This window comes from Watersipora subatra, chromosome 4, assembly GCF_963576615.1.
Source record: "Watersipora subatra chromosome 4, tzWatSuba1.1, whole genome shotgun sequence".
Taxonomy (NCBI): Eukaryota; Metazoa; Bryozoa; class Gymnolaemata; order Cheilostomatida; family Watersiporidae; genus Watersipora; species Watersipora subatra.
In genome coordinates, this window is record NC_088711.1 from 44,578,978 (window position 1) to 44,651,066 (window position 72,089).

A 72,089-nucleotide genomic window follows, 5' to 3' on the forward strand; every position below is an offset into this window, starting at 1 on the left:
GTGCTGAAGCGACACACATATCTACACGCATAACTTGAGAGATATATATATAGATGTAAATATAATAATTATTATAATAGCTCAGTCACATTTAAAAAGTTGTAAAAATTAACAGATTTTTGTATAACTTCTCTGCTTTAACTACATGCTGTACAACACTTATCTCAAACATCGATAACAAAAACCTTTAAAATTCAGGAAACCTCATAGAGTAATAGAAAACATATTTCAACTTGGAAATGTGTGACGGCAATTAGTACAGGCAAAAGGCTTACTAACATGAACAAGCCTAAATCAATTGATTATTATGAGCCAAGCAAAATCTTAACACTAACTACGGTATGTAGCTAACTTAGATTAGCATAATAGAAGTGTACAGATTATGTAGATGTTAGTCATAGGTGTTTATTCGTGCGATGTATATAGCATCACTGAGCTTAGAGAAAAAGCACGAAAAACAACAAAAGGAAGCTTTCTCATATAAAACACATGAAGAAAAATGTTATCAAGTAAAAAAGCACGTACACTGAGAATAATAGCCCAAAAACTACTTCACATATTTTTCTTAAGATAAAGCATCAACATCTTTACATCTTTAAACTAAGAACTGAATAGAAATATATTTACAAATTCTAGCAAAACAAACATAAAGGTAAGAAACTTTTAGCAACAAAATATAATTTCTCTGTAAATTTGACAACATTTTACATAATAGTCAGCTACTAAATTACACAGAATGACAGAAGAGTGATTAGTTTGGTACGTACATGTAAGTAGTGTAGACATGTTGATTAATATGAATAGAGCAGGAGATACTCTTAAAGTATATATAGTATGTAGATAACTTTGGTTATCATGATAGAAGATTATTGACATGTTGTAAATAGCATAGTTTAGCAACGAGCATGAGACAAAAACAATAAAACAATGTTTCCTTACAAGCACACCAAAAACAATTTAGCTATCATACTGTGGTGGATTCTACCATGCCACTTTTACAGTTTCCCACAAACCGAGTAATCACGAAGGCCAAGTTGTTATCTGAGCATACAATATATATTTACATAATAAACATAGTTGTATTAATATAACAATGTCATGCATACATAAATATTACACAGTATAAGGATGAAGTGTCTCTCATATGCAGGGAGCTGCGCTGCTCTGCCTGCCTCACTATCGCTTCTGTTCTTTTATCTGCTTCCTTTGTGTTGGCGCTGCCCACTTGCGGTTTCACTTCCCGCCGTATGTTTGGTGGCTACGTGACCCACGTCACTTCTGCCTAATCACCAGCCTAGCCTTCGGGTGAGAGACGAGGCCTTGCCTGGCCTGTCACTCTGCCGTCACGCTGGCACCAGCTCTGCTCGCTATGTGTTTTCCTCACACTCTCCCCAGGACTTGCCATTAGGGCCATTCAACCAGCGCCGGAGAGAGAGCATTTGGGCCCAGAGCCAGTGCTGTCGAGCCTCTTCTTCCTACTGGGAGATCGTGTCCTCTAAAAACAGGGCATCCTGGCTTCGATGTCGGGCACCCCTAACAAGTCTTCGAGCCCGGATGGCCATCCGATGCTAACAGATCCACCCTCTTGTAACCAGTCGCAGTGGCCCTCTCCCAGTTGCCGGAGCTCCTCCTCTTCGAACCGCTCTCCCAACAAGTTCTGAAGTCAGTCCAATCTGGTGGCTAGAGTTGGCACCAGCGGAGAGTTCTCATTTTCCTTACACGAGAAGGAAGGCCGTCTGTCTGAGGGTCCAACTTTCTCTTCCCTAGGTGCAGGCCGCTTTTGTTCTGGCTTCTCTCGTTGTGGCTCTTCCTGGGGGTGGTTGTTTTTTGCTCGAATGATCGAGACCCTGGCCGGCCTCTCGAGTAGGTCGAGTGTAGGCCAAAACTCTCGCAAGGGCAGACCTGCTGGTCATCTGCGGAGGCGCAATAAAGGCTGTCAGCGGGGTCTGTCCACCAGGTAGATGGTGCTTCAGCATTCACTGCCTGCAGAGGTCCTTCTGTGCCATCAGCTGGTCGCGTGATACATGCTGACTTTGGCAGAGGCACACAAAAACAGCAAAGTGTTGCATGACATGCTGCCGAATCCTCTGCCAATCCTCTGTCTCAACCTGGCAGAGGTTACAGGTCCCGGGTGCCGAACTGGCGGCTCGTGTCTTCTTCGAAGTGGTCCCGTCCACGAAACATTCAATCTTTACGATTGGCTTCTTGCTGGGCTTGGGAGATGCCGGCAACTGACTAGACATGGTTTCTAAAATGTAAGAGACTCGAGCCGCCTCAGCCGTTTTGGCCAATCCAGCCTCTCGTGTATCTCGAGTACTTAATCGGTAGAGGCTGTCGATTCGGTTGTGGCCGAGTTACCGGTGTCATCCCAGCGGTTAGAGATAGATTTGAAACCAACTATCCCCGAGAGTCGAGACTGGCCAATGACTGACAGAGTGTCAACCAGGTGTGACTCAACTCGAGCAGAGCTCGAGAAGGCAGCCTGGCCAGAGCACTTCAACACTCGGTTGCTGGTGACACCTACCGGCTAGGCAGAGGCAGTTTGGCTCGAGAGTGCAAAATCCTCCTCCTCTTGGGCCAGCCTCGTTTCCTTGTCGCAATAGATAGTTGATAGCAAACTAACAAGCTCAACTGCTCTAGTCATGTCGATAAGAGAGTTCGTAGTAGTAGCAGTGCGGATATCCTGGAGACTGTTTGTGTAGCTGCAGGGTGTAAGCGTAAGTGACTCCTGTCTTACTCCCCTCTTGGCTCCTCTACACGCCTGTTTGCTGCCTGAAGACACGCTCGGTTTGGCTACTAATCGTTGCAACCACGCCCATTCCCCATACCTGTCCTGCGGTCCAGTTGCTCGTGCTGGCTGGGGGTTATGTCGTACGGGCTCCCTAAACTCCTCCCCATGGTAAGCTTGGAGAAGGGCTCTCAGTCCAGGCTCAGTCGGTTGGCAGATCTGCTAACTCCTCACTAATCGACTCTTCTGTTGTCGGCTCCTTTTTGGTTTTGAGTTACCATCAACTATTATCTCCTGATTGGATTGGAGTAGCCGCTCCACCTGCTTCCGAGCCAACTCTGTCTGGCTTTCCTTTTCACTGCCTATTGTCCTTCGCTGTGTGATTTTTTCTGCTTGCCTTCTTGCCAGCTCTAGCTTAAGCTGGCAGTTCTTCTCCTGCCTTTTTCGCGGGGGCCCCTTTCATGTTTGGGCTGCGTCGCGGCTCTAGTGTAGCTGGTGCTTGGCTTAGTTGTTCCTCGCAGACATAGTAAGGCTTGAGCTGCCCTCATTTTGGATAGAGTACTGGCCATGTCTCTCGATCAGATAGGTATGGTTTGCCCAAGATTTGACGATTTTAAAAAGGCACATAAATTTGGCCTGTAATTTGGGGTTTTCTCATCTTCGCCGGCGCTTGTTCTGAAGTCACATCCATTCTCCTGGCGCGTAAAATAGTGGCTTTCCTGTTCCTCCTGTCTCACCGGCTAATGCGCCTCCCTCAGTATCTCATGAGCCGCTTCTAAGCTCTTCTATGTTTCCTGCACGTACTGGTGAGAAGGCCACTCCTCCAGCAGAGAATAGCTGGTTTCCAACAGGTCAGGGAGGCATAACTCCCAGCCAAACATCAGCAGGTTTGCCGTTTTGCCTGTGATGACGTGTGATGTACCCCTGTAGGCTCGCATCATCTGGGGCAGCAGTCTGTCCCACTCCTCTTTTTTGTGTTAGCCGAAGCGCTCGTAGCGAGTCTCCCAGTTGCCGGTTGTTTCTCTCCACCATGCCATTAGCCTAAGAGCAGTACGGTGTGGTGCGCGTTTTTCTAATCGCCGTAGCAGGCACAGTTTTTCCATCAGTTGGCTCTTGAACTGTGCCCCTTGATCCCAATGTATTTGGTCCGGCAAGCCCATGTAGCAAAATACTCGCTCGTCCATCGCCAGTATATCTTGCCATCGAGTTAAATGATCTTTTAGCACCAGGATCCACTGGTTCCCTCTCAGTGCCTCCGGCATTGGTCCAAACAGGTCCACTGCCACCTTTTGCCAGAGGCAACTTTTGTATAAACTTTGCCGGCTACCTGCTCTCTTGTTGCCTCTGTGCTCAGTCGCCTACCAGACCTCACAGCACCTGACCATTCTTCTCACTATGGCCAACATACCTGGCCAATACCAGGCCAGTTGGAGCCAGCTGACCGTTCTTCCCATCTCAGGGTTGGCCACGACGTGAGGCTGCCAAACGGCTGTCTCTCGGACCGGTTGGGGGTAGACCGAGTACCACCTTGGCTGGCCGTGTGGAGAATTACGTGCCTCCAGTACCCCGTTTTGCAGCCGGAGGAATGGTCGAATGCGGTGTGGCTCCTGCAGCTCCAATTCGCCAAATTCCAATTGCTTGAGAGTTAATTCCGTGGCCTGCTGCATAGAGAGGTACAAAGAGGCCACTGGTTCACGTCCAGCAGCCCGCATGCGTGCCAACTCTCCTGTGGCGGTATCTCTGAGGCTTATCCGAGCCGTCCCACAGAGTCCCGGGCTGACCTCGGCCAACCTCGAGCTAGACCTTGATGCCTGTAGGAGCAGAAGCAGGCTCAAACAACCGGCCGTCTCGCGCGCGGTCCCAGCAACCCTCAGGTCAGGACTTGGTTCTTTCCTGGTTGGTTCTCCAGAGCCAACTCCTTGTCGGTCGGTCCTTCATCCCGTAACAAAATCAGCTCGCACTGTCGAAAATCTTTGCAGATCTGTCAGCTGAGCCCATCTGCGTTGACATGTTGGAGGCCGGCCCTGTGTTTCAGGGTAAACTAGAATTCAGCAAGGCTCTCCAACCATCTGGCCACCTGGATGGAAGGCTCTTTTTGTTGACACAGTCATTGAAAGGATGAGCGATCTGTACAAAAAAGGAACTGGCGCCCATAGAGGTAAGGCCTGAAGAACTTTACGCCCCTAACTACGGCGAGCAGTTCCTTTCGAGTCACACAGTAATTTTGCTCCGCCATATTCAGGGTCTTGCTAAAATATGCGATGACTCAATATGGAACAACACTGCACCGACTCCGCAATTACTAGCGTCCGTGTCCAGTATATACGGCTGCGTTGGGTTTGGGTAACCCAGTACGGGGACTGAGGACAGTGCCTCCTTCAGCTTGTCAAAGGCCTCTTGATCCTTTTGGCCTCAATACCAGGCCTCCCCCATGCTAGTGAGTCGGTTTAACAAACGAGCTGTGTCAGCGAAGTCGAGCATGTACTACTAGTAGTACCCCACGGTACCCAGAAAGCCTTGTAGCTCGCGGAGACCCTGGGACTCGGCTATTGCCGGACAGCCAGGGTCTTTTCTGGGTGAGTGTCAACTTTTTCATTGCTGCCTACGTGTCCCAAGTACCAAACTCGTGGCTTCAGGAGCTCACACTTAGAAAGCTTGAGCTTTAGTCTAGCTCCTTTCAAGTGCTGCAATGCCCCATCCAGCCGTTGCAAGTGGGTATCAAAGTCCGGGGCGACGACGATGATGTCATCCAAATATAGCAAGAGCGTCTTCCAGTGCAGCATGCGTAGGACCCACTCCATAAGCCGCTGGGATGTGGCGGGTGCCAAAGTCAGACCAAATGGCAGCATCTTCTGTTTCCAGAGCCCAGATTGGGTTGTGAAGGCAGACTTTTCTTGCACGTCTGCATCCAGGGGTACCTGCCAATACCAGCTCACCAGGTCGAGTGTGCTAAAATAACAGCTGCTGGAGAGGGCATCATTGTTAGATATTTTTAACAATGATAGCAAACACGGAATTTTTGCAGATCCGGCCAGAGAGAAGGAACTAGCCGGAGGTGCGAAGCCTCGAGTAGCTCGCCGGAGAGCAGGCCGCGGTGGTCCAAGATGCCACGCTAGACCAACTAACTCATTTGGTCCAACTCCTAACCCGACAAGTACAGAAGATTACATATGAACGCAGATTCCGTGAAAATGTTCCCATAAAGCGGCACCTGCGATGTTGGGGGTTTAGGAAGATAGAGAACGTTCAGAAGGGGTGCCCTGGGGGTAGACTCACTGTTCCAGGAAACGGAAAAGGGCCGCAGCAGTAGGGCTACCTACTGCCTGCACCAAGGTTCCAAAATCTCCACCACCCGGCAAATACCAGCGGGCAAGACCCCGCCACTCCAGTCGGGCATCGGCCCCTAGAAGCTGACAGAAAGAGGGACCGACTCCAGGACAGCAAAGTTGGGACAGACAGGGTTGCGCTGTGCCACCCTCATGGCCAGACCATCTCAGACTTGTCCCTCTTCAAAACTACTACAAGTCTTTGAAAGGATTTGACCCAACTCCTGTTCATAAAGAAGAAGAGACGGACCTCGGTGCCCCCAGACACTGGAAAGGTCGAAAACCGAGGAACCCAGGAAGACAGGAGAAGCAGCTAGCCAAACCTGTTGGTATCCCTGCAACCCGGTGGAAAGACAAGATTGGGTTTTCACCTGAGGGACCTCGGACGCCCTGGTAGGGCGGACCAAAAGAAGGGACCTCCTTTGCCTGGTGAGAAGTCTGCCTTAAAGGTGGCAGGGCTCACCCCCGCCAACAATCCGACAACCCTCTTTGCGTATATCCCAGGGCTCGGGCCTGGAAGAATCTGGACATGTTGCAAGCACCTGTAAAAGCGCCGAGCTGATCAGAGCCCGGGCACTGAGTCGGCCTCAGTCCACGAGCTACTTCCATCCAAGGAAAGTAGAGGGGAAGCCCACCGAGTTTCTGATTGACTCAGGGTGCACCCTGAACCTCCTGAGCAAACAGGTGTTCGGTAAGCTCTTTCCTGCCACGAAGAGCTTTTTGGAAGAGAGTGACAGCCAAGGTCTCATGACCGATGGGACTCAGTTGACATTCTACAGGGCTGTACGCCTGCCAGTACGACTCTGGGACGTAAAGACCGTGGAGGTTTTTGTGTTGAATCAGATAAGCAAGGAAGCTATCTTAGGGATGCCCTTCCTGGTGGCTCACTAGCGCACAATGAAATTCGCGCAGCCCGTCGTGACCGTGCGGGGTCGTCCCTTGACCTGCACAGACCAACAAGGTCGATTGCTCCTGAGTAAAGTTCAAATATTGCGCGACGTGGTAGTACCCACCACGTCAATCCAGGAGAGGGGGTATGCGTTCTGTGTGGCCATGGCGTTAAGTCGCCGGTAGTCAACACAGAACCACCATTTCCCATTATTTCCCACCTTTACACCCGGCATCGCCTCCACGCCTCCCGAGGCGAGGCTGGATCCGGGTGCAGGTGGTTCATCATTCACCTCTACTCCCATGTATCTGCCTATGACCAAATCTGCCCGCAAGTTACAGGGTTGGTTAGTGAGGTTGAGACATCTAGCTGTCACGCCTCCTTTCAGCTCAGGCCGCTTTAAACTGGCGGCCAAAGGAGGTCCACTGGAGCAACTGTCTATTAATCTGAGCTGGCAGTAGTTCTCCATGGTGACTCGGTAAAGCACTGTCATCTCCATCTTGGTGGGTACTACCACGTCGCGCAATATTTGAACTTTACTCAGGAGCAATCGACCTTGTTGGTCTGTGCAGGTCAAGGGACGACCCCGCACGGTCACGACGGGCTGCGCGAATTTCATTGTGCGCTAGTGAGCCACCAGGAAGGGCATCCCTAAGATAGCTTCCTTGCTTATCTGACTCACCACAAAAACCTCCACGGTCTTTACGTCCCAGAGTCGTACTGGCAGGCGTACAGCCCCGTAGAATGTCAACTGAGTCCCATCGGTCATGAGACCTTGGCTGTCACTCTCTTCCAAAAAGCTCTTCGTGGCAGGAAAGAGCTTACCGAACACCTGTTTGCTCAGGAGGTTCAGGGTGCACCCTGAGTCAATCAGAAACTCGGTGGGCTTCCCCTCTACTTTCCTTGGATGGAAGTAGCTCGTGGACTGAGGCCGACTCAGTGCCCGGGCTCTGATCAGCTCGGCGCTTTTACAGGTACTTGCAACATGTCCAGATTCTTCCAGGCCCGAGCCCTGGTATATACGCAAAGAGGGTTGTCGGATTGTTGGCGGGGGTGAGCCCTGCCACCTTTAAGGCAGACTTCTCACCAAGCAAAGGAGGTCCCTTCTTTTGGTCCGCCCTACCAGGGCGTCCGAGGTCCCTCAGGTGAAAACCCAATCTTGTCTTTCCACCGGGTTGCAGGGATACCAACAGGTTTGGCTAGCTGCTTCTCCTGTCTTCCTGGGTTCCTCGGTTTTCGACCTTTCCAGTGTCTGGGGGCACCGAGGTCCGTCTCTTCTTCTTTATGAACAGGAGTTGGGTCAAATCCTTTCAAAGACTTGTAGTAGTTTTGAAGAGGGACAAGTCTGAGATGGTCTGGCCATGAGGGTGGCACAGCGCAACCCTGTCTGTCCCAACTTTGCTGTCCTGGAGTCGGTCCCTTTTTCTGTCAGCTTCTAGGGGCCGATGCCCGACTGGAGTGGCGGGGTCTTGCCCGCTGGTATTTGCCGGGTGGTGGAGACTTTGGAACCTTGGTGCAGGCAGTAGGTAGCCCTACTGCTGCGGCCCCTTTCCGTTTCCTGGAACAGTGAGTCTACCCCCAGGGCACCCCTTCTGAACGTTCTCTATCTTCCTAAACCCCCAACATCGCAGGTGCCGCTTTATGGGAACATTTTCACGGAATCTGCGTTCATATGTAATCTTCTGTACTTGTCGGGTTAGGAGTTGGACCAAATGAGTTAGTTGGTCTAGCGTGGCATCTTGGACCACCGCGGCCTGGTCTCCGGCGAGCTACTCGAGGCTTCGCACCTCCGGCTAGTTCCTCCTCTCTGGCCGGATCTGCAAAAATTCCGTGTTTGCTTGCACACCATCTGTTAAGGTCACCGCATGCATAGCCAGCAGATGCCACTGCAGATTGGTGTCAATAAGCGAGTTTCAAAATAATTATTTTGCCATATCAGCCTGGTAAGGTACCGGCAGGTTTCCGTAAGCCACGTTAACTAGGCGTTCTACTTGACAGGCGTGCTCCTGTAGCGAGGCGGTCGCTGTTTTTCTAAGGCTGTTTAGCCGAGTCCTTGTCTGTCGAGGGGAGAGACCGAATCCAGCCCGGAGCATCTCAAAGATGGCTCCCACCTCGCTTGCTTCTCTGCAGTTCTTGGCATCCTCTTGGAGTGCCTCTCTCAGATGCAACAGGCTGGCTCCATTTGTCCATCGGTTGGCCTCCGCCACCTCTCGGAACCGGCAAATAAAATACTTCACGTCGTCGATCCCGTTGTACTGAGGAGCCTTGAACTGTGGCCCGGGGGCCTCAGTTCGTGGAGCCATTGCTTGGCGCTCCAGTACTTTGGCCAATCGGTTGGTGCTGCGCTCTGCGCTTCATACTCTCTTTTGCATCCTGTTCGATAGTATGCCTGTTTACTGGGGGTCGACTGCTTGTCTCAGCAGGGTCTGCCAGTAGCAGGGAATAACATTTTGTTGTACTTTCCTAGCCGAGAGTATGTCTGTTATTGGGAATTGACTGCCTGCATCAGCACGGTTGGCCAATAGCAGAAAATAATATATCAGTGATTTCTTCTTATTTTGAGGCCTTCCCCAATCCGATGTGCCGAGCGATGCTACAGCGAAGTTGGCAACCAGATCCGGTGTGCTTTTTTCCATCCGAGTGCTAGCTAACCCCGGTTTGCTCCATCGATGCTTGTAAGCAAAGTCGGCAGCCGAGATCAGGTTTGTTCCTCGTAGTTCTTACTCGGTTGTTGTGGATTCGGGCTAAGTATCCCACTGCTGCCACCAGTGTGGTGGATTCTACCATGCCACTTTTACAGTTTCCAACAAACCGAGTAAGCATGAAGACCAAGTTGTTATCTGAGCATACAATGTATATTTCCATAATAAATATAGTTGTTTTAATATAACAACGTTATGCATACATAAATATTACTCAGTATAAGGATAAAATGTCTCTCGTATGCAGGGAGCTGTGCTGCTCTGCCTGCCTCTCTATTGTGTCTATTATTTTATCTGCTTCGTTATTGTTGGCTCCGCCCATTTGCGGTTTTGCTTCCCGCCGTATGTTTGGTGGCTACGTGACCCGCGTTACTCCTGCCTTATCCCTGGCCCAACCTTCAGGCAAAAGGGGGAGGCCTGGCCGAGCCTGTCACTTTGCCGTCACGCTGGCACCGGCTCTGCTCGCGATGCGTTTTTCTCACATTACAACAAAAGCCTGTATTACAGGCGCAATGGCACATTTATTAATTTCCATAGTTGGGTATACAATGAAAAAAGACATAACTACCTGTTTAAACTACTACTCAAATATAAAACAAAATATGCTTATTTGCTCCAGCAAAACTAACATATATAGCCATAAAACAGTGAGCTAAAAATATAATTTGTTAGTAATTTTGACAATAATTTACACGTCTTAAATCAAATCTGACCTCAGCTTTTCATATACTGTTTTTGAGAAATTTGTTTACTCTTGTCTGCAATAGAACTCTAGTTAACTTTTCACTAATGAAAATAATTCACTTCGGACTGCTTTGCATAATTTAATCATTGTATGTTGAAGCAAATATTTGCAGAAAACATACTGTGAAGAATTTAATTTTTTGTGTTACCCATAAACCTATAATATCTCTTTAGTAGATATCGCATTTACTTAAAGTGCTAAAAAATTGGCAATTGAAGTTACAAAATTGAATACAACTGGTAAACCTTTAATTTAGTATCGATAAAAAAAGGTTTAATTACAATTATTTAAAAATTGAGACGTGTGAAAGAAGTGTAGGGTAGATGATACATAGCTTAAATAGTCAAGGTGATGATAGAGATAGAACATGGTCTCACTTCCTGTAACTTACATGAGGTGAAGATTAAAGGAATTAAGAATATTTACTTTTTGCTAAAAATACATTTCATCATGTTTTATTTTTTCAATAAGCATCTTTGTTTTAGTTCTAAACTGTAAAGTTACAAAAAAATTTGATAATACAGATTTTTAAAAAAAGAACATTTCTCTTTAATGCAGGGCTGAAATATAGAGCTAAAATATTTGCTTAAACTTTACATAGTTTGCTGATATATTTCCAAATAAAGTGAATCACCAGAAAAGAGTTTGCTGAATCAGAAATAAGTAGTTCTTGTGTAGAACATATGAAATACAAATCCTGTACTGACTGCCATCTTGAGTCATAGTGCTCATTTACTCAAATTACAACCATATATGCATATATATATATTACCATCTACACTGTTGCTGACAAGTGCACCACAAGTGTACTGATAGTTTTAGTGTAGTTTTATTCTAGCACTTTGTTTAAGGAAAACGCAGATAGAAATACTTATAATAGATTACTAAACAGATTGATTGTCTCTTACTGATGAAATTAATTTACATAATAGTTGAAAAAATTATGTAACAGATTTTTGCTTGAACTAAGTTATTAGAGCAAAATTGACCAGCTGCAAAGCAAAAATCAATTTCAAATGATATAAGTGGTTTTAGCAGCAGAGAGCAGTATAAATTCCTAACTCTTACTTTTCTTGTCTTGTAGTATTCTAAAACGTACAGCTTAAATTTTGCTGGTCTTATCTCTTCCATGTCAAACCTTAACACATTATTTGGATGGCCTGCATTTAAAAATGGAGTAAATAGTTTCCACTGCAATAATGGTTTCTATACAGTCTCACAACCCTTAACCTTTAATATTTCTCTCCTAAATATCTACCTACTGTAACACATGCACTGATATTGATGAAACTTACATTTTTAGAAGATTCTAGCCCAGTTATAGCTCTGATCAGTGCTGACCAGAGCTATGTGAAATAGCTGGTTTTGTAAACCCTAATATAAATCAGTGAAAGAAATGAACACACTACATTTTTCCAGAACTTTCATAGCCACAACCTGTTATTAAATGCTTTCCTAGCAAGCTTTGAACTTGTGAAGTATTTTGTTGAAATTATTTTGCGAATAACTCATGCGTGTTGTCAGACTACGGTGATAACATAATTGCATATCTGGCATGTGATAAACATCGGATTGTGGGATACCATCAATAATTATACGATGTCTCTGGAATTACATAAGAACCGTCTGCGGACTGGAAACCTGATTATTTTCATGCTAATATATAAAAACAGTTTGACCTGAAATGGAGGAAAACTAGCTATTTCTAAAAATAAGTGAAGTCAATTAATAGTTTCACAAGCAGAGTTGTCTTACCCTTCAAATGTGACATTCATGCAATTTCTTTTCGACCAACTACTGAAACAAAGCAAAACAAATAATAGTAATAGTAACAATACGAAACATTGTTGACACTAAAAAACTTTCTAAAATCCTATTAAATTCATAGGTCTTTTGCAGGAATTATATTTTATGCAATAACAGATCAACATACACGCATACTTTGAAAAAATTATATATATAGATTGTGTTCGTTTGGGCAAGTTGTGACTTTCTAACCGGCCTGCAAAGATATCAGAAATAACGTTCAGTACTAAACAGATAAACATCTCAACTTAAGTAACACTGGTAAAGGTGTCTGGGATTTCTTCAGAATAGAGAAAGCTTTTTAAAGATTCTTTATTTTCTTGATTTAATGTGTTATTTTCCACTGGCTATTTAAAATTAGTTTATATTCTATTAAAACACATATTATCTGTGAATGCTTAGACATAGTATCATCCCTTTTACAGTTGCTGAATATTTATTTCCTTTTCTAAATTCAATACAAAGCATGTTACATTTTACTGCAGTTTGTCATTGGCTGGTGTCATAGAAGGTCCATAAATGGCACATATTTATTGTTTAGAGAAAAGATCACACCTTATTTGGAACTATAAGTTGTCTAATTTTATTTTTAAAACTAATGTAACTTGCTTTTATCTATTTTAAGTCAAACATTACTCATATACCCATTTGATATAGTTTCACAGGGAAATAAGTAATTTTCCATCCTGCAGACAGTACTGATTTAACAAACGGTGTTGGAAAACAGTTGATGAGGTACTGTGGCAATTTTAAAATGAGAATTGCCAGAATTTGCCAACTCCTAATAAAATTTGATTGAAAATAGGTTTTATCATGTAATTTTACCAAAAAGTATTCTTTTTCATTTTATCATTTTATTTTTGTCATAAATTGTGCAATGTTAGTTTGAATGAATATTAACTTAGAAATTAAATTTAAACAAATGTTTGGTTAGTTGTTGAGGCTGGGATGGTGTTACTTGTATATTTAATAGCTAAACAGCAACTGACTTATGACATAAGTGAGACAAGAGAGTAAAAGGATTATTACATAATAATTACATAACAGATGAATGAGGCAATATGAACAAAGAGTCTGACAACGGCTATATACAAATGCAAGATAATGATTGTGGTCAATGTCAACAACTAGCACATATTCAACAGATGTTACTACGTCCAAATGTATCGTTCAGTGTTACCATTATTTGTGTCTGTATAAAATTAATATCTAAATACAAAAACATTTTCAAAGTAAAACTAACCAACATTTGTTACAGCTGAAATATAATTCACAAGCATTTTAATCTCCAAGTAGGTTTTACCATTAACACTTACACTGCTGCTCCGTAAGGTCAATAAAATTTGCTGTGGCTCACTTGCAAAAATTATTACCACTAGCTCATTTTTCCATCCAGATATATTTTTAGTAAAACAAATGATTGATTCTTGAAGAAGTTTTTTACAATAATAATTATTCTTGAAACACTAGTATTACAACAAAAAATAAGAAAATTACATCGTTACATAACATTCTCCTACAACTATGATTATCCCCCCTGCAGTGCTATTGTAGTCTGGTAAAAAACTTCATGTTACAGGTATGTGAGGCAAAACCCTCTCAAAAATGATTATAAATTAATTATTTTGATACAGCATGATGTTCATTAAAAGCCTGTATTATAACACTCATATATTTAGTTACAATTGTCTCTACATGCAACTTTAAAATTCAGGAAATAATTGTCAGCAGTTTTTGACTTTTCTAACATACAGTGTGACCCAGAACTATTTCCTGCGAGGTATTTCATGAGTGAACAATTTTTAACAAATTTGATGCTGTCTGATATTTAAGCCTTTAACCTGAGTTAGTTTTTTAAGATCTGGCTCGCACTCAAGCTACCAAGCTACTGAAGATAAAATAGTACTGTCAGACTTTGATGGAGAAAGTACAGTTTCAAAATTTTGCAAACACAACTTTGAAATGCATGCATTATGAATGTAGTCCAACTACATACATGGGTTATGACCAAAACACTTCACAAGTTCAAAGGTTGCTAAGAAAACATCTAACAACAGGTTGTGGTTATGGAAATTATGGAAAAAATAAATTATAGTGAGTTCATTTCTTTTACTGATTTACATTCTGTTTTACCAAACCACTGATCAGATATATACAATGGGTAGAATTGTACTCTTCTAAAATTGTAAGTTTCATCAATATCATTGCATGTGTAGGTGGGTATTTAGGAGAGAAATATTAGACCTGGTTGGTTGTCAGGTTGTGTAGAAATCATAATTTTATTGAAAACTATTTGCCACATCTTTAAATGCAGGCCAACCAAAAAATTTAGTAAGGTTTGACACGGGAGGGATAAGACCAGCAACATTCAAAAATACCTACAAGACAAGAAAAGTGAAAATTAAAAACTTATTTTAAAAAACTTATCTTAGGAACTTATCTCACTTAAAAAGGTTTTTTCCTATGCAGCTGGTCAATTTCGCTCTAATAGTTTAGTTTCAGCAAAATTTTATTGTATAGTTTATTCAACTATTATGTAATTTAATTCTAAAAGTAATGGAATAATAGTTCTTTTTTAATCTAACATGAAGAGCTCTATTTGCAGTTTCCTTAAACAAAGTGCTAGGATCTTGCATATAAAACTACTTACCAGCTGGTAAATAATTTGATGAGCAGTTTAGGTTATCTGATTAATGCAATGTCTGATGCTTAAACTATTTATAAAATTTAATAAAGTCAACAGACAAAATTTCTAAGCTAAACAGATATTATCTTTGGTCAACTTTTATGGACAATTGTGCTGGTCAAAACAACCATTACACTATATATACATGTCTTATAAGAGTAGCAAATAGCACAGAAAATGAAGCTAGGAAAATTACTTTAGATTATCTGGAAGCCGGTCACAATTTCGCGAGCGCTGAAAGCTGTTATGGCACTATTAAAAGACAAATAAAAAAATGTATGTTCGACTTCAAAGATTTTAAAAGTCGTGTCAGCAGAGTTGGAGCAAAAGTGATCTCTCACATATACTGACTTTTGTTAGTACAAAGGACAACAAAGCCAGCCCAAGCTGAAACGGGCTTATAGACCAATGCTTCTTACATCAAAGTTGCTCAGTTTCGCTGTAATTTAAGAAGTGGTGTTTTATAACCTGCAAAATAAAGAGAAAAAGTCTCTACATTCGATTACCTGGAATCAAGACCTGATTTATCAAAGCCTGCAACACTGACAACACCACATTGCGTTTCTTTAGTAAAAAATAACAATATTGTGAAAAGTTGCATCAAATTTATGCCTGAATTGCGACGAGAGTTCTGGCAGAAATTACCTGTTCAACCAGTTAACAATCTTATAAATCGCTGACTGAACTTTAATTGGGACAGACACAGCTAACTATGGCAGCATATACTATTTTAATTTGGTTTGGCTATTTTTAATGTGTCATATTTATAAATTTGTATCCTTAGTTTTGTGTGGAAATACAAAATATATATTTATTAAAAGATAGTGGTTTTAACAACTCTTAAATAATTTTGAACACTTTTGTAGGGAAATAGTTCACTTTAATCAAAGCAATAAAATCTTTTGCATGATTATTGCATAATTATTGCATAAATCCGACAACCTCGACAGCACATAAAATTAATTATTAGCTGATAAATAGTTTTGATAAATAGCACTTTGCTTATAGAAGTACTTATTTGTTCATGATGGAACTAGTCATAATACATTATCATAGAGATTGATAATCTCTTATCAATGAAAGTAAATGACATAATAGTTGAAGTGATTATGTAACATAATTTAATTACCACTAAAGTATTAAAGAATATTTGACCAGCTGCATATCAAAAACTCATTTTTAAGTGACATAACTAGTTTTGGCAGCAGATGGAACTATAGATGTTAGTATAGACTAAGAATATAGAATTCATAGATATATTAATTTATCATACTGTAAATACTGTCTAAATATATAGAGCAATATTGCAACATGTAGGTAAACATAACTTATATAAAATCTATTTGTGGAATACGAAATAGGAACAATGAACTAAAAGTTTTCAACTTTGTATATTATTTTTATGAAGTAGCTTTAAATATCTTTAAATATTTGGTTGAGCAAAGATTAAAAAAACTACTATTTAACTAAAAACGGCTATTGTCTACATAGCAGTTCTTGTCCCAGAATCCAAGCAATTAACATCCGAAATTAGGTGAAAATGTCAAAAGGCTGCAAGCAGTTTTTTATAGAACTTTCTGAAATGCTGTGGAGATTCGCTACTTCTTATGATTTATTGTTTCATGTGACACTCTTTAATGATTTAGGTTGTATTCTAGAAAACAAATTGGTCTGCCAAAAGTTACTGAATATATATCACACTCATATAAGCTTATAAATGTAGTTTCACATGCAATTTTTAATAGTTTCACATGTAGATTTGTCTTACCCTTAAAATGTGAGATTCAAATTCTTTTCGACCAGCTACTGACACAAAGCAAAACAAATAATAATAATAGTAACAATACGAAACATCGTTGGGACGAAAAACATTCTAAAAGCCTATCACATTTATAAGTTTTTTGGTAGGATGTATATATTATGGAATGACAGATCACCATACACTTATTTTTTGAGAAGTATATATGTATATAGATTGTGTGTTTGTGTTGGCATGTTGTGAAATTTTGACTGGCCTGCAAAGATGTCAGAAATAGCGTTCAGTACTAGCAATGATAATTTATATTTTATAGTTAGAGTGGAAATTTTATAAGAGCAAACAATAGAAATGTTCTCTTCTTTTTCCAATAAGGTTTTACTAGCGAATTAGATTCAAGCGATAAACATCTTAAGCAAAGTAACACTGGTAAAAGTGTCTGGGATTTCTTTGGAAATTGAGAAAGCTTTCTAAAAATTCTTTATTTTCTTGATTTAATGTGTTATTTCACAGTGGCTATTTAAAAGTAGTTTATATTCTAATAAAACACATATCATCTGTGGATGCTTAAACATACATGTAGTATCATCCCTCTTTCAGTTAATGAATACTTATTTCTTTTTATAAATTCAATACAACGCATGTTACATATTACTGCAGCTTTTCATTGGCTGATGTCATAGAAGGTTCATAAATGGCACATATTTGTTGTTTGGAGATAAGACAACTCCTTATGTGGAACTTTAAATTGTTTGAATTTATTTTTAAAACTATTGTAACTTATTTTTATCTATTTTAAGTCAAACATTACTTATATACCAATTTGATATAGTTTTACAGGGAAATAAGTAGTTTTCCATTATGCAGACAGTTCTGATTTAACAAACAGTGTTGGAAAATATCTGATGAGATACTGTGGAAATTTTAAAATTTGAGCTGCCAGAATTTGCCAACTTCAAATAAAACTTGATTGAAAATAGGTTTTGTCATGTAATTTTACCAAAAAGTATTCTTTTTCATTTTATCATTTTATTTTCGTCATAAATTGTGCAATGTTGGTTTGAATGAATATTAACTTAGAAATTAAATTAAAACAAATATTTGGTTAGTTGTTGATGCTGCGGTGGTGTTACTTGTATATTTAATAGCTAAACAGCAACAGACTTATGACATAAGTGAGACAAGATAATAAAAAGATTATTACATAAGAATTACATAACAGATGAATGAGGCAATATGAACAAAGAGTCTGACACTGGCTATATACAAATACAAGATAATGACTGTGATCAATGTCAACACCTAGCACATATTCAACAGATGTTACTCTGTCCAAATTTATGTTCAGTATTACCATTATTTGTGTCTGTATAAAAATAATATCTAAAGCCAAAAATGTTTTCAAAGTAAAACTAACCAACTAATCAACAGCTGAAATATAATTCACAAGCATTTCAATCTCCAAGTAGGTTTTACCATTATTAACACTTACACTGCTGCTCCATAAGGTCATTAAAATTTGCTGTGGCTCCCTAGCAAAAATTATTATCACTACCTCATTTTTCCATCCAGATATACTTTTAGTAAAACAAAAAATTGACACTTCTAGCAGTTTTTACAATAAAGATTAGTCTATAAACACTAGCGTTGCAACAAAAAACAAGAAAATTACATCATTGCATAACATTCTCATTCAACTATGATTATCCCCTGTGCAACACTATTGTTGTCTGGTAATAATCTTCCTGCTACAGGTGTGTGATGCAACACCTTTTCAAAAATGATTATACATTAATTATTTTGATACAGCATGATGTTCATTAAAAGCCTGTATTATAACACTCATGTATTTAGTTACAATTGTCTTTACATGCAACTTTAAAATTCAAGGTATAACTGTCAGCAATTTTTGACTTTTCTAGCATACACTATGACCCAGAACTATTTCTTGCAAGATATTTCATTATTGAATTTTTGAATAATATTCAAAAAATTTGGTGCTGCCTGATATTTAGGCCTTTATTCTGAGTTAGTTTTTTTAAGATCTGGCTTGCACTCAAGCCACCAAGCTACTGAAGATAAATAGTACTGACAGACTTTGATGGAGAAAGAACAGTTTCAAAGTTTTGCAAACACAAATTTGAAATGCATGCATTATAAATGTAGTCCAACTACATACATGGGTTATGTCCAAAACACTTCAGAAGTTCAAAGCTTGCTAGGAAAACATCTAACAACAGGTTTTGGTTATGGAAGTTCCAGAAAAAATGTAGTGAGTTCATTTATTTTACTGATTTACATTGTGGTTTACCAAACCACTGATCAGAGCTATATCACGGGTAAAATTGTACTTTTCTAAAAATGTAAATTTCATCAATATCAGTGCATGTGTAGGTAGGTATTTAGGAAAGAAACATTAGACGTGATTGGTTGTCAGGTTGTGTAGAAACCGTTATTGTATTGAAAACTGTTTGCTACATCTTCAAATGCAGGCCAACCAGAGAATATGGTAAGGCTTGACACGGAACCATTAAGATCAGCAACATTTAGGTTGTATGATTTAGAATACCTACAAGAAAAGTTAGAGTTAGGTATTTATATTGCCCTCTGCTGCTAAAACCACTCATCTCGATTAACAATAATTTTTTGCTATGCAGCAGGTCAATTTTGCTCTAATAATTTTAGGCAAATTTCTTCCGCATAATTTCTTCTACAATAACGGAATAATTATTATTTTTTAATAATCTCTTATGAAGAGTTCTATCTGCAGTTTTTTTAAACAAATTGCTAGAATCCTGCAAAAGACTACTTGCCAGCTGGTAAATAATTTATGAGCAGTTGAGGCGATCTGAGTTATGCAATGTCTGCTGCTTGAACTCTTTATGAAATCTGATAAAGGCAACAAACAATATTTCTAAGCTAAAGATATACTATCTTTTCTCATCTACATGTAGACCTATATATAAGTTTGGGCTAATTTTATGGGTAACTGTGCTGGTCAAAACAAATATTACACTATATATACACCTCTTATAAGAGTAACAAATAGCACAACAAATGAAGCTAGGACAACTACTTTAGATTATCTGAAAGCCGGCCGCACTTTCAGCAGCGCTGACAGCTGTCATATTGCCATCGAAAAACATATGAGAAGATAGAGTATATGTTCGGCTTCAAAGATTTTGAAAGTTGTGTCAGCAGGACTGAAGCAAAAGTGATCTCACATGTATACTGACTTTTGTCAGTACGAGTGACAAAAAAGCCAGGCCAAGCTAAAACGGGCTGATAGACCAATGCTTCTGACATCAAAGTTGCTCAGTTAATTATGAAGTGGTATTTTATAAGCTGCAAAATACAGAAAAAAAATTCTCAACGTTTGATTAACTGGAATCAAGACATGACCTATCTAAGTCTGCAGCACTGACAGCACCACATGACTTCTCTTTAGCAAAGAAAAACAATATTGTAAAAAAATTGATAAAAATTATGCCTGAATCGCTGCGAGCATTCTGGCAAAAATTACTTGATGAACCAGTCAACAAGCTTGTAGATCACCTTGACTAAAATCTAATTGTGACAGACACAGCTAATTTTAGCAGCATATACAGTTTAATTTTGTTTAGCTGTTTCTTTGTGTTTCATAATTATAAATTTGTGTCCTTAGTTTTGTGTGGAAATACAAAATATATATTGATCAGAAGATAGTGGTTTTAACAACTATTGTATAGTTTTGAACACTTTTTAGGGAAATTATTGGTTTTTAATAGTAGATATTACAGAATTTAATTTAATCAAATTGATAGATTCCTTCACATAATTCATAAACAGTTTTAACTAGCAGCCTTTGTACAAATCAGACAACCTCCACAGCGCATAAAACTACTTATTAGCTGATAGGTAGTTTTGTCTGCAGAATTATTGTACTTTGCTTATGTAAGAAGCTCTTATTTGTTTATGACAGAACTACTCCAAACATATTATCATAGGAATTAATAACTCCTAACAATAAAAGTAAATGACATAATAGTTGAAGTGATTATGTAACATAAGTTAGCGGCAACTACATTATTACACTTGTGTTACACGCTACAAATTTTTGAGCTTCGAAGTTGTGATTTTGATCGCAGGAATGAGCAGGACAAATTTACATGATACCCAGAAGTGGTCGCACCACTGTAATTATTCGTAGTTGATGAGTTTACGCGCTACGAAGAAATTGTCGTATTACTCTGCGCTTTTTATATTAGTCTGTTGCGCTTTTATCTGCTACGGGCAAATAATTTATATCGCGGTTGGCATAACTAAAATGTATCTATGGTCAAACATCAATGTCAAAGTGCGTAAGAAATATTTTTTTATTTCTTAGTCAATATTTTTCATTTTGAAGATAATATTTTTAAAACATGCGCACTGAAACAGAGATGCTGTAAGAAAGTCACTAATGAAGACGATGAAAATCCAACCTCCAATCGCAAAGATTTGTGTAATAAGACGAATATTGATGTTTACAGGATACACAGCACATTGTTGCTGATACAATGTTTTCAAAAATACCCTCTTTGAAATAGAGGACTGAATTGCTTCAAAGATTTAAAGATTCGACGCTTTGAACCAGTTACATAATACAAAGATGACAAAAGAAGACAACAAAACTTTGTAACGCTAGTGTTTGAGAATAACTGACCAGCTGCATTGCAAAAACTTATTTTTATGTGAAATAAGTAGTATTAGCCGTAAAGGCCAGTATAGATGTTCCTATAGATTAAAGATATAGAATTGATAGATATATTGGTTTATTATACCGTAAATACTGTCTAAATATATAGAGCAATATTACAACATGTAGGTGAACTAAACTTATATAAAATCTATTTGTAGAATAAAAAATAGGAACAATGAACTAAAAGTTTTCAGTTTTGTAAATTATTTCTATAAAGTCGCTTTAAATATCTTTTAATATTTTCAAATAAAAAATAAAAAAATGATTTTTCTTTCTCTAATACTGTTTAAATAGCAGTTCTTGTCCCAGAATCTAAGTGATAAACACCTGAAATTAGGTGGAACTGGCGAAAGGCTGCAATTATTTCTTTAGAAACTTCTAAAATGCTCTAAAAGTCTGTTACTTTTTATGATTTAGTGTTTTATGTGACACTATTTAATGATGCAGGTCGTATTCTAGAAAAATCTTTGTCCTTCAAAAATTACTGAATATACGCTATATCACACTCATATGTGCTTATGAATGCAATAAGCATTAGCGTAATCCTGCAAAAGAACTATAACTGTGATAAGCTCTTAGAAAAAGATTTTTAGTGGCAACTACTGTATGTTTCATATTAAGGCTTTTGTGTCATTGGCTGGTCAGACAAAAGTTGCATGAATGTCACTGTTCTAAGGTAAGACAAATCTGCATGTGGAACTATTAATTGACTGCATTTATTTTTTTGAGCTGGCTCATAATTCTCTATTTCTGGTCAAACTGTGTTCATAGATTAACAGAAAAATCAGTAGGTCTCTAGTATGTAGACGGTATTTATGTAATTCCAGAAACAAACTTTAGTTATTGATGGTATCCTATAACTCTGGGTTAATTACATGATATATGTGTAATTTATATAATTAGCATACAGAGAGTTTAGTTCAAATAAATAAAGATTTTTATGTTTTATCTTAACAAAGATTATGAGAAGTAGTTTTTGTGCTTTCTGTAGGTGTGATTTTTTAGTTGATAAAATTTTCTTCATTGGTTTTATATGAGAAAGCTTCCTTTTATTGTTTTTTGTACATTTTCTTTCCACTCAGCTATGCTACATACAACACATGAATAAACATTTATGATAAACCTTCACATAATCTGTACAAGTCTATCATGATAATTTAAGTTAGCTACATTATACCATGGTTAGTGTTCATTTTTTTCTCTGGTTATAATAATCAATTTGTTCTGGAATGTTCTTGTTAGTGAACAGTAGGCTTTTACTTACTAACTACAGTCTTACATTTTTGAGGTGAAATATGCTCCTACTACTCTTTGTGGTTGCCTGATTTTTTAAATAGTTTTTGCTGTTGAAAGTTGAGATAAGTGTGGTAGGCCTACAGCATGTAGTTAAAGCACAAAAGCTATAATAAAATTTCGTTGAATTGTTACAACTTTTTAAATGCGACTGAGCCATAATAATGCTTATATTTTCATGCTATATATAACTAAAAAACTGAGCATGTTTGTTTCAACACCAGTGATTCTGATTACAGCACAGTTTCAAAATATTACAAACAAGTGTGTGAAACAGATACAGTACAGCCATAGTCTAACGATATGAACAAGCTATGAATAAGTTGATTAGAACAAACTGAAATATAATATTTTAAAAACACGAAGTGTGCAAAACAAATATTTAACATGTTGTGGTTACAAGAGTTCTGAAAGAGTATAGTGAGTCTTTATGTTTTATCAGTTCATATTAGGGTTTACAAGACCACTGATCAGCTTCATACAACGGATAGTATGTTACTGCGATGTAAATGATAGTTTCGCCATCATTAGTGCATAGGCGGGTATTCCATAGGAACCACTTATCGACCGGTTGTGGGTCTGCATACAAACCATTATTGCACTGGAAACTGTCTTCTCCAACTTTAAAAGAAGGACATCCAAGGAATGTAGTAAGGGTTGACTCAGAAGAGATAAGATTAGGAACGTTTAGGCTGTACGTTTTAGAATATCTACAAAACAAGAAAAGTAACAGTTAGAAAGTTAAACAAATGCACGCAGCTTCAGTCAGAGGTTTACCAAGTCTATAGATATATTGATTTACCAAAATGTAAGTACCATCTAAATATATGAAGCAATGTTACAAAATTTACATGTAGCTAAGCAAAATCATAAAAAACTACTTTTAAACTAGAAATTCCCCTGTCATACAGCCCACGACCAAAGTGATATTGGAAAAAAAAGAAAGGGTACTGATGGTTGAGAAATACAATATTAGCAGTCAAATGGCACTGCAGTGCAATAGGATAACTACACTGGTAGCTGTAATGTACTGGGTGTGGGTGTTATTTTATGCAACAAATAGCAATAATGAAAGGAAAAGATTAGCTAAGAAAAATCATAAAAAATTTAGTTTTAAAATACAAAATAGGAACCAGAAACTATATATATTCATCTTCAACTTTGTACATAAATTATATAAAGCAGCCTTATGTATCGTTGCCTAAATCACCGTTTCTTCACAAAATATCATAAACATGTAATTGTATGCAACTTACGTTGGAATTTGATCAGCTTGAGTGAAGTTTTCTCGATTCGACGGACAGGTAAGTTCTTCTGTGTTGTCGATGGTGTCTAGCCTTTCTATATGAAATACCTGTATTGTTCCTGCTCGAATGGCATCTTGATACACCATACCTAGTGGCGGAGTTGCGGTTGGATTACAAGGTGTGATACCTTGCACAGTAGACTTTGTAGCAATAACTACAAATATCAGTAGAACTAGTAGCTTGTACATAATGTCAGTCGGAGATGATGCCTTTCTCATCGCTCTTCAAGTATTGCGGGTAGCGCCTTTGTAAAGGAACTTTATATTGACAACCTGAGATTTTTAAGTTTATTGGATAACCAATGAAAGCCAACTGACCAATAGCAGAATACATCTGTGAGCATTGGGTGTATGGTAATATCCAGGCATGCACAGTTTAATTTTGAGTAAATGTAAGAGTTGGGTGCGATGTAGTTGTTAGACTACCAAATGTAGTCGAATCGAATAAGAGATGAGCTTGTAGATTATTATCAAACTTTATTGTATTATGCTCTCACAGCTTGCTTACTAATTTACGCACACTAATGATTCTTGTACACAGCCTTATATACTACTTAGCAAACAATAAGAGTCCCAGAACAGAGTGGTAAGGATATCAATTAATTAAATAGAAAAACCTTTGTTCGTACAGGAAACAAGATACAAAGACGCTTGAACAAATAGGAAGGATAATCATGCCAGACCGTAATTAACACATTCGCGAGCAAAGCTACGTTTTTGTCGTTTCGCGATACTCCTTAAAATGGGCAGAGCGACATTTTGGTCACCGTAGAAACATATTTCTATGTTTTTGGTTAGCTAAATTCCATTTTTGTTTACTTCTTTAATGATAGCAAGCTACGATATATTGGCTTCGGTTAGCCTTTTAAAAAAATTTTGTATTTGCACAAAACAACCATTTTTAGCAGTAATAAATGAATAAAAGTTTCAAAAAAAATTAGAAAACTGTGCTAAATAATTTTTAATTATTTTTTTCTTTTTGGTTCTGTTCTAGCCGTCATTTATTGTTTATTAGCTGTTTATTTAGCTTCGAGAGTTTTAATTTAGTTTATCATCATGACGACTTCTAAGAGAACTCTCTGTGATTATTCTACTACAGCAAGCACTAGTACCGGAGTTACTAAGAGAATCGCAGCTGACTGTGACTTTTTAGATTTTGTAGCCAGAGATGACAATGAATCAGGTTCAAATTGTGATTGTAATTATTTTACATCTGAAAGTGATATTGATGAAAAAGCTGGTAGCAGTAATTTTGATGAGGTGGGTTGGGTGATGCCACTGCCTGGAAGAATATTCCCAATATGAAAAGAGATAAATTTCCTACCATTCACCAGTTTGTAGTAGTGACAGGTCCAGTATTTACTTCAGTAGATGCTGTGTGATTGGTATAAAAAGACAAAAATAAGCACACGGTGCAAAGACTGTGATGTAGGCCTTTGTAAAGGAGAATGCTTTTGGATATATTAAACAGAAATTGTGCTTATTAAAGTGTACACATGAATCATAAAAAATATATGCAATATATATATTTATCTTGGTAGATCTACATATATAAATATTTTTATGTTATACATTTTATTATTTTATAATATATAGATATATATACATCTGGACATATACATGTATACATATACATGTTTATACATAGATATATGCACACAATAACATACAAAAGAGTGTATAAACTTTTTAAAAGAAATTGATTTTCCAGAAAATTAATTTGCCCAGGGGGGTCTGATATAGTCCTGAAAATTTTCCCGCGAAAGGGTTAATATATCAAGACAACAGATTTGATTGTAAGAGCATGGAGAAGAAAACCTTGTAGACTTCCTCCGATTATTTCATAAACAATGCGCCACCTGCTGGTCATTGTTTTCATTGCAACATTTAGGTGGTGGCAATCTAACCAGATATCTATTGTGTGGTAATATCCAACCGGATTTTTGAAATGAGTCTAATGAGTCAAATATATTTTTATGTGAGCAATATGAGTGCCATAAGATAGAAAAAATAAAGTGCTATAAGATTGTATTTGACCTCTATCTTACACCTCTCGGATTAGGAAGGTTGCCATGTGAAATTGCGAAATTGCTGAAATATTCTATGATGCTTTTAGTTACGTTAACACTGTAAGGAAACGAGATGTTTGGCGGTGGTGAATTTGATCTTTGGCCATTTCGAATGAAGTAATGTTCTGCCATGTTTGGCCAGTTGTGTATCGATAATTTGTGCCTTTGTATCTTGCTTTGCACAATGTCTAAACTCACTCATAATTTCATTTATTCTACTGTGTAACAATTCATTTGTCAGACTTGTTGAATAGCATTAGGTTAATAATTGAGAGACTTCATAATCTAAAATCAAAATAATAATGCCTGGTAATCTGATAATACCTGTAGTGAAGTTTTGAGCTTGCCTCTCGCTAATATAGCGACTTACGGCACTTGAAATCACTACCAAGTGGGTTCGGTTTACAAGTTGTTTTACACTGAATGAGTATTAGCTCTCATGCACAACTATAATTGTTGCAAGCAAATTGACGAATAAAGAGTATGGCTTTTCATTACACAAGCTAAAGCTTCACAGAGATGAGTTAATGTTCAAATAATCCACAAATGTCCACATATAGTTTCCTCGCTTGTAGACAGTATCTGATGCTCTGTGCTCTTTGTTCTTCTGTCTCACTAGTGTGTCTTCTTTGGGACTTATTTATACCCATCCTGTTATACACTGGCTTACATATCCTTATATACAGTGTCATGTGATAGTCCATTGGCTTTCCATGAAAGCTGGCTTGCATTTTACTATGCTAATCCCAGGGCAGTTTGATGCATATGGCTATTAGAAATATTTGAGTTTAGCAAATCCATCACATAACTAACAAAGAAACAATACATATAATAAAAGACAAAAAGTATGAAAGAAAGCTAACTAAAAAAACAGAGACCCTAACTACTGATCAGGTCTCAAACTAATAACACAAAGTAAAAAGAAAAAACTACAAAAGTCATGACCTAAACTAGTTCTTTATTGTTGTTTTAGTTTTATTGCCATATACCTTTCCCCGTAAAAAATTGGAAAAACCTTGCATCTAATACAAGCCCAATTTACTGCTTTACAAAACTGCAAAGGTTGTTGGGATCACTGAATCACGGTTGTGCTCGTGTAACGAAAAGCAAAATTTTTATTTTTTATAGCATAATATCAATGAAGGATAACTTAACTAATAGGATGTTTGATTGGTAGGCTTCTTGATCAGTGGATTTGCTGTATGATGCAGGCAGAAGACATTCTTGGCATTGTGTGGCACCGCATTCAACATATCGAGCATCCGTCGCCATGGGGACGTTAAAGGTTGACTTGCAACAAAATTCACATTACAGTTATTTGATGAAAAGATTCACCATGTCTTACTCTGTTGTGTTGTAGGTGCAAGAAATTTGGAAATGTGATTAAAAGCTCTAAAAAGCTCAAAAACGAACAGTTAATAGCAGCCACACGAGACCACCATAGTTTGGAATCTTTTTCTAAAACGGCTCAAATGGGACGTCGCTGTGGTAGATTGTTTCTGTTTACACTTTCATGCAACCTTATTTGTTAAAATATTTTCACAAATATGCTTCATGCATTCCATAAAACCTTGTCTATGGCTTTTGCGCGTCTGTTTTATCGTCATTGTAATGCTGTCATATTTAGAAGTTATATCTTATAACTTACCGTAAAAACTCGTTTAACTTTTTGGCCTTAGTTCGAGAGGGTGCATATCATCCTCTGATGAACATGAGAAGCCTGTTGGTCACCTGTGGTGGTCGAAAAGTGCTACAAAAATTATTTGCGAAGTATTGGGTCACAAGATCAGATTACGATTTGCCGATTAGGCCAGGCCGAAACAAAACCGTAAAGTAGCAAGCATCTATATTTTATACGGGGTCTTCGGTAAAACCTGAAGTGTTTTTCATAAACTAGTGCTACAAAAAGTTTTATATTGAGCTTTTTATTGGCCTTTCAATTTGCGTGAAATCATCATGTGACAAGAAACTAATTAAATTTCATGACAATGTCAGAGAAATAAAGAGATTCCAATCTACGGCAGCTTTTCGTTTTTGAGCTTTTATAAGCTTGTAATCACATTTCCACATATTTGGCACCTACAACACAGCAGAGTAAGACATGGTAAATCTTTTGATGCCAAATAATTGTAATTTGAATTTTGTTGCAAGACAACTTTTAATTTAAATAGGTAGTTCAGCTCATATAGGACAACTCCTGACGAACTACAAGAGAACTGAGAACGCCGAGACCTGGCTGTCTTTGCATCCATATGCACCTCACTAACTTACAACCAGCTAAATTAGTTTAAATTAATTTTCTAATAGTTATTGAGTTATTTTTTTGTAATATGCAAAGATTTAAAAATAAAATGATGTATTTGCAATATATATTTTGGGATAATCCCAAAATTGTCTTTTAGCAGAAATAATTCACAGGGTAACCTGTCATGCTATATCCACAACATCTACAATGGTCTGTGTCAAAGCCGTCTGTTTGTGCATACCTATAATTGTCAAGCTTGACTGTTCCAACACAAATTTGACTAACATGATTAATTTTGATTTATTGAACATTTATTTGGAAAATTATAAACTCGTTGACATCCAGAATAGCTTTCTCCCTTCATTGCAAATTCGCGCACCAACATGCCTCAAGTTATGCGGATGTCCAAATCGGTGAGTAGTTGTGCTCCCTTACACTTGAGAAGAATTATTTACAACTAATGCAAGAGTACACAACTTGGATTTAGACCGTTTTCCTAATGCATAAACCCTAACTTGACTCGTTAGCCAAAAATAAGATTAGAGAGACAAGTTGCGGCTATGGCTTTAGTTAATTATTTAAATCATCAGCTTTAAACTGGTATCTACAGCTCAGACATTATATGCTTTACTTAAGAAGGCTACTAAGTATTTAACTACTATTTGTTACAGAATACTACAGTTATCCAGACTTGACTATCAATAATCTCAGCACTCCATTACACTTCAACTTAGCTAGGAATTCAACTCTGATCGACGCAACTACAACTGCTACAGATGACCTTTTACTCAATGTAAAAACTGATTCTTATTAGACATGGCTTGCTTCCCTGATTTCTTTGTTTCTTATTCCATTATTATCTATATTTTTATATAAGTTTTATTATCGTCGGCGCACTGGACATCTAATTATTAATTGTAGGCTTATACATTTTAATAATACTGTAATACCTTTGAACCAGATTGATGAAATATCATCTATTTCTGAATTTGAAATTTAAGTTTACTTTTGTTTATTATTGTTTTATTCTGTCATCAGTTACTTACTGACAATTACTCACATATCTACATAATTAACAAACTGTTGCACTGTTTGTTGGCTAGTCATAACACTGTTTATGAGTAGGATATTTTCCTAATATTAGCCTATTCAACAGTTATGTTTTAATTACAATTTCAATATGAGGGAGGTTTTACATGCATTTAACGCTACTTTTTAATTACTGTTGCAGTCTCATCATATTACTGTGTGTTTTAATAACAGTTAAAGTTAAATGTAAGTAAGTTTATTTCAATATTTCAAATGATTATTTATTTCTTTGCAAAGCTTGTCAAGTTATAACTATGTTTAAGGGTTATGGACTTTATAGAAATATACGCTAGAGTTGTTGTGGTGTTACGGTCTCGTTTATTTGAAACATACTTGGGCACTGGAGTGTTCAAGGTAAGGGGGACTTAGCCTTTTTCAAACGCTCAAGATGGGTAATGAACTTTACGCCCGTTGGATGGCCTGTAGTTCCCATTGCTTTAACATACGCGTTAAGTCCTCGCAGCTTCGTGACACAGTATGGCCCATGGTACTTAGATGTGAATGCTCTAACCTGACCGATCCCAAACAGTCTAGGCACCAGAACATAAACTGTGCCACCAACTTGATATTGATGACCCTTGGCATGTGCATCATAGTAAAACTTGTAATTTGTTTGGGCTGTCTCAATGTTATCTCTAGCTATTGGCCATGCTGTAGCCATTGATTCCCTCATGACCTGTAGACTGTACTTTTCGTTTGCATAAAAGGAAGGTGGCATTGCCAAAGGCACGCAAATATCATACGGAATGTCAATTTCCCTACCAAATGCTAAATATCTCAGGGTGAAACCAGTGCTAGAGTGTTCTGTGTTATTGTAAGCATGAAGTACAAATTTTGTCATAAGATCCCAATTAGTTTGATGAATAAGTAAAAAAGAAACATGCTATCATGCCATTAGTCGCTGCGTGGTAAGGGGTTATAGTCAACTTCTTAATATTGAGAACTGAGGCTAATTTGGCCATGAGGTTCAAGCTAAATTCAGAACCACCATTTGACAAAATTGAACAAGGCACACCAGCAGGTAATATTATATGTTCGAGGAAAGTTTCTGCTACTGTTTTAGTAGTATTGTCTCTGATTGGCCTAGCTATGACATATTTCGTAAAACTACACTGGAATGCAAGCAGATATTTGTTTCCCTGCTCTTTGACAGGTAGTGGCACAAGAATGTCCATGGCTATTCTACCCACACGCTTTCGCACTCTATCGATTGCAAAGGGTACACTGGATTAACAAATGACCCTTTTTGCTGATTACATAGAACACAGGTAGCTATGAAGTCGGTAACGCTTCCCTACATTCCTAACCAGAAGTATTTCTGTGCCAGGCATTTGCATGTTCTAGTTCTACCTACATGACATGAGAATAAACCTGAATGGTAAGTCACCAACAAGTCAAATTGCATCTTCTCTGGTACACAAAGTAATGGTCAGATAGAATCAGGTGGGCAATAGTATAAAACACCTTCTTGTACAAAATAATTTTGATGTTCATTTTGCCAGTAACAATGCTGGGTGAGAGACAAGGTAGTCTCAAAGTCTTTATTCAAGAAGATTTTATTGATTAACTGAGACCAAAATGGGTCGCTTTCCTGCATTTATTTCAAAACGAGCATATCTTCCTGTGCCGATGATAGGTGAGTCGTGGTGGCGCCCATCACACATGAATCACTTATTTCAACCCTCGACAAAGCATTTGAAACAACGTTCGTACGGCCTGGTCTGTAAGTTACCTTCAAGTTGTATTCTTGCAATTTCAGTAAAAACTTAGCCAATCTAGAACTGTTATCATCACATGACATCAACCAGCGTAGCAGCGCATAATCTGTTATGCAGATTGTTTCATGTCCGAGTATAAAATGTCTAAAATGTTTGCAAGCACCCACTATAGCCAAACCCTCTCTTTCATATGTGCTATAGTTCTTTTCTGCTTTGTTCAATACTCGGCTATGGTAGCTGATTGGGTGTAGTTTACTATCAAACTCTTGACACAACTGTGCGCCTAGAGCAAAACCGCTTGCATCGGTGTGTAAAAAAAGGTTTTGCTAAAATCTGGATAACGTAGAACAGAAAATTCACCTAGTTTGTTTTTAATGTTTGAAAACTCTTTTCGCATTCCTCTGTCCAGCTAAAGTTTTTATCCACTTTTAACAAATTAAATAATGGCTTTGCTAGCTCTGAGAATGATGGAATGTATGATTTATAGAAATTCAACATGCCTATTGCGAAGTGACATCAAGTCATGTGGTGCAGAGAATCTTGTGATCTTTTCAATTAAACCTAGTGCTGGCTGGCTGCCAGATCTGTTGTAAACCATGCCCAAATATTGTACTTCGCTTTTAGCAAAAGTTGATTTTTTGGGATTAATGTGATACCGTTAGCAATAAACCTATCCAATACTGCCTCAATACGTCTTATATGAGCATCTACATCACTTGGACTGAAAATCAAAATATCATCTAAAAAAAACTTGCCGTGTATTCCATTGAAGACCAGCCAAAATGGTTAAAATTGCGCTTTGAAAAACTTGCGACGAAGTTGACCAACAAAATGGCAAAACCCTGTATCGATATGTGCCCTTGAAAGTTACCAATGGAGATTGCTGTTGGTCTTCTTCTTTATCAATAATAATTTACCAATACTCCTTTTGCAAATTCAAAGTTGTGTAAAGTGCTTCACCAGACAACATCTCTTTGATTCTGTCTTGATGAGGCAAAGGAAATGAAATGGTATGAGCACATGCATTTACCTTTCTATAGTCATTTACTATTCGGATTTTGTGTGTGTCACGCGTTTTTAACAAGAATCACAGGAGATTCCCATGCACTGTCTGGTGCTGGTTCACTTATTTCAGCTGGCAACATCTTTGAAATTTCTTCATCTAATGGTTGCTTATGTTCTACTGGCACTCAATAAGGCGCTCTACGAATAGGCTGTACATATCTTGTACCACAGACCCTACCTGTCACCCCTGTTACTCTCCCAAAATCATAATCATGTTTAGCGAATGCCCGGCGTTTAGTTTTTAGAAATGCATTGAATTTTTGTTTCTCTGCTTCTGAAAGAGCCAACTTACTCAGCTCTATTTTACTGACTAGATCAGATGACTGATCATTTGAAACAATGTCATTCAAGTTGACCTCATGTATTCTTTTCACTGGCATTTCTTGCAATGCACCAATAGGTGTTCCTGGGAACTGTTACACTTGAATAAAGTTTTCTGCAGTATTAACTACTCTGCAACGAACCATACCATCAGATGGGCATAAAGTTTTAGCAAAAATCAATGCTGGATCAACCATAGTGAGTAGGGTTCAAACCACACAAAAATGTCGTCAGAATAGTCACTTTTAAAATCGCTGTCTTCGCTTTTAAAGTCACTGTCACCTTTTTCAAGTTAGTAACCAAAATAACCCTCTTTTTTCACATTCGTTATTTTAATACAAATATCCATTCTGGTGGCACTGAATTGCGTTAAAACCCTGAAACTTGCTCAGTTTGAACTTCTGCTAACCAAAAGCATGACTCAACCAGCGACCTTCACAAACTTATTAGTAATGTTTGGGAGCGTTGCTGATTACTCCGCGAAGAGTGACAGCCGTCTCAGGCTTTTAGGGCTACATTTCTTGTACTGAAAATAGACCGAGATTGTCTTTAATAATCACTGTCAGCCATAGACTTGGAAACGGATTTGCTGTCAATGTCGTGGCATTTCATTGCTGTTTACTTTAATTATCTGCCAGTCTATAAATGCTGGACCAGATGCTTCAAACCGAAAATAGTGAAGTTTCGGCTGATTGTGTTGATTTATAGACAAATAATAAGTTAGTAAAGGTACGGCTACACATAACAAATTTTTCGTCGATTCTAACCGAAATCACAAAATGATTGAAACACACATAATTATTCTGCGCTGCTAGAATCGTGCTAGCGAGCACGATTCCAGCAGCTTTTGCAGTTAGTATAGTCCAAGAGACGTATAATGACACACAATAAAAGTATAAGTGCAATTCAATATAGTACACACGATGCAACTGCTTAGATAGCGTTATTGTATGTATTTATTGTTTGGACGCTATAGCTACAAATTGTTTATTTTTTAATTGTATTTCCTTTTTAGCAGCTTGCTTGTGGTAAAAAGTTTTGTGGTAGAAAATGTTGCCATCTTTAGCGCAATCAAATCGGTTGTATTGTATTTACTATGGTGAATTTCCGTAATATATTTCTTGCGTGTTGCATTATGTTCTCGGACTACATAAATTTTAAAATTATTTTGTTAGAGTCGTGCTCGCTCACCAAGAATAGCGCAACTTAAACAGTTACATTGTGTGTTCTATGTTGAATTGCTTTCATACTTTTATTGTGTGTAACGATACATGTCATGGGCTATACTAATTGCTAAAGCTGCTAGAAACGTGCTCGCTAGTAATTTGTTTACAGTAATTTGTTAAAAGCGTCTCGTCGACGAACTCGGTGGGCATGCACAGCTCAAATAATTCTGTGAATTTTGACCGATTAATTCTGCATTTTTCGTGATTTTGGCCAGAACTCATAACCAACGAAAAATTTGTTACGTGTTGCCGTACCTCTAGTAATCCTACTTACACAATCATCGTCACCTTGTCACCTACATTGATAAATGGTCGTCTCGCCTGTCACTTTTTAAATATCCCTGTCGTCGCGTCGTCAGAATCGTCACAAAACATTGGAGGACCCCCAGTAAGTTCAAAAATGCATTGTTTCGCAACCTTTGAGCCTGGTAAAAAAAAACATTTTATCACTCAAGGTCGGGAATATGATGTTCCTATTTGCCAACACATTGCAATAATCACCTTCTAGCGCTTTACTAATAACACAATTATCTTGCAGTTTTCTCTCTTTAGCTTTTCTGAATTTAGGTTTAGCATTTTGTAGGTTCACCATGACTAATTTACCTGTGGTATAATCCAAACATAATGTGCCCACTTGTTCTAAACAATTTACTCCTAGAATAAGTTTGTATCTGCATTCTGGAATTACTAGTAAAGTCACGTTTACTGGTTCATGGCCTTCACACTGCACTATCACATACACTTCACCTATCCCTTTTACTATGTCACCACTAACTGCTAGTATAGATTTCATTGTTGACGTTATCCAAGCACTCAAACCTAGCTCATCACATAACGATTGGCAAATGGTGTTTGTCTGCGCACCCCTGTTTAACAACCCACTCACTTGCATATCACCAATCCACACACGAATCATGGATTCATGGATAGCCTTAGCTGTGTCGCAAACTAAGTCTGACAATGTGGGCGCCTTATGCACCTTATGCCTACCTCTTTCCCTAGCTTGATCAATCTTTCTATAATACTGTCGGCTCGCGGTCGGGTGTCTAGTCGTTGGTCTACTGACTTGCTCATAGAGAATGACCGCTAACGGTTCCCTTGGTAGTTGGTCAGTTAAAGTGTGGTCTAGTAAGGGTTCAGTTTGTGCAGTTTGTCTAATTTCAACAATTTCGGTTACATTTTCTTCCATGAGCATTTTATTAGTAACTAGTTCATTTGAGTTAGTCTTCTGGTATACCTCAATAGAAATATTGGTATCCTTAGACTCTTGTGTCATGCCGGGTTTACCAAAGAAATATTTACCTGCTGTTTTTTTGGGTTTCTCACAAAATTCTTAGCGCCTGTGCATGCCAGAAAACAACCCCAAAGTGCTCAAGCTGTAACCATGATACAGCATGCAACTATCCAAACTTGCTTGATATTAAAAGCACAATAACGTCTCAAAATTAAAATGTTCTTTTTTTCACCACGTTGTTTGCAAAAGCTCCTGCTTGTTTAAAGTATCAGAACTGAAACCTGATGTCACTCCTAAATGCTCAAGGACCTTAGCCTGGTGGCTTAAAGTTCCAGCAATGTCATTCAATGAAAATTTATGACGAAACTCATTCCATCCATATAGCAAAGGTTCATGAACTACTGTGTCATTTGTCAGTATGCTAGCTGAGTAGTTCAAGTAAATCAGATTGATGCCATGCAAGCCAGTAAATAGGGAATGTCACCACTGGAATGATGATAATAGTAAAGCATGCCATTTAATGAAACTGGGACTTCTTGGTTCACTAAGCATTCATTTACACTAGGCATATGCGTAATGATATTAGTGTGTGTGTGTGTGTGTCTAACCAGACTGATTCATAGTTGCAAGCCATCATTGCCTTCACAGGAATGCGCTGAACAAGTTTTGCCGGTAGCTATACTATATTGCCGTATTTCTTCACAAGGGTAGACATATATAATGTTATGCGTCAGTTTAGTGTAAAGGTATGTGTGATTTAGTAAATGTCTGACTGCTAAGGTGGGCTGGCATTTCAGCCCTGTAACTACTAATTGAACTAATGATTGCATTGCCTGACAATTGATTTTAACTGAGCTTTGAAAAAGATAATTATAATTTGTTTGGATAGGCAGTTCTAAAGCTTGCAATTTAGTATTAACTTCCGAATCAATGACCCTGCCATCCAACTCTCGCTTTCCTCTACTTGTAGAAACATTTGCGCGGCTACATGCCTTACCCTGATCTGAAAGCTCTCCTGTACCACCACATATTGCATCTTGCCGTACTACCCTTGACGTTGTAAAAGTTAACACAAGCTCACCACTATCACTTAGCCAAGTGATATCTTGCACTTGATGGTGCGATGAGGGAGATACTGACACTCATCCCCCTCTTGCGGCTGTCACAGGACAGCTGAACCATCATGCAATGCGCGAAGCCTGACAAATATTCGCAAAGAATAACTACACCTACAGGACTTTTATTTGCTCCGATTTTCCGTGTCTTTTAAATATGGTCGTCTCGTACATGTATGCATTCGTCACTTCAAATTGATAGTCAGTGCAGCACTTAAAGCCAGTATGGTAAGTCGGTTCAACTAAATTGTCAGTTTGATAAATAGTTCCCACCCTCACTAGGTCACCATGAGGACCCGTGTTCCATGTCACCTTACTATAGCATGAGTCTTAAGTCACTGTCTGGTCAATGTAATTGTCTGTCCGTTTTTTGTTTTTACCAAAGAAACCAGCTTGTGTAGTAGTCAGTGTTTTCACTATTCTGCAATGGTATGCAGTGCTGCGATATTGAATAAAGTTGGGTTTGAAAATTGTCAACAGTAAAATAACTGGTTAATGCGCACTCTCAGTGTCAGGTAAAATGCAAGGTGGCAGATCTTGGATTTTAAATTGTGTCATAGCATGAACTGTTTTACAAAGCATAGGTGCTTGTGCTCTAGCTGTGGTGCAGAGTACAAGCAATTTCAGCAAAACAGGCCAAATAGTAATGCTTAATTTCCTTGTCAGTCGGCTATAGTTAATTTTTATCGACAGTAAGTCATGGCATGCCACGAGTGTGCAGTCATCCATACAGTCCAAGTCAGCCTCATACCAATAAAGTCCTGCTTGCTAATGAGCTCATTGTCACAAGCTTTTGTAGTACACAGGGTAGGAAATCCTTCTGGCTTAGCCATCTCACGCTCTACTGCGCCTCCAGCCTGCTCCCTATCAGGCTCAACTACATAATTAATCACAATATTTTCCTGTTTGGAAGGCACAGCTGCGATAGGAACTGCAGCTGCTTCCTTAGCTTCAGTTAACGGCTCTTCATTTACAAAAACAAAATCAACAAAATTTATATCGGCCAAACTATGCTCAGTTTCTAATGGTTCACTTGCAATTATGTCAAAAAGCATACTATTTTCAATCACATTGCTATCGCTTTCCCTCATACTTGAGGTAAGTGGTGGTGGCTGCCCAGAATAGCATTTGATGATACAGGGCGGTTACTGGCCATCTTATTTCTTCAGGCCGAATTGGCAACGGGAGCTGATACCAAAAATTTTCTAAACCATCAAAGCATTTCTTCCTCGAATGTCTGTCTTGTTGGCATATAATTATCTCTTCTATAATTGTTTTTTTAAAACCTACCTTTGTTTTGAACTTGCCGATAATTCGGGTTCAAATCCCTTCTATTGCTGCTATGTTCATCACGATTTGGTTGACTCTCACGACCACTACCAAATCAACCTCTGTTTGAGTTATTGTATCCACCCTTAAAATTCTCAAATTGCCTTTTATTGCACTGGCTGATTAAATGGAACTTGCTGCCACACCTAAAGCATTTCTTCTCTCTAACCTCGAAACATTTATTTTGCAGTGGGTCTTTACCTCCAACGCAACTAGCTACTACTACTTTAGCGGGTGCCACCGCTTGCTCTGCTTGCAAGCCTGGTTCTACGGCTTTCAATAATTATGTTACCGTTTTTCTTTGCAAAGCCATCATGCTTTCCCTAATGTTGGGTTTAAATCCCATTCTAAAGTGCAAAAGGATGAAAGGGTTTTCTTTCACACTGCTGTTTGCCACAATCATTCTAAATCGCTCATAATACTCTTTTACCGATTCTCCTTGTTTCCGCCTAATGGAAGATATTTTTATGGCTATTGGCTCCTCTCCCTTCACTGCTGTCAGTTTTTCGCCATAATAGATGCCTAACTGAATAAAATGAGGCCTAATTTCCAAGCATCTCCCTAGTTTCTCTTAAACATGCTGCTGCTAGCCCCTTTAGGTTTAAACCTAGCACTAGAACCCATGAAGTCTCTGGCACTTCATTTAACAAACAACATGTCTGAAATTTTGATATGAAATATTCAAAATCTTCTCCTGACTTACCTTCAAATAAAGGCCAAATCGCACCCAACCCTTTTGTGAGCCTTTACTACTCTGTACGAAATTGTCTCTACTAGGCAATATGTCGCAACTTACCCTTTCGTTGTCGTGATCCTCATGCGCGCTGTGCTGTCATTGTTTTCCATCATTCTCTCCATCATCATATCAAGGGGAGCCATTCTCTGGTTTGTTGCCTAGACTACTTCCGACATCTCCATATATCCTGTATGCACTTCTGGCCCTACTCCTGCTCCGCCAACACTTGATCGGTTGCTCAACATAATTCAATGTTTGTATCATATTCTTTTGTTTTTATTTTGACTCCAGGGTAATAATTGGGTGCGATGTAGTTGTTAGACTACCAACTATAGTCAAATCGAATAAGAGAGGAGCTTGTGGATTATTATCAAACTTTCTTGTATTATGCTCTCACAGCTCGCTTACTAATTTACGCACACCAATGATCTCATACACAGCATTATATACTATTTACCAAACAATAGGAGTCCCAGAACTGAGTGGCTACAATATAAATTAATTAAATAGAAAAACCTTTGTCCATACAGGAAGCAAGATACAAAGACACTTGAACGAATAGGAAGGATGACCATGCCAGACCATAATTAACATATCAAGATAACAGATTCGATTGTAAGAACATGGAGAAGAAAACCCTTGTTGTTTCCTCTGATTATTCCATAAACACTGTGCCACCTGTTGGTCATTGTCTTCATTGCAACATTTAGGTGGTGGCAGTCTAACCAGATATCTCTAATGTATTTATTGTGTGGTAATATCCAACCAGATTTTCGAAATGAGTCTAATGAGTCAAATATATATATATATATTATGTGAACAATATGAATGCCGTAATATAAAAAAATAAAGTGCTATAAGATTGTATTCGACTTCTATCTTACATAAGTAAGTGCTTTGACTTAAAAAATGCCAGCAGGTAAAGAGCTTTTATTGAGCAGCTTTCACACAAGAACTATTTCCGGTTCAGTCAAATATTTGCTTATCATTTATTCAACTTACAGATGTTTCAGTATACAATACTAAGTTATATCTGATGCAATAGTTCTTCATCTTACATGTAGCGCTAATTTCCAATATATAGTTTACAAGACTGAAGTAAGTCCACAAATATTAGTGTAAACATGCAATGGTTGCAATGGTCAAAGCCATAGAAAGTAAACTATCTTAACTAGTAAAAGCTTTACTTTATTTTCTACTGTAAATAAGTTAAATATTATTATCCCTTGACCTTCTATAGACATTGAACATCTTTGAAATGACTGTTAACTAGCAATACCAGAGATAATTTTTAATTCTAATATTGTAACATTTGAACTATTGGCAAAAAAAAGTTTGACAATTAAATAAAATAAATCTGTAAAAAGCTAATTAAAGAATTGATCCATACTGTAGAGAGCAACTCAAAGAAGAAATAAGGTTGCACTCAAATATAGAAAACTAGCTATGCTACCTGGCGTTGTCCGGGTAACTAAAAAGTATTTGCTCAGAAAATTGATTTGTATTTAACATATAACAACACTTGCCATTCTAACTTTCAAACTACATATCATGAGAAAAGTGTTTTGTGTCATTGAAAGAAGTCAAGAGAGGAAATATAATATATACATCTGTAAACGTTTTCAAGCTTTGTCAAAAAACTTTTAAACTTCATATCACGAGGAAAATGAATTGAAATAAATTTTAAAAAATAAAACTAATATAAAAAGGTTCAAATTTAAATGTGAAATGATTAAAAGTAATGACTAATTTAAGTCGGTTTTGCTACAATTACAATAAAAGATGATTCAGTAATGATACAATTAATATGAACAAAAAAAAAATTTTTGAATATGTTGAATTAATAATAACAATTCGTACATCGAAGTATGTTAAAAAAGTTACTGTTTCACCGGAAGCTATCCATCAAAATTTTGAATATGACGATAGGGAAACAATATAATTGCCCTCGCGAGAAGACTTGGTCTTGACCCCAGATATAGTAATCGAACCTTACGGAAGATATTTCTGAACAAAGGCACCGTAATGCATAAAATATGTCCTCCAAATGTTACTGAATATATGTCACCCTGTAATATAATTATGAGTGTAATAAGCTTTTATGAAACTTTTTAGTGTCAACTAAGTTTCGTATTAAGGCTTTGTGTCATTAGCTGGTCAAAAAGAAGTTGCATGAATGTCACTGTTCTAAGGTAAGACAAATCTGCATGTGGAACTATTAATTGATGGCATATATTTTTAGAACTAGGTTCTAAAAATATTTGCCTCTGTTTCAGGTCAAACTGTTTTCCTAGATTAACAGAAAAATAAGCAGGTCTCCGGTCTGCAGATGGTTCTTATGCAATTTTAGAGACACCCTGTATATATTGATGGTATCCTTTAATTCCATGTTTATTGCATGCTAGAAGTGTAATCTATATAATTAGCATACAGAGAATTGTCAATAGAAATGTAATCACAGTCTTATTTATGTTACCCATGACATAAAACTATTTTTGACTTTACCAAATAATAAAATTTTTGATTGATTTTCAACAAGAAATAATGCTATTTATAAGTTATATTTAGAACTTATTTATTTTAATAGTCTGGTGATAAACTTTCTGCTACATATACGTATATGAGGCAGCATCCTTTCATAAATGAATCAGTGTTAACTACATTTATGCTGCATGATATTTACTGAAAGTCTCTATTCCAATAGCCTAATAATTAGTTACAATTGTCTCTACATACAAACTTAAATATTCAGGGTATAGTTGTCAGCAATTTTTCACCGTTTTAAGATGCAGTGTGACCCTGAGCTATTATTATGATAAGTAAAGATATATAATTTTTTGCAAGGTATTTCATGAGTGAATAATTTTTTTTTAAATGATGCTGTCTGTTTTTAAGCTTTTATTCTGAGTTAGTTTTTAAGATCTGGCTCGCACTCAAGCTACCAATTGCTACCGAAGATAAAATAGTACTGTCAGACTTTGATGGAAAAATTAGTTTTAAAATTTTGCAAACAGGAATGGGAAATGCATGCATTATCACCGTAGTCTGACAACATGCATGAGTTATGAACGAAATAATTTGAACAAAATACTTCACAAGTTCAAAGCTTGCCAGGAAAACATCTAATAACAGGTTGTGGTTATGGAAGCCGTTGAAAAATATAGTGAGTTTACTTCTTTTACTGATTTACATTCTGCTTTACCAGACTACCGATCAGAGCCATACCACGGGTAGAATTATACTCTTCTAAAAATGTAAGTTTCATCAATATCAGTGCATGTGTAGGTAGGTATTTAAGAGAGAAACATTAGAGGTAAAGGGTTGTCAAACTGTGTAGAAACCGTTATTGCAGTAGAAACTATTTGCTCCATCTTTAAATGTTGGCCATCCAAATAATGTGATAAAGTTTGTCAAGGGTTCAATAAGACCAGCAATAATTAGGCTGTTTGTTTTAGATTACCTACAAGACAAGAAAAGTAAGAGTTAAGAATTTATACTGCCTTCTGCTGTTAAGACCACTTATATCATTTGAAATTGATTTTTGCTGTGCAACTGGTAAACTTTGCTCTAATAAGTTAGTTTGATCAAAGTTCTATCTCATAATTTTTTGAACTGTTATGTAATTTAATTCCACCAATAACGAACTATTAATCATTTTGTAATCTATTATGAGGAGTTCTATCTGCAGTTTTTTAAGCAAAGTGCTAAAATTGTGCCGATAAAACTACTTATTAGCTGGTAAATAATTTTATGAGCAGTTGAGGTTATCTGAATTATGCAATGTCTGAAGCTTAAACTATTTATAAAAATTAATAAAGGCAACAGACAAAATTTCTGAGCTAAACAGATATTATCTTTGGGCAAACTTTATCGATAATAGTGCTGGTCAAAACAAACATTACACTATATATACATCTCTTATAAGAGTAGCAAATAGCACAGAAATTGAAGCTCGGACAATTACTTTAGATTATCTGAAAGCCCGCCACACTTTCAAGAGCGCTAACAGCTGTCATGCCGCTATTGAATGACAGATGAAAAAATGCAGTAGAATATATGTCCGGCTTCAAAGATTTTGTATGTTGTTTCAGCAGGGCCGGAGCAAAAGCAATCTTTCCCATATACTAATTATTGTTAGTATGAGGGACAACAAACAGGCTAATAGACCAATGCTTCCGACATCAAAGATGCTCAGTTTCTTCGTAATCATGACGTGGTATTTTATAAGCTGCAATATACAGACAGATATTTCTCTACATTTGATTACCTGGAATGAAGACCTGACCTATCAGAACCTGCAGCACTGACAGCGCCACATGGCATTTCTTTAGCAAAGAAGAATAGTATTGTAAAAAAATTGATAAAATTTATGTCTGAATCACGACTAGCATTTGGGAAGAAATTACTTGTTGAACCAGTTAACAATCTTATAGATCACCTTGACTAAACTTTAATTGGGACAGACACAGCTAAACCTAGCAGCATATACAATTTTAATTTTGTTTAGCTATTCTTTGTGTGTCATAATTGTAAATTGGTGTCCTTAGTTTTGTGTGGAAATCCAAAATATGTATTTATCAAAAGATTGTGGTTTTAGCAACTCTTGTATAGTTTTGAACATTTTGTAGTGAAATTATTGGTTCTTAATAGTAGATATTACAGAATTTATTTTAATCAAAGCGATAGATTTCTTTGCATAATTTATAAACAGTTTTGAGCAGCAGCTCTTCTACAAATCAGACAACCTCAACTGCGCCTAAAATTACTTATTAGCCGGTAAGTAATTTTGTCTGCAGATTTCTTGCTCTGTGTATATGTGAAAACTACTTATTTGTTTATGATAGTGCTGTATTCTATATATTGTATTCTGCTAACCATGACTTCCATTTGGTGGAAACTGTTGCAGCATACCCATCCATGTCAAATTGAGCTGAACCCCTCACATCAGACAAGTTGTTCATATTGAATACTTAATTATTTCCAAAATCACAAATAATGTCTCATGGTCTAAGTGTTAGATGTCAACTCAAATCGCCCATACAAAAATGCCACTTGAAACATAAACGGTAATTATACATGCCCAGTTTTGGTTACAGCCATGATTTTGTGTCTTCCTCCCTTAAACGTTTTAGAAGGAGCAAAAAGCCATCACCCGCGGGCTAAAACTATTTGAATCAAAAAGATCCCACCCTCGTCACCAATTTGTTGTATTCTATTAGTGCCTATTCAGTGATTATACTCTGAAAAGAAAAAGATTTCTTTTAAAACACCTCCAGAGTTTATTTGCTTAAAACGAGAACCTCACATGAAAAGAAAGCTCCGTCACCCAATCTCACATAATGCGGGATCTCTTGTAATAGATGACAAGTTGGAGTTGTGTAACTAATATAAAAAGCACATAACTCAAACAGATAGAACTACTCATAATAGATTATCATAGGAATTAATAAGCCTTCATCAATAAAATTAAATGGCATAATAGTTAAAGTGATTATGTAACATAATTTAGTTATCGCTAAAGTATTTGAGAGTCATTGGCCAGCTGCATGGCAAAAACTCATTTTTGAGTGACATAACTAGTTTTAGCAGCAAAGGCCAGTATAGATGTTCATATAGACTACGGATATAGATTTTGTAGATATATTGATTTATCGCACTGTAAATACTGTCTAATTATATAGAGTAATATTGCAACATGTAGGTAAACATAATTCATATAAAATCTATTTGTAGAATACGAAATAGGAACAATGAACTAAAAGTTTTTAATTTTGTATCTTGTTTTTATGAAGCAGCTTGAAATATCTTTGATTAACTGGTTTGGGCAAAGAATAACAAAATTCCTTTTTTGTATTCGAGCACGTTTTGTCCCAGAATCCAAGCAATAAACCTCTGAAGTTTGGTGAAGCTGGCCAAAGCCTTCAAGTATTTCTTTAGAAACTTCTGAAATGCTGTAAAGATTCGCTACATTTTATGATTTATTGCTTTATGTCACACTCTTCAATGGTGCAGGTCATACCCTTAAAAAAATGTCCTTCAAAAGTTACTGAATATATGTTATCCTGCAAAAGACTTATGACTGTAATAAGCTTTTAGAAAAAAATTTTTAGTGACAACTACTGTATGTTTCTTAGTGCGGCTTTGTGTCATTAACTGTGTGTATTAGCTTGTCACTGTTCTAAGGTAAGACAACTCTGCATGTGGAACTATTAATTGACAGCATTTATTTTTAGAACTAGCTTATTTCCCTCTGTTTCAGGTCAAACTGTTTTCATAGATTATTAGGAAAATCAGCAGGTCCCCGGTCTGCAGACGGTTCTTATGTAATTCCAGAGGCACCCTTTAATCATTGATGGTATCCTACAGTATAATCCTGTGTTGATTACATGATAGATAAGTATTTTATATAATTAACACACAGAGAGCTGTCAGTATAAGTGTAATCGCAGTTTTATTATGGTTAACCACGTCATAAAACTGTTCTTGACTTTGCCAAGGAGGCAGATCTTTAATCGGTTTTCAACCAGAATTATTACTAGGGCCTATTTGTAAGTTATATTTAGACCTTGTTTCTTTTTATAGTCTTGTAACAAAGTTGCAGTTGTGTGTATGTGAGACATCACCCTTTTATAAATAAATGAGTGTTAACTACATTGATGCTGCATGATACATATTTACTGAAATTCTCTATTCCAACAGTCCAATATTTAGTTAAAATTGTCAAAATTGTTAAAACTATTTCAACCCTAAGCAGCAACTAGCTTATGACATAAGTGAGACAAAAGAGTAAAAGGCTTTGTGTCATTAGCTGGTCAGAAAGAAGTTGCATGAATGTCACTGTTCTAAGGTAAGACAACTCTGCATGCGGAACTATTAATTGACTGCATTTATTTTTAGAACTAGCTTATTTTCTCCCTTTCAGGTCAAACTGTTTTTATAGATTATTGGGAAAATCAGCAAGTCTTCTGTCTGCAGATTGTTCTTATGTAATTCCAGAGGCACCCTTTAATTATTGATAGTATCCCATCATCCTTATATGATTCTCTAATCCTTATATTAAGTTATGTTATTAGCAAACAGAGGCTATCAGTAGTAGTGTGATCACAGTCTTATTTATGTTATCCATGACATAAAACTATTCTTGACTTTACCAAGGAATCAAAGCTTCAATCGGTTTCCAACAAGAATTAATACTATTTATAAGTTGTATTTAGAACTTATTTATTTTATTCCTTGGTATAATTCATTCTTGCTTTGTTTTCGCTTGTCTAAGGCTTAAAATGACATGAAAGACAATGCCTGACCATGACCTTAAAAAACTTTCTACAGCACATACAGATGTTGTCTGGTACTATTCCAAAGAGCACAGGCTACGTAACAGCATGGTTAGCAAGAACTCATGAAATTGTTGAAACCCATAAAAATGCTAGAACATTAAGAGTTATGGGTATATACTATATCATTGTTAATCTACCAAACAAACTGTTATATGTTTGGGTTGTTTGATAAAAATACATAAACACAAAATGTTTTGGTTTAGACTTTTTTTTTTAAGTTTTCAAATTATTTTTGAAACAAAGATTTGTTGATTAAAAAATATTTAAAGCTTTTTATGTTTTGTACCATAATCTAATTATGGTACAAGAAAGATCTAATTAGTGAAGAGCTGAGAGTTTACAGGCATCTTACAAGTATTTTGAAAATGGAAAATATGATAATAAATCACTCAAGGATACTCAGAAAATACATTTGTTCACAACTAAAATTAACCTGTTGAAACATTTTGCTACAAATAAATAAGTTGAACCACGTCTGCTGAAATGTATTCATAATGAAATAATTATGGATGATTATAAAAACATAGAAATTTTCTACTTTACCTCCACAACTAAAACTTTTGAGTATGTTTAAAAACCTTTCAAAAATGTTGGTTATGAATATTGAAAATAATGATCATTAAAAAGATAAAACATAGATATATTTAAAAAGTCAAATTCAATACTTCCAGATAAACAATATCATGTACGCATTACAAATAGAAAGAGTTAGCTTTCGAGCACATATAAACTATGGGCATGTTAAGAAATAGACTATTATACTGCAATTGAAAGTTTTCTTCTATTAGTGAGATGTTTGACATTGACATAAGTTCATCTGTTGCCTTTATGTCTGGGAGTCTCTAAAGAATTGTCCACCCTTGCTGTTGTCAAACGTGACTGTGCCTACCCTGTTAGTTAGCTAACTTCGTGTAACAAATATTTGATCAGCCAATTTTTATTTGCCATGCTACAGCTCAGTTGGAGTTAATTCCTCCTTTTAAGTTTACTGCTAGGAATTCAAGCAACCAAATGTAGTGATAGCAAACATATATCAACTCAGAGAAACATGGTTACAGTTGGTGCAGGTACATGGCTAATATTTGCTAGACAGAACGACAGGTTATTAATTATTTTGGTACATAGGTAGTCTAAACAAATTGGTTACAATGACCGGAGCAAAAGATGAATATGGGTTGCAGTATGTAATTAACTTGGACTATCATCATAGAAGAGTACAAAGTGTTATAGGTAGCACAGCTGAGCGCAGAGCAAGAGATCCAAAACCAAAAGGAGAAGCTTTCTCAGGCATCAGCTGTAAGCAATTTGTAAAGTTTTGCAAATGTAAAAGCGCACCAAGCATTGCAATACATAAATCATTTTCCGTAATATGTTGTAAGATAAAACATAGACATCATTACCTATGTACTTGACGAAAAATTTTCAGCTTAATACATAGATGGACACTGCTAACACAAACATGAAGATAAAAGTGTTAGCTATAACATATAATTTCTTAGTAATTTTAACACCAATTCCCGTAGAGTGTTAGTAAATGTGAATACGTTGATAAAAATAAAACTTATATTTAGGCATTCATTTTAAGTGTTTAACTTGCCTGTAAAGCAAAATTATAATTTCACTAGTTTGCAGCTAATAATGAGATCAAGTTTGTATTAATGAAGATTAATTTATTTTTAACTGTTTTGCATATTTAACTCGTTGTATGTTAAAGTAAATATTTCTCTTAAAATACTGTACAACTCATTTAATATGTTTCACTAATCAAAAACCTATAATACTTGTGTAACACTGACTACATTTAATTATGCAGAGTTTTGAACTTTACACCGTACGCTGAAATTTTTGAAAGTTAAATAATTCATGAGTAAAGAGTTGATTAAATCACAAGTAAGTATACTTGTTGTGTTGAACATACAAAATATGATTCACATTCTGATTGGCTCTTTTAAGTCAACTCTTCATTTACTCAAATTTCAGCCATTCGTGCCTAGATATTACCATACTTACCGTTGCTCACAGGCGTACCAGACTATTGGTCAGTTCACTTTTACCTGTTATCCAATAAAATCAAACATTTCTGCAGCAGAGTTTTGCGTACTCATGTGGTCCAAATAAAGTTGGTGTACAAAAGCATCAAACGACATACTTGAGGAATGAGAAAGGCATTGCCTCAATTTTAAAGGCACCATGTACAAGTTTCTAGTTTTATTCATAATTCTCAATGGCGCTATAAAGTTTATTGTACAAGGTACGACTACTTGTAATTCCAATGTATTTTTACCAGCAGGCTTGGAAGGAGAGTATCAAAAAGCCCTTCAAAGTGATATAGAGATAATAGATTCATCTGAACTGACACAAGTCAGCTCCTTGGAAAGACATTCTTGTCCAAAATCACGAGAATACTTCATTCCTACTGACAGAATTCCTACGTAAGTCGTATATAATTTTATTTTTATTATCATGTGTAAGGCTTTAGTAACTTAACCAAAAATGTTTAAAGTGATTGGTAAAATTTTAAAACTTTTATTTTTTTGTTCCTGTTTGGAATTCTACAAATATATTTTAAATTATTTGGCAAAAATTGTAAAATTATTCGTCTTTATTGTTCTTATTTTGCATTCTATAGAAATTTTTGTTGGCTGGTCAAAAATGTAAAATTGATTTGTTTTATATAAATGCTGAAAAATTACTCTATATACAGTTTTTGCAAACAATTAAAGTAATAATTACACGTATCTATATATCTCGCTTAATGAATATTAAACTCTTATGTCTCTGTTTAAGATTTCCAACTATAACTTCTCTTGTTTTACAGGTACTCTATATTGTTAAGCTTACATAGGGTTGATAGACAGACTCTGGTTACTCCCATGTCAAGCCTTCACACATTCTTTGGATGTCCTGCATTTAAAACCGGTAACAATATTTTCAAGTGCAATAATGGTTTCTTTGCATTTACACAACCAGCCATCTCTCAGATGTACCTCATGAATACCAACACATGCACGGGCAATGGAGAAACTTACCGTCTCAAAGGAGTAAAAAATTTTCCATTACATCCTGTAAATCAGTGGTTTTGTAGTCACTGATTTGAATCATTAAAATATAAAATAGCTTGCGAGCTTCCAGAGATTTCAAAATCGGTTGTTATAGATACTTTTTCTGTACACTTTGAACTTGTACAGTTTTTATTTTAGTGTGTTCAAATTAACTTGCTTATAGTCCAAACATATTGTTATGTTGTTCATGATGTATGCATTTCACAGACTTGTTTGCGATTTTTGAAACTGTATTTTCGACATCAAAGTCAGACAGAACTATTGGTCTTCAATAGTTGGGTAACTTGAATGAAAATAATAATAATAATAGATAATAAAACTGCCTTTTACGTATGTTAGACTACACCACTTAGTAACGCAGTTTACTACATGTATATCACTCTTTTATATTTTGCTAGCAGTATTATTTTTTAGCAATTTGAGTTATTCCTTTACAGTAATTGGCTGAAGTTATTTGCTAAATTTACATTTCTGACATTGTATATTTTTCAAGAGTTGAATACTGGACCATTAACTATATGTCTGTATGTGTTTATTTATATGAGTATAGTTTGACTGGTTAAATAGTTTTGGTGGCTGTTTAATTTACCTTTCGTAACCCAATAAAGCTGCAGAAAGGGTCTTCATCTTTTTTCAATGGCTAATGGCATGTGGCTAACATATTAATGTGCAAGTAGAAACTGCATGTTAAATAAAATCAGGTGGTTATTTATATAATGTCTAAAAATACAAATGAATCTCTAATACTAAACCAACATATGTTTAGTGAAATGTGAGTAGTTTGTACCAGCACATGTGACTCGTGTTTCTTAATGGAACTTGTTACTCCAAGCTTTGTCTGTATTGAGAAAAATTGAGCTTCCATTATACTTCATTTATAATGTAGCCCGATATCTTCATCAATGATCAACATTTTCAAGCTATGATAAGTTATAACTTTTAATGCAGCAGATACATTTATTAAATACAATAAGTACTGTAGAAACATGTTTTGCTATCAAAAAACACATAGTAGAGAACACTTCTGAGTTTAAGGATACCCAACATTCCTTTCAAGTGCTCAAAGAGTACCCAGGCTACAGTAATGTTCTGTAATGCAAATCCAGAAAGAATATTCATATAGAATACAAAATTATTTTGTGACAAACATCTGTATTTAAATGTAATACTTAGAGTTTTGCAAGATGTTGGGTGATTTTTGTGTACGAAAATACTACAATAACCCCTTTAAAACACTCAAGGATAAGATAGCCATAGCTTTTAATTACCTGAAGGGTAACATCAATGCTGCTGCTTCGGCATGTAAGCATTTCACTTGGTTTTTTTTCGTATTGACCTGTAATTATGTAAGCAAACAGTATTTTTTTTAATTTTTTTGCTAATGAGAAAAATATTGAAAAGCTTGTCAAGTGATAAAATATTCTAGTCAAGGCTCACATGAACATTTCCTTTTTGTGTTTATCATTTGATAAATATATTTTGAACACCGGATGGTGTTACAAACCAAATGAGGTAAAAATGAGGTAAAAAAACCAATATGTGTTGTTAATAGCTGTGTTGTCCTTTCTAAGATTGTACAAGTTGGTGTTTATGTATTTGGCAGCGGCTCTAGTCAAAATAATTAATAAACATTTTTAGTGTTGAATTATTACTGCAAATTAAAAATAGAAAATCTATTGTAGCAGCCAAGTGACTTGAAAATAAGCTGTGCGCATAAATAAGCAAGTCGTCAAAAATCGGTTTATATGATATATATTATGTATATCAGTATATCATGTATATCATGATATATGTCATGTATAGCTCATGTATCTCGCATATCATGTATATTATGTATACCATGTATATCATGTATATCAAGTATATATTGTATATCATGTTTATCGTGTATATCATGTATCAAGTCATATATATAGCCATATAAATTTATGATCTGACAGGCATATTTAGAATAATGATGGCATCAGCTATAACAGTTCTATATAAAAGTTTGAAAAAGACTGCGCTGTATGTTTTATTACAATAAAATTGACTTTTTTCATCGTTTAGAAGTTATTCTCTGCCTGGGCTTTATGTCAGGGAGAAGGCAATTGCAAAATAACTGGTCACACTAATTAGAAATATATCATTTTCTTCTGTACTTTACAGAAGCAAATAGTCGTGACTAGAGACCAGCAGCCAAAAATCATGGCTAGAGGCCAGCAGTAATAACAAAAAGTGCCCGTATGTGAGTGCAACCAACGAATGATGTATTTGTTCGCTGGTGCAACTGATCAGGCTACTGGTACAAACTTCTTACTAGTGCACATTGAAGGGAGCTATTGCTTTTGCCATACAATGCGCTATAAAACCTACGCTTTATGCATGTTTTCAGATGTGTTAACCAAGTCCTGCTGATGCACTCCCCATGCAATCACTTGCAAGCAAAGAAAGAAGACCAGTAGTTTGCTAGCTTGAATTCCCATTGGAGACAATAAAAAGTTCCTTGTTTATAGGCTGATCCCAGCTGAGATAAAAGGCAGGTAGAGCTCAGTTGTAGGAAAGGAGTTTTAAACATTTCAATGATAGCTTAAATTCTTATGAAATTTGCAATTGGAAGAAAACACAAATGAGATAAAAAGTCTGACCTACCTGATCATATACAGAATATATACACAACCATAAAGTGAAAAAAGTGGATTACTTTATGCAAATTGTGTAAATGCTGTGATACAACTGAGCAAAGATTTCTACACTAAACACATTTACCGTAGGTAAATGCAAGGCTGAGTACGTAAACAAATAAAGACTTTCATAAGACATTTCTACTGGAAGGTATTGTAATTTGTTTAATTGATTTAGCCGCGTATAACTTCTAATGAGTATATACCTAAGACATCACACCATGGCATGTTATGGGTGTAGTATAACATATTTTCTATAAAAAATATTATATATGTATTGGAAGCTCTGTATCCAGTAAAATCAACAGATAGTAAAATATATATTCTGGTCTTTTATTAATCTTAACACATTGTGTTGTCACACATATTAGTAGAATATACATGTCAATTAATAGAACATTTAACATTATAATAAATTTCCAAGCTAGATAAAAATAAGTAAGTTAATTTCTACTTACAAAAATTACTGGTCCTGTTAGAGTTTGATTTAATGGAGAAAACTGACAAACAGCTACTTACTAAGGCTTGATTATTTTAAAACTGAACAATGTGCGTACGTCACGCTTTTCTTCATGCTCTAGCTTAGCGTTGCTTTACAAGTCTGCTTGAGTCGCTGCACGCAATGAAGTATTTATCCAATAAGAATGCTCCTTAGCCTCCAACTCAATCGTGTTGCTAGGTGATGAGAACTTCATCAATTGTATATATTACTCGAGATAGATGTAGGGATGATCAAACGCTTTGTAACAATGGTTAAAGTGAACAAACTAAACAAAGCCCATATTTGACCTACTAAAAATTTATCCCAAAAATATACAATGCAGCTTTATAGAAAAAAAGCAGAAAGCATAGTTTTAATTTATATAATTTGAAGTATGTCACACAATTACACATTTGTAACATTAAAATGGCTGTAGTGTACAAAGCTGTTACAAGGCATGCAAAGTGTAACACTAACTTTTAAAACATATTAAGACCTATAAAAAGTTAATGTTCATTGTTTGAAATGGATTATTGTGTCATCTCTTCACTCTATTACAATAGTTTACATAGAGAACTAGACGAACCAAGAAAGCTAAAGCGGTCTTCAGAGTAAAAGCCCTGATAATGAGCAGCTGGTGAGTAAATATTCATATTAAACTAGGCCATATCACTTATATATCTATTGTAAGTCTATAAATTCACAATTTAGAATATGCTCGATTCAATTTTTAAACATATGAGCCTTTCTGTGAAATATAAAAACTTGTTAATTATTGCCGGTTGCTCTGGTATTTTATTTGAATTCTTTTTAAAGCAAATTTAAATCGACCAACTCCACCCTCTTCGAGAGTATAAAAAGGGTTGGTAATACAGTAAACCACTATATAATATGTCAACATAGTATGGCTATAATAGCGACACATCTCATCCTACATGTATGTGATGTAATAGGATCGGTGCTAACCCTGCTATCAAAAGGATATGGATACAACTGATTGACTTCAGCTTGTGAAGCAATTTTTGCTGGCAGCTGATAAGCTTAAGGAAAGGAGGAAATAGCTGCGCACGAAGAGGGGAGCTTAGGAAAGCCTGAAGTAAAAATGTAGCTTTCATTTTGATGCAGCATTTTGTAAAAATAAATAAATAAATTTTGTATTTTAAAAATAAATTTTAATAGAAGCTACTTGTGTAGACTGTCAGCTTAGTGTTCGTTGATATTTAAACATGTATTCATAATTGGCACTATCAGGAGAAGATAATTACAACTTTTCACATTTTATAATTAAAAACAGTTATCTATCTTATCTTGTTTATTTTTAGACTGTGTACTATATAAACTACTCCGTCACTTTTCACAGTTAAAGATTAACCTACATAAAACTTTAATATATTCTATCAGAAAGTACCAGTATTTACTATCATTTACTGTAGTTTTAGTTGTTGAGGGGAGTTGCTTTCAAAATTTCAAAATCATGAGGTGTTAAAATTAAAATCAACAAAACATGGTTGTGGCTGAAATGCTCAGAAGAAAAATACATGCTAAATGACATCACTAGTTGTGTAACATTCTCGCACTAGCTTGCTCACATAGCTAGCTTCATTTGTTTATTTTAACAATCAAAAGTCAGCATGCTCAGCGGGGAAAATTGTGCATTATTATGTAACCGTTTTGCGGGCCTGCTTGTGTGGTCATGTATGTGCTGTCACCAGTGATTGGTCAGCGGAAGAAGGGCAATCCTGTGTCCACCAATGGGTCCAAAGTGACTCAATATTCCTTATTGGCGGTTGTTTGTTCTGTCTGGGCTGTCAGTAGGTTTTAAGCCACATAAAGCTTTACTTTGCATTTTACATTTTTCTATGTAGGCTTTCATATTTCACATTATATACCTACCTACGACATGATATTGTTCACGCGTCTTACTGGAGCAGCAAAGGTAAATATTATGCACTTTTACTTAGCAATTATCTTTGCATACATTATTCTCACTTCATATGCACGCTCTGTATATTTCTATTCTTTATTTATCATGTGTAATGTATTTTACACGTCACGTCATTATTTTGCATTTTACAATATTGTAATCTTGTGAAATCTTATTTTAGATTTCACGATGGTATTGGTGACTAATAAATACATTGCATTCATCACTGCCAGCAGTGACTTCGATTTGTATCCACGTAAATTTGCAACATACACCAGATAGAATAACGCAATTTGCTACAGGTTACTATAGTTGATATCGGTTATTGTGTTCAAGTTTCAGCATTAGGCATCTCTTTTCTATCAGCCTCTTTGCAACTATAGATGTCAAAGTCGCAATTTCGTCTGATCTAAGTCTTTAACCGCAATCAAGTTTTGTTGGTATTATTCTTGAAATCTTCTGGCAAACCAAGATGTTTGACGATTGGCTAAAACCCCCTAATCAACTTACCATAAAACCACAATTAGCAGAAGGAAGGTAATAGAGATCCATAAGGAATATTTACTGCATCTGCCTAACATGGTTAACAAATTTTGAAAAGTTTTATGAAATGTACCACTTAGTTAAGCATGTTTGAAGCTTCATAGCTAACTCTGTCTAATTAAAATTAAATAGCGCCTAAATCTATAGAAATCATGAAATATGAGAAATGTTGGACTGGATCAAAATGGCTAGTTCTACTTACATGTACATGTTGCTAGGCAGCATACATCAACAAAAAAGAGACAACTCCTTATTTGTGTCATGTTCAAGCACTAAGAACTAAAGATTTAGTTTTGTGATCATAGTAGCACATCAGTATCCCTATTCATTGATAACTACTGACACAATACTGTTCAAATTTATAATCAAATACTTACATTAACAGAAAAATTCTGACAGCAGAGCACCAACATGCATCAAGTACATACACGACTGAGATATTCTTGGTAGAGATGAAAGTTCTTTTGTTTGTTAATGCAGAAAATTCCCTTGTTAGGCACGCAAAGTGTAATCCTCACTTTTAAGGCATTTTAAAACATTTAAAAAATTATTGCTAATTATTTGAAATGAAATGTTGTGTCGTCTCTTTACACCGTCGCAATGGTTTACATCATAGATATAGTAAACTCTAGATTGGCGAATAGCTATTATTACAATGGAGCAAAAGTGAGGCCCATAATTGGCTGTTGCTCTCACGACGTTACGTCGTAGTGGTGCGCATCACAGCATCAAAGCCTTCAGCTGAGCAATGAGTTTAAGAGTGAAAGCCTGGGAAGGTATAAGAAAGGTATAACCTGAATTGCCCATAACAAAACAGAACTTGAACTCAAAACAAGAAGTTCTCAACAATATCATAAGTTATCTATGCCAATTGAAGACATCAAGCGGAAAGCTGCTAGTGAAAAATAATAGGAAAAACTTCATCATTGGTTTTGAGTCAGCAGCCAAATCTGTACATGGCATTGCTCAATATCTTTTCAATAGTAATATGATGACAGTAGTGATGACATAACTCTAATCTCAGTTAAAAACAGAGGAGGATTGGTGACGCCAAACCCATTGATAGGTCACAAATGTATTGCTGCAGAAAAGTGCTTACATTCCCACATGGAGAGCTATGGTATCCCACAGAGAGTTATTAAGCAAGTACATCACAGACACTAACATATGTCTTATTACATAACCTCAATAAAGGTTTCACATGCACAGTGCATGCCATCAATCTACATAAAACTATAGTACATCGCTATATTAAAATCAGAATTCACCATGCTGCTTCAAAGCAGGAATCTAGTGCAACCAACCTTAGACAAAAACTATCTCGTCTAGTTATTTTCAGTCATGTCTAATGGGTGTTTAAACTATAACTGCCACCTACAATTTTTATCGTTTTAACTATGTAAATCAGACACGCTGATTCCCATTTTGTACTCAAAATAAAGATTAGTCTACTAACTTTCAAATACGTAAAGGCATTTTTTACAGCGTTTCAATATCGGTCTCGAAAACAACACGTTCGGCACAACAAGCTCCACCCATAAATATGTGACGTATACTAGCTTTTTAAGAACGGAAGTTGGGGATGTTTAGTCCGATTTAGAATGATAAAGACGGGTGTCTTAGAACCCATTATTATCTAAATTCAGCATTAAAAATATTCTTAGTCTTTTATGAAAGGTAGATAACCTATTTAAAATGGCTCATAGCTTGTTACAGAATGTTTAATATGCTGAATGCCGAGAAAAGTAAGCTCAAAAAAGCGCATGATCAATGGTAGCTTGTGCTTTTCTCGGCGTTCAGCCTATAAACGTCCTGTAACAAGCTACAAGCAATTTTAAATGTCCTCTCATGACATTTAAAATCTAAAATGTTTTGAGATGACATTATAAATGTTAAATGTCTTCTCAGTCCTTTCATAAAGGACTGAGAAGATTTTGATGGCTGAATTTAGAAAATAATGGGTTTTGAGACACCCATCTCTATCATTCTGAATCGGTCTAAACATCCCCAACTTCTGTTCCTAAAAAACTAGCATACCTCAAATATCTATGGACGGAGCTTGTTGTGCCGATTGTGTTGTTTTCGAGACCGAAATCAAAATGCTGTAAAAAGCCTTCATGACTTTGAAAGTTAGTGAACCAATCTTTATTTTGCGTACAAAATCGGAATCAGCATGCCTGATTTACCTAGAAAATACGATAAAAGTTGTACGTGACAGTTATGGTTTAATACAGTGGTCCAACTTAACTGCTTCTAAATCTCATTTGACTCATTAGTTTGTTATTAGTTTAATCTCTATTTGGTCACTCTTTGTATAATTAATGATATAGAAGCTTCTAAATCATTGGTATTATCCATTGCCATGTGTCTAAGATTCTTGCCTTTTTCATCCAAAGTCAGTTTTATATATTATCAATAAAATATGTAGTCTCACATGCACAAGCAATGGAAAAATTGAGCAGTTTTTAGTGCTAAGTCAATAGGAGTTCATACATGTAGATCAACTGATTCACTTTACACATTACCATGACATTGCGTCATGCTAATTATAGGCCTCACTTGTTTTGATTATTCGCATATCTACGGTTTACTATATCTATGGTTTACATATAGTACATTCCAATGCGAGATTGTTGAAACTTACAGAATGTAGGAAAGAACCTTTTTAGAATGCTCTGGAAGCTGGTTGCCACCTGAACTGCTGAATGAAGAGGAGCAAAATGGAAAGTCGATGCTCTTAAGTTTTACAATGCAGTTTTGTGAATGCCATTTTTGTGAGAGATGAAGATGAAAATGCAAATGTTTGAATTTGTGGCAGTACTAGTAAATAATAGGTCAATATGTATCAATTGCAATGATCAGTGTTTACAATCAAGAATGGCCTTTATATATCTAGCTTAAAATTTTACTTGTTGTGGCTGAGAAAATCTATGTATTGTTGGTGTTTCTGTGAACCAACCAAAATTAACCTGCCATTGATATGTCAGGAAGTAACGGCTTTAGAACACTGAACCACAACCTGCTGACACTAATAGCAATATTCATAACTGCATAGTAATATTAACAGCAGACATGCTCAAAAAAACAGCACTTAAATTTTTAAAATCATAAAATTGTAATGGTATTTTAAGTATTAGCTGTTGTTTACATGTGTTTTACTATTTCATCTCTGTTTTACTATCAGACAAATGTAATAGTAGTTTAAGTTTAAATTAAAATTCAATATATTTGCTTTTATATATGTTTAAACTTCTTCTGTGATAACCAATTTTATAAGAAATACATTTATAATCTAGTTATACTGGCTGTTACAAAAAGTTAATTTTTGAAAATTAATAGCTGCAATTTTTAGTAAAAAACTAACAATCTCAGAGACTCAGAGACGGAACAAACGAGGGCAACAGAATTAAAACTATGTAATCTTATGTTGAACCTTTGCTATTCATGAAAAGGTTCTTGTAGTATATTTTCAACTCACTTGATTATTCACTCTTTCAATGATGGGCCTATTGAGTGGCACTAATGAGTCTGAGAAGGTAGCCTACTTTCCCAAGTATGCAAAAGGACTCATAGTAAGGTGTACTAACTGTCATATCATTAAATTAACAAAAACCAGCTGTAAATATATATGGCAGTTACATGTTTGAAGTAATTATCCAGTTCCTATATGTATGTTTATGTTATGTCTTTTAAAGACAAGAACTCATGAAAAGGTAGCAAAAACAATTAAAAAGTGTCTTATCAGGTTTTATTAAATTAGCACTGTTATGGCTAACATGGTGCATGTAGCCAATCACGGTACAAGGAATATATATATATGTTGGCATCAGCAGGATATCTTTAGTTAACATCACTGATTCACATAAAACAAAAGCTTATAATTATGTGCAATTAAGAAACTATAAACAGGATTTCAAAACTTGCATTTATGCTCAGTAAAAAATAATCAATTGATTTTGTGGTTTACTAATTGAGTAGGAATGAAGAAGCATAACAATAATGAATGATGTGTTAAGAATTATAACTGAATTAGCTGATATCACCGGTATAACATATCTAATTTTTAAAATATAGCTACACTGTTAACTATGTTCACAGTTAACAATGTTAACAGTTAACATTGACAACAATGCAGACAAACCAAACAATATTTTCCTAAAAATCTTTTGTCACACGAAATACAAAAACTGCATATAATGAATGAAACCTGCTAGCTAATTGGGGCGGTCGTAGAAGCCCTTCCTAGCATCATATGCAAGCGGGGCATAGAGACAGTTGCAGCTGATAGACAGCTCAACTATGACAGGCTTGTATATTTTCCATCCTCTTCGGCATTGATCTTTTTCTATTAGAATAGTTTGGTTCACCCATTGCTCCTTCACTTCTCCCCAGGATGCTTTGTTATTTGTATTTGTAAAGCAAGACTGATTTGGACAGCATCGGAAATTTTCTAAAGTTGTCGGATATATTTGTGTAGCGTTTGGTGCTGTAAAGTTCACTTTCAATTTTTCTTTGTACCTAAAATATTGTTATAAAAAATGATTATGTTGCAGTTTTGTCAAGTATTCTTATCTCAATTTAAATATGATTGCGAGGTTGGACAAAAATGACATATGAGCAAGCGCTTGATGGCAGCTATATGAATACAAAAAAAGAGTGATCAGAAGTAGATAATTTAGAATGGCAGAGGCTGATTAAAGGTCACAGGGATTCAATATAAAGGAAGAAATTCCATATGGCTATTACAGGTGACATAAGTTGCAGGAGGTTTTTAAGTGATAGTTTGGAACAATTTAGTAAAAAATATATCTTACCACATAGTTTGAGCCCTCTGACTAAATATTCCTGAGTTTACTCGCTGACCAATTGTGTTTCGGCAGCTGTGGTTGTATGAGACAGCCTAAAAAGTCAAACAGCAAAGTTATTTGCAATAGCAATCTTACAGCTAGTGATAATTTGGCTGACCTAAATGAAGTAAATATTATGATAAATTTTATGATTTGTGCTTATCAAGGTTTTTGTAAAAAAGTTTGCAGTTAAAAAATTGAATGCGAAAAGAAACAATACTTTGTCATAATCAAATCAAAATAACTTGCTAATATATCAGTGGTGTTGATAATATGTGTCCCAACATGGACCACAAAAAGTCGTCAATCTTCTTTTGAGTATGTTCTAGCGTTAATTTTAATCAAATTAGAAAAACCAGAAAGACCTCAGTATGAAACATATTAACTGTATAAGTTCACTCATCAAACTTAATTTGATTAATTTTTTGGTAAAATATCAAAATAAAAAATATCACGCTTACATCTTTTGTTGACTCATTTATTTTGGCTAGAAGAGTAAAATCAAAGTTTAGTTATGACAGTATAACAAAAAACCTGAGTTGATTTTGCTACTGATGAATAACTAGAGTAATGAGACAAGTAGACAGGAGAAGCTTATCGCTTGTATTACTAACAAAAGGAAATCAGTAGAAGCTCCTACAGCTTAATCATCTTAACTGTTGCACAAATTCTAATGAACTTAAAGAATTTATGTAAAGTTTTTGCTTCGTACTACGTAAAAAAAATTTCATTTAACGTAGTGTCAAGTCAGTGCAAGGTTTCCCATTCAACCTGAATGGTATAACATATTTTGCCACACATACAACAGAAAAAACGATATGGGTATGGCATTATAGCTATTATATATTAAACTTCTGTTACACTCTATTTTATCATGATGGATCGTCAGATCTGTGGAAAAAAACAGAGGATAGGGTGGGGTAGCTGTGCAATTGTTCATAAATGCTCTAAAGCAATTGATTGGTGCAGGTGTTACAGTGTCGGCCTACCAATCTTAATGTCATGTCAAAAGTTTTCTTTTATCTTAACCTTGACCCTTGGATAATATAGAGAGACAGCAAACAAGTAGTATTGCTGTTTTTATAGTGAAAGTATTTTTCGTTTTGCTTTTTGAAGACGTACGTATAAAATAATTGTTATTAGTTTTAATTTTCAGAATAGACTTTGTTGTGAAGAAAATAAACAATTTATTGTTAATGATTGTTGAAGGCGTGCGCTTCCCATGAACTTATTGTGAGATTGCTGCAATCTTGGTCAAAACCAGTGGGATTGATCAGGAAAGTTGTCGATGCAAACCAATATTACCATAGTTATGATACAGCCAACAAATTAAAAAGCCAAGTCTAGATTTCTTTTTGTATGAACAAAAAGGTAAGTCTGAAATAATCTTGGAAAGGATTAGGCAATTTATATGTATTTTACTGTTTGTATAATGTAAAATCTCTATAACGTAGACGTTCCTGACATGGACCATTTACATTGTAGAAATGCCTACCCTAATTTAATTGTAAACTATTTAAAACAGAAATGGCATAATGTGATGATATTTAATGATAATAATATAATAATTATATAATAATTATATTTAATAGTTCTCTTCCAGCTAATGCAAGTCTCAGTTTAACATTCTAGAAACAGCTTTAAGCTTAAGCTAACTTAATATTAATTTGTTAAAATACACGTAACATAATTATGCAAAATCTAAAGTGAAAAGTTGTAACTTTAAAGCTTCCCTACAAAGTTAAGGCTCCGACATATTTATTCATAAACAAAGTTTTGTAATATGTAATGAGTTGGCACTCTTATGCAGTATTGTGGTAGTGTGTTATTGCATTAGTACACTCATGCAATATTATGGTAGTGTGTTATTAGTAAACTTATGCAGTATTTTGGTAGTGTGTTATTGCACTAGTACAATCATGCAATACTTTGGTAGTTTGTTAATGCACTAGTGAGCTCATGCAGTACTTTGGTAGTGTGTAATTGTGTTGTTACACTCATGCAGTATTCTGGTAGTTGGTTATTGTATTAGTGTACTTATGCAGTGCTGTGGTTGTATGTTAGTTTATTAGTACAGTAGCCAAATATTTTAATAAAGTTATATACTATCATGTTTACAAACAAATGTTATTTTATTTATCATTTTCTTAAAACACTAAATTTAAAAGTTAGTAGCAGAACAATATTGTTTAATTTGTAATGAAGCACACTGCAAAAAGCAAATCTTTTCTGTTAGTACACAAAAACTTACTGATGAGTTGTAATAAAAACCTTAATTAAATAAATTTAGTCTGTATGTGGTCTCTGACAGCTATTTATCGCCTTCTAAAACAAATATATTAGTAGTGGCTTTGTTTATGTGAGAAAAAGTTGCATAAACTTACTTTTTAGGTTATACGACAGTTTTTAGTGTCCGTTTTCTGTTCATATTTATGGTTGAATTAGCTAAATGCCTAAGCTGTCCGGGTAATAAAAAATTATTTGCACAATAAAAGTATTTTTAGGTAACATATACAGCGTTTACCATTCTAACTTTTTAACTTCATATCATGAAATAAAGTGTTTTGAGCAGTTCAAATAAATTGAGAAAAAAACAAAACAACTGTAAAAGTGTTTAAATGTAAACTAGGTAGCAAGGAATGGGTAGATAGTCTGTTTCGCTACACTGATTTCAATGAAAAATTATTTGATACCTATACAATTACTAAACATTACCACTGCTGCAGAAGTTCATTATATTCAAAGTCTTGATGAACCTGGTACCTCTCGATACTGTTGCAAGCGTTAAGATGAGATATCGAACTGTCTTTATCTGGTATTTTGTCTGAATGATCAGTGAAAGGGAATGTAGAGACAACTTTTACTTAAGATAATACAATTGTCAGTTTGAAAAGTACTTAGCCTTTACAAATTTACCATCGAACTTTATGAAAAACCGAAAATTGGAGTGTAGTGTCACATTTGAAGTTAAAACGGTTCATTTGAAAATAACAAATTAACAAAATGGGAGAGGAGCAATGGTGCAAAAAAACTTTTAAAATAGTTTCTAAAGAAGCAATCGCAAAAAAATAATATTATTCAATAATAAAAAATACATGTTTAGCGTGTACAATTGTGATAAAGATAGATAAAGAGCTCAAAATATTACGAGCCACTTAGCCTAGTGGTTACGGGCACTTATTAGTAGACCTGTGATTGGAATGTTGCAAGTTCAAATCCAGTACGAGGTTGATTTTTCATTGCTATTACCTTATCATTAACTGGATAGATGAGTGACAGGCAGATGACAGACAAGCTTTATGATTTATATATAGGTGCATGGATTTATTCTCATTTAATATAAGAAAGGTAACCGTGTTACTTTAATGCAATAGATAATCAGCTGAAAAATTTCAACCAAGGTTGTTTAACAGCTAGGGTAAACTAATGTTTAAGGCAATTGTAGAGACTATTTAAAATTTGTGAGTGGATTTTACGCACCAAAATTCTCTTAACTTTTTGATTGAGAAAAAATCGGCAAAAATCTATGTTCATGGTTTGTCATGGTGACAGTTCACTGTAAAATAAATATGCTGTATTATGTTGTCAACAAAAATGTGTCATGCAAATAAATTAAAACTTAATTAAAATAAGGTTACTGTATAAAACTTGTTATAGAAATAAACTATAAAGTCTGAACAAGCATGTAGAATTCATAATTATTATAATAATAAATAATTTTTTGCGTAATTTTTTGGTGTCATCCAAATCTGTGCTAAATAAGTCTAAATCTTTTGCAAACTAAAGTTACATTAAAATTTTAACATCATACTCAAGTTAATATCTTTTTCCCACACCATAATGTTTTGTAATGATTTGAAGGTCACATGAAATTCACATATTCAGAAGAGTGTACTTACCTGATATAAGTTCAGCTGAGGCCATGTCATGAGAGGAATCCTCTCTTTAGTCAGTTTAGCCTTAAGTAGCTTTTTCTCTAAAGATCGTCTAGAAGGGGTCCTGCACAAGCCTTCCGTTTTATCCTTTCCCATAGCTTTAAGAATTTTTATGTTATCCTCACTCATGAAAACATCAGCTGGTGTGCTGCAGCTGACTAAGAGTAGCAGCGCGTACACGACTAGGAGAACAGTCTTTTTTCGAATCATTTTCGCTTAACGGTTTATGTAAGGTCAAGGTAAAACTACCTGCTCTTTCAACTCTGATACTTGTGTATAAATTGAGTTCAGTAGAAGCTTTTATACTGTGTCTCAGCCTTCCAAAGGTTTTATTTCCTCAAGTATTGTAAAGAAACATAATGCCATCCAATCAGGTTGTAGACTGATAGTGAGTAATTGAGTAAGAATTGATATACAATAGAATCGCTTGAAAGATTTTCTAGTGGGAAAAACAAAGATGGGTTTTATTTATGTTAGCTTGATTGTCATTGGCTGAATTAAAAGTTAAGAAATAGAGGAAGTTTTCTACTGAAAAGCTACTAAAGATATGATTTGCAGTCTTATTGACATAAATTTCATTTGTCAAGCATTTTTTGATAATTATTGACAAAAATTGATGATTACAAGCAATTATAAATAAACAAAGCTGAAATTATTTCAAGTATATAATATTTTTACTGCTGTTTTAGAGAATTATGTTAGGTTTAGAGCTTAAAGCCTGGTTACCATATCGAATGCGAGACCTCAGCAGTAATCTCGAACAGCAAAACACTCGTGACGCAAGGCTTTGCAGCTAACATTCACATAAAACAGCATTGCTGATGATTGCGAAAAAATGGCCGCTTCAATTCAATAAATCAGTAAAATTCAATTCAATAATTCAGGCTTCAGTAATTTGATTTAGCTGAGATTAATTATTGCACTGATTTGTACACCTATGAGTTCAATTCAAACAAAAAACTATATCCAACTATATTAGAATATCACTCAGAAATAGGGTATATATCTAGAAACAAATAAATCCGTTTTAACAGCGATCAATTTCATAACTTTTCGTGAAGCTACGCTTTATATCAACAATGTTTGAGTATCGATGAGATTGAATTCTTGTCTATGCCCCAATCTTAAACACACCAATAGTTTATGAAGTATGAAATGTTATTTAAACCTTTAAAACTACCTTTTTGCTTTAGTACCCTAGTTTGATTTACATGTAGTTTTTTTGTATTTGAGCTTTAAAATTTATATTAAAATTTATATTAAAAATATTTAAATTATTTATATTAAAATATATAAAATATATTTATATATTATATTTTAAATTTATATTAAATATATATTCATATTAAAATATATTATATTATTTATATTAATTTATATTTATATTATATTAAATTCTAAAAAGACGTGACATTTTGATCTGGCCATTCAAAATCTCCATTTCTAAATGGGCATCTATTCGTTTAGGAAACGACATCTATATCAATGCTGCTACGGAATGGAAAATCATAGTTTAGCTTCTAAACAACATAATTATATTAAATTTGAGATTTTTTTTAAACTTTCATACAAGTTCAATAATGCAGAAAATAAATAATTGACAAATACATTTCATTCAGAATGTGAAGGAAAGAGATTTCCAACGTTAAAAAACTTCCAGCCTGTATAACAACAACTAACTGTCTGTAAAGTGCAGAGCATGTTTTAGAATATTATGTGTGACTGTTTCACAATATTTATCACATTAGAAACATGCTTTACTAGCTATTAATGTCAGAAACAAAGTTGCAAAAGTGTTTCTTCACATTTTTTGCTTGATGCATTTTTATTGCTGAAATAAACTTTGGTCAATGAAGCTAGTAATGTTTGCTTTTTTTATTCTAGCAACGCTATGAAACTATAATATTGAAAGAGTTATCTATGAAAATAGATAAACTTTAAAATAAAGGAATTTGCCAAGTTTACTTTGGTTAAACCAGTTTTAAATTATTGCGCAGTGGCTATTTTATAAGCTTACATCATGGCCAAAAATATTTTTTAATTTTTAAAATTACATGACATTAATCTCAAATAATTTTCCAAATAACACAAATTCTAAGCAAATGGAAAGATTCTAAAATAATTTTGTAAGCCAGATCATACATGTAATTTGATATTGTGAGTTCTTATTGAGAGTTTTTTTGAACTAGACTATCTCAACTACTTTACATGGCACGCAGCCAAGTTTTTACATTATTGTAGTCATTTGTAAATTTTGAAAACTCATGAACAGTAACTAGTTAATTGCAGACATATTTGGTGGTCAGGTGATTGTTAGATCATAGATAAGATTACCACAAAAAAATTGTTTATGTTGTTATATATACTTCTAAATTTACATTGTACATTCAGTTGTGCAGAATAGTGGAAGCTCAGGCTATGTAGGTGATTTACCAGATCTGAGTTAGAGAATGTTCAGTATAAAAGCATACATAGTGCCTTGATTGTATATATTTATGTCTGCGTGGCATGTTATTTCATTTGATGATGTTTTAGGTTGGTAAAGAATACTTCTTGTTGATTTATGACGAGCAGTAGCAGAATTCACAGTGTTTAACTGTCCTCTAACAGTGTATTTGTAGGTACTGTATTCATAGAGCTCTCAAATCGACTCCATATAGAATATGTGCATGTGAAGAACACCCATTGTGTTGAGAGTTCAGTACCATGCCTCACAATTGCAGCAAAACTATACTATGGTAAATTGTGCAATGAATGCAATATGTGACAGTAAGAGATATAATTAGGACTCGCCAATAGTGAGAGCGCATGCCTCTAGATGTACCAGTGAACACCATAGAATGGGATCCTCATAAATGCTTACATTTTTAAGGCAATAATAGCAGAGCATTTGCTATATAACATTTTATATAACAATATTTTCTATTTAATCTATTCACGGATCATTCTCTGATTGATGAAGTAATTACCATGTTTGCTTCACATTGCTAAAGCAGCAGGCAAAAGATAACTTCATGTTATGGATACTTATGTGCATTATCAACTGCTTGATTCTTCAGAAATGTGACATTATTCTTTAAGATAATTTTTATGTTAGCAATGTTATACACAGTATTGAGTGACTTCAGTGCAATGTTATCAATGTTATATGATAGTATTCACGTGCATAACTATTGTGTCTTGTTCTCTTAACGCGCTTCACTAGTGTTAGGTGGATGCTGAGATATGCGCTGTGTTTGGTCCGTTGAAACTTCTTCTGCAACGGCTATTAGATGTTTTATAAAATGCACTCGCCATAGTCAACTTGCTAAAGTGTGGGTGTGTTTATCACATAACTAAGTACTTGTATGACGCAAGGCTGATGAAGATTCATTCAGGAAACTGTAATCAAGGCAATGGAAGGTTCCACTTCATAGACGATGATAATAACGCCATCATAAGTCTGGTGATAGATTCAGTAAGGTGAAAGCCTTATTGTAAACACTAATGTTTCCTGCTACCTCATGGGACGTTTTAAGAGCCGAATAACAATAGGGCGTAGAATTGTACTCTGATATGTCATGAATGCCGATGCATGTAAACCGATCGCATAATACATTGAATGAATAATTCTTGTAGTCAATTAGTTGAGTTAGAAGATAAAATATTTTTGTTTGGTTTAGCAAATAAACTTGATTGCTTTAACAAGAACCAATGGGAAAAGGTTTTAATAACATGGAAATATTGGTTAGCACTTTCTAAGAGGAAGCGAAAGAGACTATCAGCTTTTGTTTACCAAAGACAATATGATAGAGTAAAGCTTCAATAAGCCTAAGAAACAACGTGACCAATGGGCTACACCTCTCTGAGATAAAATTGTGTTTTGATGAGGAATTATATTGAGGAGATATCATTGCGGTGCGTTCAAGTGATAGAAATAGCCCAATCAGTATTGCAAGCCATTGTTTAGCAACTCAGATAATCACATGCCGATATGATATGCTTGGCAATAATTGGTAGGTAACAATTTGTAGGAATCTAATAGAGGAATTGTCTTAAAGTATTGAGTTTGCTTATACTGATTTCCTGGGACATTCAAGGTATGCTTTTGTGTAAGTATGAATAAGTACACACTAAAACAAAGAGTATTATGCAGTATTGGCAATAACTTTTCAATGTAAGCGTTCCAGAACATACTATTACACTTAAAGTATCTACAATTCACTAAAATTTAAAAAGCACATAGTAGACGACCAGCATTTATAAACATCTGTAAAAAACCAGAAACAAAATCAATTGAGCTAGTTGGTAGAAAAAATTAAAATAAACTTACATTGTAAAATAACTTTGTGCAGCTGAAACTTGGCTTATGATCATTTTAGTCCAAAAATATTTCCTAATGATATTTAAGGTTCAAGAGAGTTTTGTTTTGATATATTAAACCCGTTTTAGATACAATGATCAAAGATGTTTAAAACATTCTAGCTTATAAGTCAGTACATATGTACACAATTCTAGTCTACATAATTGGATTCTACTGTGCTTGAACAATGCTAAAAAGTGCTTCATTCTTTCCTCTCATAGTTTTTAATTGTGGACTTTAGGAGGATTAGTGTAGGTGGTAGTGGGGAAAAATAATGATGCTTCTCATAAAGATAAAACAGCAGGTAATAGCAAAACATTTGCAGACGTCTTGGAATTCTGTCACAACAACCCCTGCTGATGCAAGTTTTTGCATTGATTCTTCATTTCATTCACACTGAAACAATTATCCATGCTTCTGCACCTCAAATACCTCCTCCTGCTTCCTCAACAACACTAATTGTACTTTATGTTGTATTCTTTTGCTTTACACAAGAAGTTGTAAATTTATAGTAATTTAATGTGCAAAGCCGTAAGAACTATGTTGTATCTTCAATTACACAATGCTTTAAAGATCCATCTCCAATATTAAAACTCATTCTTGTATTACTTGATCAGCAGGAGATACCCTCTTTGAATCATCACTACATTTTAATATGGTTTCAATCAGACAACTTTGTTGCCAATCTTTTGGTGTTGATTTTTGGAATAGGCTCCGTTGTCATATTTGTAACATAAAAACTTATATTTCTTCCAAACGCAAAGTAAAAACTTTGCTATCAAAGAGTTTTCATTGACAGATTACATCATGTGATAATTTTAAACTATAATATGAGACCTCTGACACTGAGATGTGCTATTATGTATATAAAATATTAACAGATCAACCAGTTTTATATGTTTTCCTTTTATTACAGTAGTAATATTCAATTATATTCTTTCCTGTCTCACTGACTCAATTTTTGCAGCTTTAAATATTTGGTTGGACAGGCTTAAAAAGAGTTAGCTTTTATTATTCTTTATTAAGTGTTCCAATGAAACTGCTAGTATCGTAATTATTATTGTTACTAATTGTTTTTTCTCAGCTCTTTTTCTGGTAGTTCACTAGTATCTAGTAAGGTCTTCATCCAGCAGGTATCCAGTGTTAACGTAATTTTCTTGCATATCCCAACAGAGCAAAAAGCTGTGCTCTGTTTATTTCCTTTCTTCCTATGTCTAACTTTGCTAATTCCCCTCTTAGATTTGCAACTGCTCACATTGCTCACATTCCACAGTTTCCCTCGCTCTCTAGCCAGTTCCTGGTACTTTTCTTTTTTTTACTCGTTTTTCTTTTCCACTTTTATTAATCTTTGCTCCTCCACTCTCTCATCACCAGGCACAGCAATATCTACCAACCACACATCTTTCAGCTCTTTATCTAGCACCAATATATCTGGTCTTATATAGAAAGCATCAAGGTATATAAGCTATATATACCTTATATAGCTTGGTGCTTTCCCCAGTTAGAAAGCGCCAAGCTGTATAAGGTATATCTAGTTTGATGCTTTTTAGTTGGGAGTTAGGCCAGAGCTTTTTTCAACATTGTTTCCTTAAGCACGATTTCTTTATTTTATACCGCTTTCAACTTCATTTCTACTCTTTTACACTATGGTGCATCTCTATTATGTGCCGTGGCAGATCTCCAGATACCACGCCAACATACTTTTTCTTCTGCATTAATGTGTTTTTCTACTTGTTTTCTCTGGTTTTTCTAGAGTCTCATAAAATTGCTACTGGTTATTTGTAAACAAGTTGTTAAGTTAATATTCTTTCAATTTATCTATTATTATTGATATTATTATAATTACCATTGTTATTATTGTTGTTACTACTACACTGTAGTACATCGGCAGTCTGTACGAGTTGTACGAATCGGCAGTCGTACGAGTATTGTACGAATGCAATTTTTTTCCCAAACTCCAACTGTGGTTTAAGACAGATGAACGGAACTGGCTCTTACTAAAGTAAAGATTATTATGCGTGATTTAGCCCATCAAAGCCTTGTTCTTAGCACAACACAAAACTTAGCTGGCATATTTGTATTTTCTTAGTGAGCTTTGATGATGTTTGACAGCATCTTGCTCACAATACTCTATCTGTCTGATAATACAGTTGAACATTAGTCTTTGTTTCATATTGTACTATTTTTCAATCATCTCTTTAGTTGTTCCTTCAGCTTGTACACTTTTCTACCCATGCATCCTACAACCACTGGGACTACCTTCTCCTTGAAGCCTGGCCTTCACTCGTATATTTTGTAAGCAAGTTTCAAAAATCTCCGCTGTTTAACCTTGATATTTTCATGCATTTTTTGTTATTAAGACAAGCCACGTCTATTATCTAGATCAGCTTCTGGATTTTGTACTCTATTGACACATCTAGTCAGCAGGCTCTTGTTTCCTTTCTTCTCTGGTACTCAGACTCCCAACAAAACTTAGCTTTTTCGTTTTCCAAAACAGTTCCTTTTTCTTATTCGAACTTGTACTAGCAGTGATTATAGCTAAGTAAATTACTCTCTTTAGCCCAAGCACTATTCAGAGTTTTTAGCACACTATTTTACTTTGTGAAAAACCCATTTCCTGCAAGTAGTTGGCGACCTGATGTTAAATGCCTCATTCCTTCGGAAAGATTTTGTACAGTCTACATAGATCTAATTTGCTGTCAAGACCTTTGTTTTGGGTTTATGCTCTGGTTTCAAACATCTGTTCTTATACATATTGGCAATTGGTGCCATTTTCCTTGGGTCCATTTTGCCTTTCTTTCACTCATGCCCCCCTCCCTACAGATTTTGTAAAATTCGCTTTACCTTCTTTTTGTTTCGTACTCCACTACTTTTCTCAGTGTCTCCTTCATCTAGAGTTTAGACTTCAGCCTCTGCCACACATCCTTTTACATCTCGAGCTTATGACATTTAGCTTGAAAGCTGACACTCTGCCACTTGTGGCACCCAACCATCTTACTAATTAGAAGAATATTCTTTACAATAAACTGAGTGACTCTTGTTGACGTTAACAAGTTCTCCCCTAAGGGAAGGTTTAGACCTCAGACTCACTATGACTTACTTAATGTGATAAATTAGGCCCACTTCAAGCAATGCCAGGTTAGAATTTTCGTTAGAATTTTCGTTTTCTGTATAAATGTGTAACAATCTAACTAATTAAAAACTCAAAAATTCAACTTTGCAGCAAAAAGGACAACTTCCATAAAGAAACGCGCTCATGAATTTTTATCGTAAAACAACTTGCTTTAAAAATGTAAAATATATCAAGAATTGCTGGCTTATGCTATTTTATCATAAAAGGAATTAATTTTTCAGGCTTTCAGCCTGTTTTTTTGGTATAATTATCGTTATTGATACTGCTTGTTATGATTACTATTGGTTATTGTTTATTATTTATTAATATTGTTTATTAATATTGTTTATTATTAATATTGGTTATTTCGATAATTATTTATTGTTTATTTCTAACTTTTACTGGCTCTTTTTTTTTATTATTTATTATAATTGTTCATTATTATAATTATTACTGCTTGTAATTAACTTTTTTTACCAATATTTTTAGAATGACCTAAAACTTAACACGGAGTGCATCAATAGCTGTTACAAAGTATCTGCTAGTAATTCAGCCAGCTTTAGTTGCTCTGTTCAAAGTGCGTCCATTAAAACTCAGTTTGACCCATTGAGCTAATAAACATTTTGTTGCTAATGAGGCAAGAAAAAATAGAATAAAATGTAAAAACAATACATTGACTCAAAAATTTGCTACTTATTTTTTTTAACATTTTAGACTGAAATTACCTGGTGCCAGAAAACCTTCCATAGTCAGAAGCTGAATATGTTACATATGTGAATAACAGTTGGAAAGTAGGCTTGAGCTTTTCCTCAAAATTTATTTTAAAATTCCTAATTAAAAACTAAAATAAACTTGATATAGGACATGTTTAATCACGTTGAGCACATTATTTTAATTTAGACACTTAAATTTTACAACTGTTCTAATGACACTTTAACAGCAACTGATTTAAACAATTGTTCACAATTTGTTAGGAATAATAAAATAAAGCTTCAACCCTGAAATATGTACTAATTGGTGCTCCACAAGGTTCTATCATGAGCCCACTGTCAAACATTATACTTATTAGTCATTTGGTGAATTGTGCTCTTTCATTAGGTTGCACGCGAGGCTGTCCTACTGCTTGTCTCAAACTATCGGAAACTGCCGTTTTCTTTGTTTATATTTTTATTATATTTCATGCTTCACCTATAAATTATACACACAAGCAGCCTCACATGTACACATGAACACATACATGTTAGTGAGTTTCTAACAATCTTTACTACAATAACAGCAGTGTTCTTTCATTCTTCTGTTCAAAGCCATGTTAGGAGAATTAGAAAAAATTTTGCAGCCACACTAAGAGTGTTAAAAAAAGGTTGCCCAGTAAAGGAATCAAACCCAGGGCTTCGAATTATGATAGAGGGTTATGGTAGGTGCAGCAGTAGTGAGAGGCTAAGAAACAATTACAGATTTTAGGATTACACATGACGATCTCTTACGCTGCATGGGCCTGCCAGTGTAACGGTGTGGTCACATGTGCCGATTTTATCGTTGGTTCTGACCAAAATCACAAAATGAATGGCAAACACAGAATTATTTGGCCAAACTTACAGAATTGGCAGAGCTATGCATGCACGCCGAAATCATTGACAAAACGCTTTTAAGTGGCTAAACAAATTATTAGTGAGTGCGATTCTATAGCAGCTTTTGCAATTTATATAGTCCTAGACAAATACTTGTCACGCGAGGAAAAT